Source organism: Lactuca serriola, chromosome 6, assembly GCF_051521515.1.
Source record: "Lactuca serriola cultivar US96UC23 chromosome 6, Lser_US96UC23_V15, whole genome shotgun sequence".
NCBI classification, from domain to species: domain Eukaryota; kingdom Viridiplantae; phylum Streptophyta; class Magnoliopsida; order Asterales; family Asteraceae; genus Lactuca; species Lactuca serriola.
Window position 1 is genome coordinate 83,890,562 of NC_136413.1, and position 59,286 is coordinate 83,949,847.

Genomic DNA, 59,286 nt, shown 5'->3' on the forward strand with positions numbered 1-59,286 from the left:
CATTCAGCTTTCCATCTAGAAACAGAGATTTGACTTGTAGCTGGTAGATGTTCCACCGTTTTCTAGAATCCAATGCCATAGTAGTTCCTACTGTTTCCATACGAGGTACATAAACTTCTAAATAATCAACTCCATACCTCTACGAGTCTCTTTTTTTGCAACTAATAAGGCCTTATGCATCAGCTTGGTCTTATGGATTCACTAGTTTTAGCTCATTTTGGCAGCCCAACTAAGCTTCATTAGTGGTCTTCTTAGTCGACTTGATCTCATGCACCCATCACAAAAATTCTTCAATTCTTCCTTTCAAAAACCTCATTGTATGAATTTGGATCAGAATTTTATGCCATAGTCATGTTTACTCTAACATCTTCCATTTCATTACCCGAGCCATAATTACTCATCAGGAGGCTGTCTGGTTCGTCGTTTCAAGTCTTAGCTTCATTAACCTGATTCATCTTGCAAATTTGGACAAGTCTATAAGTGTCACCAGAAACAGGGTTATTAATTAATAGGGAGATTTGTCTTTTATTGTCTAAACGTCACTGTTTCGATACGTTTCCATATGAAGAGGACTGACACGGCGTCTCCTTGATCATTTCCGAAAGGAGGGGACATTCCAGGATTATAGCATTATATTATAAATTTTGGGAAAGAACTTCCATCAAGCAGCTAAAATCGGAACCTAGATAGTTGGTGAGGGTTATACAACCCTAGGGCTTGACCCACACAATGGGATTGGCAGTAATGAGAACCGTGTCAATGAGATAGGGAACGATCGGGGCGTGGGCTATTCCTATCATCAGTAACACCAATGGATTTTGGAAGCAATATGATGCCTATGCAAACCCAAGGAGCTATGGAAACCTACGATATGAAAGTTGGAGGAGGCATGGGGGATAGCCATGGATATTCGAAAGACAAATGAATATTGAACTTGCTGCTAAAAGGGAAAAAAAAGGTTATGCTTAAACTGTGATGCGAAGTTCGCAGGGGGCAATTGTTACCCTAACGGGTCCTACAAATAGCCTAGAGGGAAAATAAGATGAAGAAGAAGACCAGGAAGGAAGGAAGGAAGGAAGAACACTCTGATACATAGAGATGTAAAAGAGTCGAGCCGAATCGAGATTCACAACGATCCATGCTCGTTTAAAGCTATTAAAGCTCGAGCTCGAGCTTGTAGAGCATATATGAAGCTTGGGATCGGCTCATTAAGGCTCGTTTCTCCGTAAAGCTCGCTAAAGGTCGGGATCGACTCGTTATTTTTCATATTTTATTAATATATAAGTAATAAATAAAATATATAAAATAAAAACAAATTATACAAAAACTCGTTTAAGCTCGCGAAATCAAATGTGCTCTTAAGTGTAGGCTCAAGATTAGTCTTGTTTGTTAAATGAGATTTATTCTAGGCTCAATCTCAGGTTCGGGCTTGTTATGGCTCAACTCGTTTCGAGTTTCTAACGATCCAATCCTAAGTAGCTCGACTCATTTATTACATCCTTAGATACAAGCTAGAATCATACTCACTTGGATGCGGTGGAAGTCACATTCAACTCGATTATATTATTAACGCCCCTATACACTATGAAAATACGTGAAAACATGGGCGGTCTCGAAGTGGTGATATTAATTGACAGCACGGCAACTCATAACTTCGTGTCACAATGCTTGGTGATATGTTAAAGGATATTAGTGTTGGGTAACAATGTAAGGATAATGGAATGGTGTAAGGAAGCATAGGCATTTATTAGAATATGATTCTCGCATTACACGAGCTACGGGTTGTAGATGATTTCCTGCCACTAGAGTTAAGCATCACCAATGTCATATTGGGTATTAAATGGCTGCGAAAACGAGGGATATGATTGTCAATTGGAAAGATCTTACCATGATACTATGGAAAGAGAATAGAGTGTAAAGAGTGTTACACCGGTGGGAGATCTGAGCTTGTCTAGGACTCCGGTCTCTTTCAAATCATACTTGAGGTCGTTATTTAGAGAACAATATGAGTTTATTGTACAGCTGAACAGAGTAAGTTTTTCGAGGTAGCCAAGGCCCTGATCATATAATTCAAGAACGTGTTTAATCTACCAGCTGGACCACCGCCCTATCGTAGTAATGAACACAACATCACATTACAACAAGGAACGACCCCGATAAGCATACAACCTTATTGGTACTCCCAATGCTCAAAAGGATGAATTCAAGAGATTACTACATCCGATGCTGGAAGTTGGTATGATTGCATGATTCAACCTAGGACCGGTCCTAATTCCATCCCGGTATTAGTGATTAGGAAGAAGGATAGTAGTCGGAGTTTTTGTGTGGATTATCAGGCCCTAAACAAAGCAATCGTACTTAGATAAAGTTTGGATACACATATTCGACGAACTACTAAATGGGTTGCACATGGGTACTATCATTTCGAAAGTGGATATAAAAATCAAATATCATCAAATTCACATGAAAAAGAGGACGTACCCAAAATTGTTTTTTGTAACTACGAGGAACACTATGAATTCTTGGTAATGCCATTTGGGCTAAGTAACACACAACACACAAACCACTTTCTAATCCTTGATGAATGAGGTATTTTGACCGTATGTATATAAGTTCCTTCTAGTATTTTTTGATAATATAACAATATATAGTCAAACCATGGAAGAACATTGAGATCACCTCGAAATCGTTTTACATCATTGAAGGAACGTCACTTGTCTGCAAATAAAAAGAAGTGTTCACTCACATAAGATCATAATATAAGATCGAGGATCGATGGCACATATTGTTTCATGGGAGCTAGTGGATGTTGACCTGATCGAGGTCTCAACGATGTTAGAGTGTTCGGCTCCCAGAACGTTACATGTGTTTTGGGTTTTTTTTTGGACTGATTGGGTACAAAAACTTTGTACAAGATCTGGTAAGATTGAGTAGCCAGTAACTATAACTAACCGAGCAACTGAAGAAAGATAATTTTCATTGGATTGAAGAGGCAACATGCGATTTTATAAAACTCCCACTACTAGAAAAAAGGTTTTCCTTGACAGACAATGTCTGTCATAGATGCCTATACATGACATAGATGCCTATACATGTCAGACAAATGTCTGTCATTGAAAGCGATGTCATAAAAGAAAATGACAGACATTAGACATCGCTTTCAATGACAGAAAATTTACGACAATCTTTGTTTGTCATAATTCGTAACACTTTTGTATTTATGAGTGACATATATGACTTCAAATTACGACATATGTTTTGTACAATATGATTTTTGACATATTTTTATGACATACTTTGTATGTCATGGTTATATATATATATATATATATATATATATATATATATATATGTATATATATATATATATATATATATATATATATATATATATATATATATATATATATACACACCAAATCTTAATCAAACTAAATTACATATTTAATGCCTAATAACGCGAAATAATACATCATACATATATAAAAACGCTTATAAGAACTATAGTGTCAAATTCAAAAATACGGTCCAAATTCATCAAAAAGTATTTGTCAAATTCATATCACAAGTAAATAAAATTTATGACATAAGTAGCCCATTCGTCATATTCACCTGAAAAATTAAACAAACTTCTTCATTTTCTCCAAATAACAGATCATGAAAAAAAAGATGGTTATAAAAGAAAAAGAAAGGGTAAATTGGGAAAATAGCAACTTACTTTGCTCTTTCTACAGTATTGGCAATGTATGTATGTTGCCATTATAGGTGAAAAATAAAGTACATTACTAATATTGGTAAAAGGAGTAAATTTTGTCGCTACACTAGTACAAAAATGAGTTATGGTCACACCAAAAAAACGTGACCATATAGCTATAGCCACACCTTTTTTTCATCGAAAGTGTCATCGAAGGTCGTGCCATTTTAGGCATCATACGACCACTTTCAAATTTAGTGGCTGTATCATATAAAAAACTGTGACCGTAACATAAAAATGTGGCTGTAGGGTAGAGATTTTTGTTGTTGTAATCAATCTTTTTATCCAATATTGTGTCCATAAACCCTTTCTAGTCACACATTTTATTTATTTTAGTGACCGTATTTCACTGAATGTCTCATGACTTTTGTTTTAATGTGACGTTTTGTTAATAATTTGTCACACAAAAAATTGTTTATTATGACTATTGACTATCTTTTAGAGACAGACAATTAACCGAAGCATGACCATGTTCATCTAATGGCTACATTTTTTTTTTCACTGTGGCGTTTTGATAATATTTTGTCACAAAAAAATTGTTTATTATGATTGTTGTCTATCGTTTAGAGACACAATTAAGTGAAATATGACCAAAAGTATTTTAAAGTCACGTAATTTTCTTTAACTATGGTTATCATATAACTTACAGCCACATACATATTATTTATCGTGATCGTTACTATCATTCAGATGTATAAAAAGTTGTGTGACTTTTATATCTTTTCGACATAGAAAATCAATTAAAATGTGATTGTAATTGATTAGACACAAAAATGTATGTATATTAACTTGATGACTACAACAATTTGGTTTAAGTATGACCTATTTTATCAATTGGGCACTCAAAAATTGTTACGTGTGACTATTGTTTGTATTATAGTCACATACAACTACTTCAACCATAGTTGTAAATATCTGAGTCACATGATTTTTTCATAGTTGTGACTATTATAGAACCTATAGTTACATAAAAGTACAAATACGTGACGGATTATTATGATTTTAACACACTAGCTTATGTATATCTAAAACATGACCATAAAATAACTTATACACACTAGCTTATGATAATCATCCATATTGTTTAGTATTTAACAACACAAATTCATAATACCCATAAGATATATTATCCTTTGGACACCAATAGTTTTTCTATGTGCTTATTTATTATAATATAGACGTCTCGAACAATTAAAATCATAGCTATCGATGTATTGACACACAATCCATAAAATATAACTAGTCGTATACAAAATACAAATCGAATGTACATATCGCTTACAAGATACGACCAAAAAAATAATCAGTTTAAATAAATAAATAAATAAAAACTAAGTTACTAGTCAATACAAAAATAACAATAACAATAAAAATAAAGCATTCAACGGTTCTTGAATCATTCCAACAATACTTGTTTGGCAAATTAGCAAAACCTAAATTAGGATCTGCATCAGGTTCACAAAAAGAATAACATCAAAATTCTATTGTTTAATAAACCAGCAAATCTGCTTGATAAAGCATAAAAACCAAAAAAAATATATATATACTAATTAACAGCCGTATTGAATTGAAGATTACCGTGAGGATCAATTGCCCATTCATGTTTCCCGTTGATGAGTGACTTGTATAAATCTGATTACCTGATGGCTTGTATGAACTTAACATTTCAACGAAATAAAATTACTTATATGTTTAACAGTTCTAGCAAAGTACATATAAGTTCATCATCATTCTATCAGGATACTCTTCTGCGATCTTTTATATTACAAGTGTTACCATGACAACAAATGAATCTGTCATTCGTCAATCTGCAAGACAAATATAGTCACTAATGTAGTAAATCAATGAGTAAAACAATATCATATTATAATCAGAGATCCATGACATTTCTAATATACATAAAATTTCAACTACAAGGAAAAATAATAATAAAAAAATCGATTAAAGAAACAAAGCACCATTAAACAGGGACGAGAGGAAGAGTACCTGAGTGAGGCAAGAGATGAGTGCAAAGGCGTTCAAGATAAGAGATTACATCCAAGAATGCTAGATCAACATTTCTCATAAATGAATCTGCCATATGTTACAAGAATAAACCACTTACTCTGCAATCAACCATAAAAACTTCAATCAACTCATCCAATTTGTCAAATGCATCAAATAAGTCAATACTAAATTAGTTCACAAATTTTTTTTTCATTACAGCCCATGTCGCGTGCAAATCGAAGTGTGGTTTTTATCCTATAAAAAAATTAACAACAATGTGAGCATGATTTTTATTAATAATAGTTGAAACAGAACAAATAACATGTGATTAAAGCAATGTGGAGCAAAACAAGTTTTCGATGAAAGGAAAGGCCACTAGCCCACTACTATTAATCAAAGTTTCCTATTCAAAAGTACAGAACATGTACTGTTACATTCATCTCAACCATAACTGATCGCCTCTAATTCGCAATCGATTCAACTACCATCATCATCGTTAGTTTATAATAAGAGTTGTGTTGGATTGGGCACTGAGTTAAAAAAGTGGTGATGATTAACAGATCTAGAGATTGAGAATCACAAATTAAGTGAATCAGAAGTAGTCAGAGTCTCAGAGACATACCAATCATAGAGATGCAAGATACGAAGATCGTTTGAAACGTCGACTTTAGAGATGACTGGTGACATCTACACAGATGGTGGAGGTTGTTCAGTGGTGGTTCGTTGGAGGTGCGTCGTGGTGGTTGTACGTCGTGGTCGTAAACGTGATATAGAAGGAGAGGATAAATACGACGATGACGGGTCTGTAGTTCGCTGGATCGTTGTCGGATTTGATGAAGATCGTCATGGGGTTGATCTCGAAGTTACAATGTGTTGGATCGTTCCCGAACTATGAAGAAAAGAAGATGAAGCAGATAGGTGGGAGGCTTGAAGCCTTGAAGTATTAATCAGGCGTCGATTTAGAAGGGGAAAAACCTAGCTAGGTCAAAATTGGTTGGGGGAGAACTCAAAATTTTTGACCACGATGGAGGGAACTTTAAAGTAAACTGAAATCTTAATATTTTTTCATATGTAAAATTAATATTGTCATTGCTATTTAATTGATTTTAATAATTTATTAACATTACTATTATAGTTATAATTTTAATAATAATAACTAATAGTATAATATTGTTTTTGTTTTTTAATAAAAACCTCACAATATTTTAATTGTCATCATACAATGAATGAGACTGCAAACGGGCAACAAACTATGCCGCTAAGCCTTTTTGAATGATAAAACTAATTCTTTTAATAATTAAAAATATTATGATAATTATTATTATTTATTATCTTTATTATTATTAATTTTCAAAATTATTATGATAATAATTATTATTTACTACATATGTGTATGTGTGTGTATGCAAGTCATGCCTCAAATTCATATGTATTAAACCTGAAGCCATGAGTAATAAGTAATAAGCCATTAGTCTTAAGTCATAAGTTATATGCTATAAGCGACAAGCCTTAAGCCCTGAACCAGTGGCGAAGTGGCACAAGCAACAAAATGTTTGAATAGTGGTGGCGCCAAAAAAAAAAAAATAGTGATGCTCGTATTTCGAAGATGTTGCACCTAATATATAAAAAAAACACTATGGGGATGAATTGGAGTAATGGCTCGGGATCCCCCAGGCATTACATAAGTCCGTTACTGCCCTCAACCCCGAACCATAAACCCTAAACCTTAAAACATTAAGCTCTAAGCAAAAGCATTAAGCCATAAGTCGTAAGCTCTAACCTTAACCAATTAGCCCTAATCAAAAGAACAAATGATATAATCCATAAGCTCTAGACCTTAACTTTAAGCCATAAGTTATAAGCTATAGACCTAAGCTTAAATACATACTCCATAAGCCATAAGTCATAAATCATAAGCCATACTCTATAAGCCATAACCCACAAACCATACGCAATAAGCCATAAGTAATAGTTCATAACCCTTACGCTTTAATCCATAAGACATATGACATAACCATAATCCCAAACGACTATGACTTAAACCATAAGCCCTAACCCCTAAGCTCTAAGCCTTAAACCATAAACCGCAAGCCATACTCCCTAAGCCTAAAGATATACACTCTAAGCATATAGCATATAGAGTAAGCAATATGATATAATCCAAAAGCGATAAACCATAAGCGTTAAGTCCTAAACATAAACCATAAGCCCTAAGCATTGTTCTCCCCTTTTAGCAAACATTGTTAACAATAAGATGTTAAGTATTGCAAAATGATCAAATTACCATTATTTAGTTTCTAATTATTTTGCCTTTTTGTTGTTATTTTTTTAAATACTAAACTACATGGACCATTTTGTACAATCTTTAATAGATAACCTAGTAATGAATTTCATCGTATCACCTGGTACATACGGACACCTCCGCCTTTTATCACAATCATCACCAGTTCTTACGTCTTTGTCACCATCACTGCCATCACTATCACCACCACCACCACCCTATCACAACCTCCACCTCCACCTCCACCCCACCCCCACAAACACACACTGACACACACACCCAACACCACTGCCACAATCACCGACCTACCATCACTATGACCACCACCACTACCCTATCACCACCACCACCATCGTCGCCGCCATCACCACCACTGCCACAATTGTCGTCGCCACCACCACCACCCCCACCCTACCACCACTACCATTTTCTAAAAATGAAATCCGATAGAAAATACACATCTAAACATGTTTTCTAATTTTTTAAAAATTAATATAAAAAATGAATAAAATTTAACCAAACGCATTTTCTAAATTTTCTAATGAAAACTAGAAACGGAAAACAAAAAAAAAAAATAAAAACTGTTTTCCCGTAATTAAAAGGAAACTAATAGTTTCAATTTCCCCTAAAATAACTTATTCTCTCTTAATATGAAAATTTTCATTTCTCAAAAATAAATTTATATTTCCTCCCTTTAAAAAAGTTTATTTCCCACAAATAAATTTATATTTCCCTCCCTAATACAAATTTTATTTTCCCTAAATTTACTCTCCAAAATATATACCAAAAAGCAAGTTAGAAATCCCTCCGTTAGCATCACGTTTAGTCTTTTTGTGCACTCAATGTCCTCCGTTAAAAGAGTAGCCCACCTCCCATTGCCATCTAGTTCATTTTTTGTGCATCAACCGCTTAATCCCTTTGTCCAAGTTTGTTTCTTTTTTTTTTTTCTTTTTTTTTTTTTTTTTAATTTTTAAATTTTGTTTTGTTTCTTAAATTGTGACCATAAAATATTTATAGTCATATATTTTTTTATATCTTAAATTGTGACCATAAATTACTTATAGTCAAATATGTTGCATTTTATCATGAATATTGTTTACTTTTTAACACATATAATCAATGAAATTGTGACCATGCACTAGTAATAATCATACATTCATTTTGTTTTAGCATGACAATTATTTACATTTAGACACACGGAAAAAACTTAAACTGTGACCATAAAATACCTATAGTCATACATTTCTTTATCTTATAACCTGATCATAAATTAGTTAAATTCACATGTTTTTCCTTTTATCATTAGTATTGTTTACTTTTTTGACAAATATAAATAATTAGACTGTGACTGTGACCACAAACTACTAATAGTCATATGTTTTTGTTTTAGCATGTCCATTGTTTACCTTTAGACACACCTAAAACTTAAAGCGCCACCGTAAAATATTTATACTTACAAGTTTTGTTTCTTTTTCTACGTGGTTATAAACACTACCATTTGGTCACACAAAGTAATTTATGTGGCCATATTTATTATCTTTTAGCCACATCAAATTCATGTGGCTAATTCAACTCTATGATTTGGACACATAAACAATTGCTTCATGTGACCATATATGTATCTATTGTGTCATATAAAAACAATCATAAAAATATCCAAAATATCAAACAAATACCATGACAGTTGGTTACATTTGGCCATAGTTTTTTACCGTGGCTAGTAAATGCCACATTTTTTTCTTAAAGTGTGGCTATATGTTTTGAGATATTATACAATTGTCACATGAATCAATAAAATGTGTAGCTAAATCTAGGCTAAAAATTTATTAGTGACGTTTAGCCACTGAAATAATTATGTGTGTGGCAGGGCTGTTTTATGCAAGGCTTACAAGAACTATAGTGTCAAATTCAAAAATACGGTCCAAATTCCTCAAAAAGTAATTGTCAAATTCATATCACCAGTGAATAAAATTTATGACATAAGTAGCCCATTCATCATATTAACCTGAAAAATTAAACAAACTTCTTCATTTTCTCCATATAACAGATCATGAAAAAAAAGATGCTTATAAAAGAAAAAGAAAGGGTAAATTGGGAAATAGCAACTTACTTTGCTCTTTCTACCAGTATTGGCAATGTACGTATGTTGCTATTATAGGTGAAAAATAAAGTACATTACTAATATTGGTAAAAGGAGTAAATTATATCGCTATTTCCTGTGATTTACCCAAATTAAAAAAAAGTCTAATCATTTCTTTATCTGGACCAGAAGCAAGAATATTATCAGGATATCCAGGAAGAGTAAAATCCAGATGTAAATCTTGATGTCATACCCTAACCAGCATCAAACGACTGGATGTCATACACAGTCAGTTCCTGGAATCACAAATTCCAAAGTTAATCAAAACCAGATTGCATAAAATATCAACATTAAATTATATAAGAAAGAAAACCAAACCTTTCCAAGAATTAATTTATAAAAAGCTTTTAAAAACGGAATACCCAAAACCCTTCCATCATGTAGAGCCTTCGCAAGCACCTGCCGTAAAAGCACAAATTTTTATTCACATCCGTGATTGAATTATGCAACGGCCAAGGAAAGAGTCCGAACGGAACGGAATTAACAATTCCGATTCCGGAGTTGTCTCCTCACCACATTCCCATTCCGGGCTTCTGAAACTCCAATGTGGGACCCAGACCCGTACCAACTTCGATCTTCATCATATTTCACTTCAAGAACAACTTTTACATTACCCCATTATATATATTTTTTCTCTTAACCCATTAAGTCAATAACCATTCAGTCTCTCTACCACAACCTTGATTGATATTTAAAATTATGGATAAAAGAAAAAGGGTCATCTAGAACTCTAGGAGTCTAGGTGCAAAAGGGCTTTGGTGGCAGCACATGGTCCAAACATGTATGTCCTCATGACGCACCTGCCTTCCTTTGACTGTTGACATTTAATTACAAATATCATTTATTAATAAACAGTTTGTAAAAGTTAAACTAGTGGGGTTAGATGTTTTTAAAATACCTAATGCTTTGTTCTTTTTTTTAATATATTGATTTAAATTGGATTGCTGATTTTGATGAAGGTAATTTTAATAAACATTGGCTGAAATTCATACGTATCTACATGATTAGTTCACGAGTTTTACTAAAATAAGGAGGGAGTATAATAAGAAAGGCAGGCAAGCAGTATGACATTTCCTTCATCCGGATGTGTCATGCATCGTAAAGGGTCGTATTTACATCCATTTATGAGTTTGAAAAATGTTTTGAAGAATTAATCAACCATGGTTTCTGTGTAGAACCCTAACAATGAAAAACGACTCCACCTGTTAACTAACTACTTCACAAATTGGAGATAAATTCAAACCTCTATTTATTGACACCAAATATTAACTTATGAGAATAAGTTATTTACATGCTTAGAATTCACCCCATTTGATTAATTTCATATTTGTAGAACCAGGATATTAATTTCTATGGTGATGCAAGAAATAAAGTCCCAAAAATAGAACAATCTGAGCAACCTTTACTAAAAGAAATACCTCAAGATGATGTGGCGATTGTGAATGGAGAACATCATAAAGAGAGTCTGAGTGAGAAAGGAGATAGGAATGGAAACGATGATTCCGTTGAAGTCGAATTCAAGATGTGGGAAAGTTGCAAGATTGAAGGAAAGGATTTGTCACCTGAAAGAGAAACAACTCATGAGGAATATTTTGAGGATGAAGTGGATTCAAAATTGGAAAGTGGAGAAGGGTATAATCAGGCAAATGGTACAGAAAATGGTGCCACATCACCATCGAAGGATCAACAGCAAATGAAGACAAAGAAATGTAATATAAACTTAGTAGTTCCCTATGAACAAATCGCTTAAAAGGAACTTAGTAAATCATGAACATAAAAATGATAAAACTGTAAATATTGAAAATAATGTAAGCAACCTTGTATTTAATTTCCCTTTTCAACAATAATAAAGTAAGAAACCATTTAGCTGCAGATTGCCTAACAAATAAGAGACAATTATGATTTTGACTAAGCCTTACTAATGATCAACAAGCATATAGACATCGGTAGGGAGAGAGAGAGAGAGAGAGAGAGAGAGAGAGAGAGAGAGAGAGGTACAAATTACACTAACATTCAAACAGGTAACAACCAACTAATAAGCCAAAGGGACTTTGTACATATCATAGTCTTCATAGATAGATTAGAGAAGAAGAGAAAGAGAGGCTGAAGAAGCTACATGGACTAAGACATGATTTATTAGGAAAAAAAGTATATTGTGAGTCTGTGAGCAATATGCCATTTTAAAGCCCTGTTTTATCCCTTAGTAAAACACTTTTGGACCCATTTTTTTCAAAAAGTTTTGTCTATAGTACTCATGAATATGACAAAAAAGAGGAATATTTTGTGCACCCAAGTTACAAAGCAAACAATTAGGGTATGTGCTTATATGAAGTCGAAACTACAAAGAAACTAAGTAAAATCAGAAACTAGTGTGATAGAACTGGGAAGACATTCATCTCAGAAGCTATTGTTCAGAAATCAGAAATAGTAAGCAAACAATTCAATGGTATTATTCTGAAACTAGAGTTTATTCTGAGGTTTTAGTGTTAAAGTAGAAAGGTTCGAGATGTTACTTCTCAAGATATAATAAAGTTGAGTGACTGGTGTGAGATGGCGATGACGAAGAATCAGATCGCGAATCGGTGGCAGAAATGACAATGGTGTGACCGGTAGGGCAGTGGTAAGTCAGCGAATGGTGAAACGAGGACGGAAATGGTAAGGCGGTGAGTCTATTTCTTGAGTGGAGCAGCGCTAATCGATTGTTGTTTGCTTTGATTTCTCGTGGTGTTGATGATTTTGAATGATCATACGAGCTTTGAGGGTATACTAACTCTAATCGTATAATCGCTATAAAGTGGAAATAAGAAGCCACAGTTGTTCAATGGACTTAAAACGCAATACAAAGCCTAGTGCAATGGTTAAGGCACACTTGTTGCTTTTTTGAGTTCTCATGATCGAAACCAGCTTCCACCGTTACGTATGTTTTTATTTTCGTTGTGCTTTACCCCTACGATATGTATTATATATTAATGTTGTGCGATATTGATAGAACTAGCATCGTCTTCAGTTGGTTAAGTCGATTCACCAACAAGTTCGAATCTTGCTTTCAACATTTATTTTTAATATTCTTTTCGCAGCTTAACCTATATCAATAGAAATTCTTTCTTAAAGTTGGAACTTGTCCCACGTTGCTATTCATATGACAGTTAAGCAAACTCAATCTCTTATATAAAGCAAACCCCAATTTCTCAATTGTCAAATTTTAGTTTGGAATGGGTTTGGGTTTAAACCCGAAACCGATCCGGTAAAACCGAAAACCCAAGAAACCGAACCTGTCGGTGACTCTTCAGGTTATTTTAGAGTATTCATCAAAATAGGATTTTTTTTTCTAAACACTCTGTCTTTTTGTTTTTTTTTACTCACACCAAAGTAGATATTTTCAAATTGGTTTTCGGGTTTTTTTCCGCTGCTTTGTCCTTAGTTTTTTTGGACTAAGCTAGTGGTTTATTAATGTTAATATTTAATTTATATCTTTTAAACCTGCTTCAAATTTTGTCCTACTATATAGTGCTCATGTACTTGTTGACATAGCATCATTATATTATCGTTTGCTATTACTAACTTTTCTTTATAGTATTGACGGATAAAAATCATTATAATTTACTCTTTAAAATACGACATAAAATTACAACATACATTTTTGTCTATCGCAAATCATTGATATTTTACGATATATGACTTAAATTTTATGACAGACTTTTATGCCTGTCATAAAAGTGTTGTACGCCGTAATTTGTCTGTCATGAAAAGCCTTTTTTCTAGTTGTGTCCAAACAACAATGATATAAATACCGGTCTTGGTAATACTGTATTTTACCCAAGCAATTCATTGTGGAAACCGATGCATCATGCCTTTGGTAGGTAGTTGGGTTGGGGGCAGTCCTTATGCAAGGGGGAATACTAGTGGCCTAAGGCCTAATACAGTTAGGTCCTTGGTACCGGTTCTCGGCACAAGCCAGTTTATGAAAGAGAACTAATAGCGATAGTATTCTCCATTCAAAAGCGAAATCCATACATGGTGTCAAAGTGTTTCATAGTTCAGGCAAACCAATGAAGATTTAAATGTTTGCTTAGAACAACAAATCATTACCGAAGAACATCAAAATTGGATGTCCAAACTATTAGGATATAATTTTAAAATTAAATATAGGCCCAAAAAAAACACAACAGATATACATTCATGAAAGGGGACATCATCAACCTTCGGTACTGTTTCAGTACCATGGGTAGTCTAATGGAATGAGGTTTTGTGAGAGCTGTCCTGGGCTTGAGAATGGTGGATAATAAGGCGGCATGTTCAAGAAGGGACTTCCGCACCACCGAGGCTTAGTGATGAAGGTGACTGAATCCTTTATCGAAGTTGTTTAGTGTTGCCTCGATCATCATCTTGAGTTCCTTGTCTATTTCATGAGTAACGTGCGAGTGAAATTGCAGGACATTCAGGAGTACAAAAAACTTACCAACAAATGGCAAATGAAGTATATTGGGAGGGTATGTGTAAAGGCATTGCAAGAATGATCGTGGAGTGTGACGTGTGTAAACACCATATATATTTGACAATGGCACCGGGAGGATTGTTGCAACACTTAGAATTACCAAAAAAATTTGTGGGTGGACGTGACAATAGATTTTAAGATTTGGTTGCCAAGGTCAGAGGGTTACAATGTCCTTGTTGTTGTAGTGGACTGCTAGAGTAAGTACGTGCACTTTGTTCCATTGGACATGTCTATAAGCATGACCAATAATATGAGAATTAATTAATGGGGTGATTTAACCTTTTATCGTCTAAGTAGGGTTGATATTTTATCGAAATTGTTAGTACTTAACATTTATTTAAATGTTAGATTTGGATTCGGTTTGTTGGGAAACTGGTATTTATAGGTTCCGGCATTATTTGATGAATAATTAGAATTTTATTTTGAATCTAATACTTGTGGAGACCTTCCTGTTTCTCGAATTATATAAATTCTACCTGGTTCTCATTATAACCTTCCTATGATGTGTATGAGTGTACCATCCTCAACAGTGTACTTCTTCGTTGGTGTTGTCACCCTCATTGGTATTGTTCTTCGTGTTGGCCTTTTTCTTAATGTGCTTTGGTACAAGCCTATCCTTTTTTCTTCTTCAAAAATGATATCCGTTGTAACTTTGATTTTATTAGTCTTGGGATCGAGTAACTTATAGGCCTTAGATTCAATGCATAAACAATCCTAAGAGTACATAATCCACACTCCTGTCATAAAGCTTAATTCTCTATTGTTGTGCACTTGTGGTACATGAAATATAACATAGGGTTGGAACTTAGAAAACGTCTTCCAAAATCAAAAACTTTTTTTTTGTTTTTTGAAAAAAAAAAGGTTAAAAAGACCTTTTTATGTCTATTGTCTTCTGAAAAACAAACAATATTTTTGTCAAATGTCTTTTCCGCCCGCAGACATAAAAGGTCAAAAGCGTATTTTTGTTAGAAAACAAACACCACCTTATCCTTTGGTGAATGGTGATCAAACAATCTTTGTTTTCGATTGGACTGAGGTTATAGTTCAATAAACAACATAAACATGTTGACTGCACCTATTAAGGTCGTAATAATTAGGCCTTTGTGGTGATGAAAAATCTTACACATTCCTTTTGTCAAGATATTATGACCACTTTCTTGTAGTCGTGACATACTATGATTTGTTCCTCAACTATGGAATATAGTACATATCACAAACATTACAATTGATTCCATTCAATTTTGATCTTAGCATTATCATAAACAGTCGTGTTCATTAGTTCATTATTATTTTGTTTCCAAGTTTCACTATGGTCGTGTTACTATCATACATAGTACTTGAGAACCATGATTAATCTCCACTCATGTAGTTCACTCAAGTGGTTCAAACATCTTAGGGGGTGTTCTAGATTTCATTTAAAAGTCAATAAGTGAAAAAGAAAAGTGGTTGTTAATGTAATAAGGACTTTTAAAATAACCTCTCATAATCCTTTCAAAAAGGAGATTTTAATAAGTTAGGATTTCTAACATTTAAAAACTTCTTATAACTTTTTGGTTGTAAAAGTCAAATTCTCCTTAAAACATGCATAAGCTATGACAAATACTTTTTAACTTATTGACTTATTGACTTTCTCACCACAAAAACTAATCCAAACACTTTTTAAAAAACTCATTTTCTCACCACCATAATTCAATAAGTCCTTTTGCCTAAAAGTCCTTTTAAGGTTCAAAATGAAATCCCAAACACCTGCTCAAAATCAAGGAACCATCATATATGTTCTTAATTTCTTATGTGTAGTCCACTAGAAGCAGTTCACTTTCTCCTCCTTCCTCTTCAAGATGGTAGTATAATTAGTCTCCCTATTCCACAACCTCTACCAGCTTGTGATAACAAATACATGTTAGTGGACTTGTATGTTATTAACACTGATTTTAGTTGGTGTAGAAAATCAATTATCAAAGATCATGATGTCTTGATGGCATTAGTGATCTTATCTGTATTGATATACTAATCACATGTGGAAGGTTTGTAAAAGTCATTTCAGTAAATGAATTTCACTCTATGGTAAAATATCATGGTAATAATTTCTTCGTATCATGTTTCGCATTTATGAGTGTTGATAACTAAAATCCCAAATAAATACACCAAAGAAATAAATTTCTCACTATCGTGTGGGTACCCCCCCTCCCTTTTTTCCTTTCGGATTGCCGACTCTAGGGTTTCGATGGCAGAGCTTCACGATGATGTCCTTCCGCATATACTGAAAAGATTGAATGTGAGGGATCTAATCCGATGCAAAAGTGTATGTAAGTCTTGGGAAATTTGATCTCTGACTCTGGTTTTATTAAATTCCATATGAACTATAGTTACCAAATTGATTACAAAAACAATGATATAGATAGGAGGATTGTTATGTCAAGGGTCTCTTATCGCAATGGGTCGCGTGTTTGTGATGTTGATGACAGATTATTTGATGATCGTGATTGTCATCTTCTTGGTTCTTCCAATGGACTTGTATGCATCTCTTCTTTTGCTTCTCAACTTGTAGTAGCTAATCCCTCAACTAGAGAGGTTCAAACATTACAAGAGCCTCAAATTCTTGATACCAAACATTTATGTTGGGGCTTTGGCTATGATTCATCTACGGATGATTACAAGGTTGTATTAGGGTTCCGTAAACGTGTTGGTTGGACATGTTTTCATGTGTTAAGTTTGAAATCAAATGTTTGCAAACTAATTGGAGATGTAAAGTATTCGTTTCTTAGTAGGATTGGTATCTTATGCAATGGGGCACTTCATTGGATAATGAAAGATTCTTCATCTCCAAATAAGAAGAGAGTCATTGCTTCGTTTCGGCTATCTGAAGAAAAATTTATCGAAATTTCCCAACCTAATGATGAGCGATATGAATCTGGTGTTGCTAGCTGCCCAAATATGAATTTAGGTATTATCAAAGAGTGTTTATGCGTATCTCCTTGTGATGCGTTTAATGATAACTTATGGATGCTGAAGAACTACAATGGAAAGCTGTCTTGGGAAATGTTTGAAAAGGACTGTGATATGAACTTAGCTTTACACTGCTTGAAAGAGCAGGAACATTACATTCCTAACAAGAGAACTTTGTGTCATGATATGCTGTTCTACAAGACTAGGGAGTATATTTGTGCCCCTATCTATATGGAGAGTCTTGTATCTCCCTATGTTAATGGGAGGCCAAAGAGAAAGACACAAGAGAGTAATAGCAAGGAGAGTTGTAAGGTGCGTTCATTTTGTTTATCATATAATACAAACTGTGGAATTATATCTGGATTCGGAATTCTTCTTAATGCTTATGATGATTCCTGTACATCCCTAAAAAACTGTATTGATCTTGGCCTCATAGCTTAATCTTCATGTTTACTCATGGGATGCTTTCATGGAGCATACTTTAGTTTTGATCATGGAGCATACTTAAGTTTACTAGCATTCAAGAGGCTAGGAACTCGTCCTGAATTCACTTATATTATGTTATGACCAAAGATACCAACTACTAACACTAGCCACTCAACTAAGCCTACCTAACAGATCTAACAGTAAAAAGACCTTATTGCCCTCACTGCTCTACTTAAGCCACAACTGACAGGACGAAACGTAAGCCTAATAATTTATTTGTATTCTTGCAATGCACTTCAATTGCAACTATTATTTACTCTTTGAGTCTGGTATATATAGTGTTGACTGTTCACTGACTTCCCCTTTTGATTTCTCAGTTGATTAAGCGAGACCCTATGCTTCCAGGAGCAAGTGGCTAAGTTTGAGGCTGTTGAAGCAGTTTGGATGACATGGCATTGCTTGTTCTCTCTGCCATAAAGATAGCTTCTGATAGTTTTTAGTATCTTATATGTTAATAAATTGTGTTTGATGGATTTCAAAAACTTGTGTTTGATGGATTTCAGAAACGTATGTTTGATGTTTTTAAAGTGTGATGAACTCTTACTTTCTAGTAATATTCTTACTTTACTCTGATCTTAGAATTCATACTTGAATTCATTTCAACTACAGTGTTTTTTTTGTTCATTTAATTCCACATGCCAAATCAAATACTCTTATTCACATCAAAGGGCAGTATAGTCTTTTTAAGTATGTCAGGGGCAAAACGCGCAATAAAAACATATTATAGGGATGGAGCAAGTTAAAAAAAACCATTAGGGACCAAGCGTGTAGATTATCAAAAACCATAGGGACCATTCGTGTAATTTATCCAAAACAAATTTATAAAATATGTGGGTCACGAAGAAATTTAGAAACAGGAGGGGTAGTATTGCAACAGTTTAATCCTAATCTAATAAATAAGTACATTTTTGCCAGGTGTCATTCTCTTAGCACTGCCCTATCGATTTTTCCCGCTCATTTTCACTCTATGAAGTTCCCTAAATTTCCTCTACATGTGGTTTCGTTTTATCTCACAAACAGTTACAAGGCTACCGCTTTTAGAGGAAGCTAGGGTTTTGAAACGAAATCATCTCCAAATCAATTCATATAAACTAGGGCGGCACGCTTCCTTCTTCAACTTCTTAGTGTCTTCGAACATGAGACACAATTCACAAACACAAAGATTATGGTCTCTTCATCCGTCTATTAGAAGTGAACGTGTTTATGGTGTTGTTGTATTTTTTTATTCAACCCAAAGATGTAACAATGTAAGATGCTTTGTTTTATATGTTTTATCTGGTCTCGCATTCACCTCTGTTTTCTTGAAATTACGAGGATGATGTTAATCGCTTTCCTCTGGCGTTGCTTCTTGGTATACAGATCGTCTTTCTCTAGATCCAAAATGCATTTGCGTTTTCTCCATCGTAGGGTTTTAAACACATTATTATATGTTGATATGTTGATGCTCTTTCCATTCCATTCCTCTGTAGGTTCTTAGGTTCTTCATGGAACACTTGAAATTCCTAATATTAGTCGTATTCTCCAGTTCCAAGAAACAAACTTATCTCTAGAATTGGCGACAGTAGATGAAGACGATGATGTCGACGATCAAGCGTTCTTGGCTGTTCTCCTTCTCCTTCTATTTTTTTTCTTCAAGTATTCTCATCTGTTCTCTAAAATCACATACGTGGACTTGCCTTTTGTTAGGGTTTAATTGGTCTAAATCACAGTTTCTGTTGATGTTCTTTCCAAAGCAATAGTTCTTTCTTTCAATGTCTGATTAGTTGAACGATCATCACAAGATTAAAGTTAACACAGTTTTTCACTAAAGTTTGTGCTGCCCATATTTAACAATACCAACTTCTGTGATCTTCAAAACCTAATTCTTTTAGGGTTTAGTTAAATTTTTTTTAAATATAAATAGCAGTCACTGATTATTTTGAAGATGAAATTGAAGACATTTACACTCAAATTGAGACGTGAACATTCTTTTTGGAATTCACAGCAAAAGTTTTTATTTATACATCGCCTTTCACCATTAATATTCAGTAGTGCTGGGTGCTATTCTTTTTTCAGTTTGAATATTCTTTTGGACAATTGAGTGACTCTAAACATCTGTTCTTCTGTTGTGTGTTTTAATTATTGTCATTTATAGTGGAGATACTAAATCTTGTTAGACTCTAAGTGTACTGGGAAATAGCAAACCAGTTTCAGTTCTTAATCCAGGTATGTTCTATTCTATTAAACACATGTATATATTTTGTTGTGTGTTCTAAATCCCTATCACTTATAGTTGAGATACTAAATTCTTGTTGTATGTATTAGTTTGCATTGATCAACATTTCAAATTGTGTGTTTTTGTTTAATTAAGTTAGGTTTCCTTTCCACTTAATATACATTAGGCTAAAGTGTAAAATTCTCATATTTGAAACACATTTTGATTGTCATTGCTACAAAAATATTTTGACTCATGTTTGTAATTTTCTTACTGCATGATTTTAGAGATTGAAATTTGATTTTTTGGGGCATAAGGAAATTTAAGCTTGAATCTTAATCAAATGAGGATACTTCCAAGAGGTGTTGTGATTTCTTTAACATTTTATATGCTGACCTTTTAGTTCCATTGAATCTCAAATAAGGGTTTTGGGTGATTTCTGTCTTCAATCCACTGATTACAAAAGATATGAGTCTATAACTTTGTTTGTTTTTTCTTCCAGAAATACCCCTCCGTTCCTAAAACTTGTGCTTATATATTAAGTTATTAAAAAATAAACAAAAATTATTGTTGTATATAACATTATGCAGGAGGGGCTGAGGAGATGTCATGTTGCATAAGATGTACTCTTTTAACATATCATTATATAGAAAAGTGATTGGATTATACAAATGGATTTGCTCATAAAGTTATTTGGTACTTTTGGAATTTGACTAAGAAGATTTTTTGGAGATTCAATTCAGCCTCATGGTAAAGAAGATTAAGCTCATTTATATACAAAAAAAAAATGTTTTGAATTGTATATGGTGTTATTATTATTTTTTCAAGAATTGGAAAAAAGGTACAAGTAAAATTTAAAGTCGTTCTTTTAAAGGACTCTTTTAAAGGAAATCAAGATAACACCAAATGTTCGACATATTAATCCAAAGAATAATCATCTTTTGACTTTAGATCTTTTGTGTTACTTTGATGTATATCAATTGAATATGAATCTTAAGGAGTCGTTAGCATCATTGGTGTTTGAGCCATCCTTATCTGATTCAAAGATGGTTATTAACGCCTAGGGAGCAGTTGGAGGCACTTATTTGTTTATTGAATTCATTGCCACATGAAAGGAGTTCCCTCACTCAGTATGTTTGTGTGGTCTGAGCATGCACATCCAAACACCCCTTTCATTCCATCAACGTGTGATCCAGGTTTGGTCGGTTTTATTCTACCTCTGCAAATCCGTCAATAACTCAGGTAAATCCATATATGTTTCGGATTGGAATATGTTGCATTTTAAGTTCTTTGAATTGCATCGTAAAAATTATAATAATCAAACCCATCTTTACCTGGAATATGTAGTTATATATATAGCGGCTAACTGATTAAATTTGAAGTGGCGAGTTTTGTTAGAGAATGTGATGGATCATGGATATTCTTCCCTTTTAGTATTTACAGTCATCATCCTGACCTTACGATATCATATATGTTCAAAATTTGAGTTTGAGCATTGAGTCCTGTTGGTATAATGGCTGTTGATTGAACCATGCATGTGTGCTTGTTTGAACCAATAGAGAACTTTATGTTCTTTGTACACTTTCGTCTCTGAAGCCTTTACTTCGAACCCTTGTGTTTGCTTTGGTACACATCTTCATTCAGCTTTCCATCTAGAAACAGAGATTTGACTTGTAGCTGGTAGTGGTCCACCTTTTTTGAGAATCCAATGCCATAGTAGTTCCTACTGTTTCCATACGAGGTACATAAACTTCTAAATAATCAACTCCATACCTCTATGAGTCTCTTTTTTTGCTACTAATAAGGCCTTATGCATCAGCTTGGTCTTATGGATTCACTAGTTTTAGCTCATTTTGGCAGCCCAACTAAGCTCCATTAGTGGTCTTCTTAGTCGACTTGATCTCATGCATCCATCACAACACTTCTTCAATTCTTCCTTTTAAAAACCTCATCGTATGAATTTGGATCAGAATTTTATGCCATAGTCATCTTTACTCTGACATCTTCCATTTCATTACCCGAGTCATAATCACTCATCAGGAGGCTGTCTGGTTCGTCGTTTCGAGTGTTAGCTTCATTAATCTGATTCATCTTGCAAATTTGGACAAGTCTATAAGCGTCACCAGAAACAGGGTTATTAATTAATAGGGAGATTTGTCTTTTTATTGTCTAAACGTCACTGTTTCGATATGCTTCCATATGAAGAGGACTGACACGGTGTCTCATTGATCGTTTCCGAAAGGAAGGGACGTTCCACTATTATAGGATTATATTATAAATTTTGGGAAAGAACTTCCATCAAGCAGCTAAAATCGGAACCTAGATAGTTGGTGAGGGTCATACAACCCTAGGGCTTGACCCACACAATGGGATTGGCGGTAATGAGAACCGTGTCAATGAGAGAGGGAACGATCGGGGTGTGGGCTATTCCGATCATCAGCAACACCAATGGATTTTGGAAGCAATATGATGCCTATGCAAACCCAAGGAGCTATGGAAACCTACGATAGGAATGTTGGAGGAGGCATGGGGCATAGCCATGGACATTCGAAAGACTTACGAATGTTGAACTTGCTGCTAAAAGGGAAAAAAGGTTATGCTTAAACTGCGATGCCAAGTTTGCAGGGGTCAATTGTTACCCTAACGGGTCCTATAAATAGCCTAATGGGAAAATAAGATGAAGAAGAGGACCAGGAAGGAAGGAAGGAAGGAAGGAAGGAAGGAAGGAAGGAAGATCAGTCTGATACATAGAGATGTAAAAAAGTCGAGCCGAATCGAGATTCACAACGATCCATGCTCATTTAAAGCTACTAAAGCTCGAGCTCGAGCTTGTAGAACATATATGAACCTTGGGATCGGCTCGTTAAGGCTCATTAAGGCTCGTTTCTCCGTAAAGCTCGCTAAAGGTCGGGATCGACTCGTTATTTTTTCATATTTTATTAATATATAAGTAATAAATAAAATATATAAAAATAAAAACAAATTATAAAAAAACTCGTTTAAGCTCACGAAATAAAATGAACTCTTAAGTGTAGGCTCAACATGAGGCTTGTTTGTTAAATGAGATTTATTCTAGGCTCGAGCTCAGGTTTGGGCTTGTTATGGCTCGACTCGTTTCGAGTTTCTAACAGTCCAATCCCAAGTAGCTCGCCAGTAGCTCGACTCATTTATTACATCCTTAGATACAAGCTAGGATCATGCTCACTTGGATGCGGTGGAAGTCAAATTAAACTCGGATATATTGTTAACGCCCCTATACACTATGAAAATACATGAAAACATGGGCGGTCTCGAAGTGGTGATACTAATTGACAGCAGGGCGACTCATAACTTTGTGTCACAACGCTTGGTGATATGTTAAAGGCTATTAGTGTCGGGTAACAATGTAAGGAGTAATGTTTGGTAATGGAATGGTGTAAGGAAGCAAAGGCATTTATAAGAAGATGATTCTCACATTACAAGAACTACGGGTTGTAGATGATTTCCTGCCACTAGAGTTATGCATCACCAATGTCATATTGGGTATTAAATGGCTGCGAAAACGAGGGATATGATTGTCAATTGGAAAGATCTTACCATGACATTGTAGAAAGGGAATAGAGTGTAAAGAGTGTTACACCGTATTAGACGATATATATATATATATATATATATATATATATATATATATATATATATTTACTATCTTATAAAAGAAATCACATTATTTCTAAAAATAGATTGAATATAATAATATTATTTTTTTAAGATGTTCAAATCATTAAGGTAATAGTACAAGTAGTCATCCATAAAATAATATTAAATTTTAACCTGTGTTTTGAATCTTTATGTTTCTCAACAAATTCTATCTCCTTCCCTGAATTTCGGATAATTCAAAATTTGAAACCATCAGAAAATACATGTTGATTCAAATATCCCTCCTACAGATGGCTCTTTCTTAACAGATTTTTATTTTAATCCTTACTTGTAATTGATTTCATCATTTTTAACTTTTTGTATTTTTATCTTATAAATATATTGGGTGAAGGCTTTATTATATCAGGTTTGTTCCTAAAAAGGTTTTTACTATGTTTCTTTAATGTGTTGGCTTTGCAGGTTCAAAGAACTCAACCAAGAGGGCCAGTTAGAGCATTGTATTATCATTAGTTTGTATATTTTGGCATCTTACTTTTGCAACAAAGAACGGTTAAACACAAGATTTGACATGATTAAGGTAGTTTGTATATTTTTCATCTTGTTTAGTCTAAAAATGAAACCTTTTTCATCATTGGTCCCTATAATATCAAGTTTCATCACATAGACTTCCTGATTACGGTGATTATTGTCCTTATTATAAGGTTCTATATAGATTTTGTTCAATATTTTAAGGTTTCGAGAACCTAAATCAATATGAATCCTTAAATTACATACCATCGTTGAAAATGTTTTAATTTGTGACCAAACTTGGTTTAAAATCACAATGAACAAGTTGACACCTGAGTATTTAGGCCTTCTCAAAGGCCTATTTATCGACTTTTGAATCACAACACTTGATATTCTAAAGGTTTATTTTTATAAACTATTATTTATATATTTTAGCATTTTACTTAGTAGGACATTAAATTAATAAAGGAATTAAGGAAAACGAAAAAAAAACAGGAAGATAAACAGTACAACTGGTTTGGGTATATATAAATGGAAGTAATAACCATTTAGGGGGTGTTTGGCAAAAAAGCTTATTGCTTATTAGTTTATTAGCTTATAAGTTAATAAGTAAGTGTAGGGTAACTTATGAAAAAATGACGTACTAGACGTTCCCCACCGGAATAATTTATTTTAATCCAAACACTTTTTTAACTTATAGTGATGTGGAACCTCATAAGTTGTTTTAAAAAAAGCTTAGCCAAACACCCCCTTAATATGGTATGGTAATGCTCTTGAAAAATAGATGTCATTTAATATTCATTTCTCGAAGTGAACGCAAAATGGTTTTAACTCTAAAGAGATCAAATTATTCGTCGTCCGCCGCTTTGCGCGGGTAGACGGCTAGTATATATATATATATATATATATATATATATATATATATATATATATATATATATATATATATATTCTACAGAGGGTGTTAATGTAAATGTATTTACTATATATATATTCTTGTAATCCTTGCTTACATATGATTTTTAAGAATATAATTCCTTATTCACCAAGTTTATTTTGGTATCAGAGTGCTTTTATCACTAACCCTAAAGCGGCCATAACAACCCCTCTACACCCATCGTCGACCAACTAGTACAATGGCAGACATCACGATTTTTTCTACAACCGAGAAAAAAAGCCACAGTTCTCATAAATTTGCTTTTACTTTGACTCCAAGCAATTATGGGTACTGGAAAACCATGTCACAACCATTCTTGATCACCAACGATTTGTTTGGTTATGTCGATGGCACCATATTCTGCCCTCCAGCCACCATCGTATCCACCACATCTTCTGGCAAAGAAGGAGACGCAATGACCTCCACATCGACATCCAACCATTGTTACAAAGCTTGGGTATCCAATGATGCGCATTTTCGGATGCTCATTCTGTCTACCACCTTAGAAACCTCTTTTCAACATGTTCAAGGTAATACGTCTCGTGACCTTTGGCTGTCTTTAGAATGTGGTTATGCTCCTCATACCTCCTCTCATGAATATACTTTTAAAACCCAACTCTTGAAAATTTCAATGAAGGAAGATGAATCTTCATCTGCCTATTTAACTCGAGCACAAGAGTACTCTAATGCTCTAGCCAACATTGGTGAACCAATAAAAGAAAAGGACCTCATGATGCTTGTTATATCAGGTTTAAGAGACGAATATAATAGGTTGAAATCCACCTTGTTAGCCCAACACTCTCCCACTGCCTTTGCTGAACTTAATGGTCTTCTCTCCGACCACGACTACATGATCAGAAAGACCTCTACAGAGGTGCCACCAGCTCAAGTATTCACTGCTGCCACCTGACAACCTAATCCCTCTCTTGTCGGACACTCCCTGTCACAAGATGATGCTGTCCAGGCTATTCAACAACTCGCACAACAGCTTGGGTTACAACTTCAACCAACAAGTTCACCACCAGTCCAAGCCTTCTACACAAACCGATCAGGCAACAATCGCAACAATCGCTCAACAAACAACCGAGGTCGTGGAAACTATAATAACTGACAACAAGGAGGAGGTAATCGAACTCGGTTTACTTGGGCATCTAATCAAAATATTGTTTATGGCACATGTAACAGGTGCGGTATTGGCCATGTTCCATCCCAGTGCCCTAAACGTGATCCCGCAACGATTTGTACGAGACAACAACCCTCTGCTAATTTTGCTGATTACCGTTCCCAGGTTTCCTCTTCTTGGGTCACCAATACTAGTTCAACTAATCATGTTGCAGCCAACCTCTCCAGCTTTGATCATTTTGAGACATACAACGGTCATGACACTCTACATGTTGGGAACGGTAAAGGTTTACCCATTCTTCATACCGGTTCCTCACAACTTTACTCTCCATATAAAACTTTTCATCTCTCACAAATGCTTCATGTCCCAAAAATCAAACAAAATCTTCTCTCTGTTCAAAATAATTTCCATGATAATAATGTTTACTTTGAATTTCACACTTCTTTTTTTGTTGTGAAGGACGAGATTACTCACACTACCCTCCTCACGGGTCCAAGTAGTTGCGGCCTTTACTCCTTCCATCTTCCGTGATTCCAGCCTACTTCTGTTGGGTTAATTGGTTTGTGCATGGCTGAAACTTTGAATTTAATAAGTTTTCTATTGTTTTATGTTTTATGGTTTAGAAAATAGTAGATTATTTAGAATGTGTATTTAGTTTTGACCGGATCATGTGCAAGTGTACGGGTCCTTAGCTTAGACCGGATCTTTAGGTTGAGTAGTTCACATGGGTATCTAAGAAGGCTATATATAGCCTCTACTGATATTAATAATATATAGCCCTTTTTCCCTTACTTCCCTCTATCAATTCCGTGTTATAATTATTTGGGTAGAGAAGTTTATTTGTTTACTTTCTGTCCACAGTTATGTGACTAACAAAAGGAAGCTGCCACTTTTCTCCTTAAGCTAACATTATGATACTAATTGTTGGCATAGGTCCTTGAAAAAAACACACAAAACACACACAATGCACGTATGTATGTGAATATAAACTTGCAACAGACAATGGAGAAGCTTCCTATTATATTAAAAAAAACAAAGTTACTACATCTACTACTACTCTAGCTATGTCATCTCTTTAAGTAATATATCATACCCATGTTCTAAACTTACTCCTAAAGAAAAGTAAAATATGGGAAGACCCCACAAGAACCGGTCCACTTTTGAACAAGTAAACACCTTTTATTTTCCATCTTTATTATTTATAGATATGCTTGTAAACTCCATCAGCTACCCATGACCAATAAGCTACCAAATCATTGACCTATTGACCCGTATCCATGACCCGGTAAATAAACGATTAACCCAAAAACTTCCTCCAAAGTTGCTTTTTCTTCCACTCGTGCTTCTTCGATCACTTGGCATCAACGCCTTGGACATCCTCATCAGCAGTTGTTGCAGTCAATGATTTCTAAATATAGTTTACATTTACTAGATAAACATGTTACTTCAACTTGTACTTCATGTTCTATTGGCAAATCCTCTAAACTTCATTTGTCATCCTTTACTTATAAAAGCTCTCGTATTTTAGACTTACTTTTTTGTGATGTTTGGGGACCTGCTCCCGTTACCTCATTTGATGGGCATCGATATTTTTTATTGTGTGTTGATCATTTTTCCCGCTTTATGTGGTTTTTTCCTTTAAAAGCCAAATCTGATGTCTATAATACTTTCAAACAATTTATTCTTACTGTTGAATGGCAGTTCCAAACTAAGTTAAAATAAGTTCAAACTGATTGGGGCAGTGAATTTCGGAATCTTTCACAATTTTTCTCATCTCTCGGTATCACCCATCACCTATCTTGTCCTCATACAAGTGAACAAAACGCTCTTGTATGTTGTGGAAACCGGTCTTACTCTTCTTGCCCAATCCTCTGTTCCGCAACGTTTTTGGCATTTTGCTTTTGACACAATTGTTTATCTTATAAATCACATGCCTTCCGGTACAAACAAAAACATCTCACCTTTTGAACATGTTTTCAAACACAAACCTAATTTTTCATTTCTTAGTGTGTTCGGTTGTCAATGCTTTCCGCACCTTCGTCCATACAACAACCATAAAATGGATTTTCGCTCTCTCCCATGTGTGTTCCTTGGATATAGCACATCCCATCATGGTTACCGATGCTTTGATCCTTTCTTTGAACGACTTTATATAGTTCGTCATTTTTGGTTTCATCAACGATCCTTTCCATACAACATCAACCCCCCAAATCCACCCGAACCTTCTTCTTCTAACCCATATACATCGTCCTATCCTACTCCTGATCCTTCAAATATACCCACTACACCACCACCCATATTACCTACTACTCCACCTACATCTCCTATATCTTCTACATCTCCTCCTTCCTGTAAATCTCCACAATGTCCCCCTCTCCTCCATACTTATCATCGACGCCCGCGAACCACGACATCTCAACTTGACACCTCTCTCCCTCAAACTGCCATTCCCCAACCAGAAGCTACCCAATCTCAACCATGCGTTCGACCCTCCAACCTTCGTCCTAATCCTAAGCCTACCAAACCATATGATCCCACCTCGTATCACACTCATACTTCCTCTCCTGACACTGAACCCACAACCTTTACTATTGCTAACAAATTGCCTCAATGGCGTCAGGCCATGGCAGAAGAGTATTCTGCTCTTCTACGGAACAATACTTGGTCCTTAGTTCCTCGTGTCTCAAATATGAATGTCGTTGAATGTAAATGGGTTTACAAACTCAAGCGCGATCATACCGGGGCTATTGTGCGCTACAAAGCACGTTTGGTTGCTAAAGGTTTTATCAACAACAGGGTCTTGACTATCATGAGACTTTCAGTCCAGTTGTAAAATCGACTACTATTCGGGTTGTTCTATCTTTGGCGGTGACACATAATTGGCCTTTACGACAACTTGATGTTCAGAATGCATTTTTACATGGAAATCTCACCGAGACGGTCTATTTACAACAACCACCGGGTTTCGTTGATCCAACGAAACCCAATCATGTTTGTGTTCTTCTTAAGTCTTTGTATGGACTTAAGCAAGCTCCCCGAGCTTGCTTCCAACGGTTGTCTACTGCTCTTCATGCTCTCGGCTTTCAAGGCTCTAAAACAGATCCGTCGCTTTTTATCTACTCTTCTAAAGGTGTTCTTTTATATATGCTTTTTATCTACTCGTCTGTCAAGAAAAGCCTTTTTTCTAGTAGTGACCAAACAACAATGATATAAATATCGGTCTTGGCAATACTGTATTTTACCCAAGGAATTCATTGTGGAAACCGATGCATCATGCCTTGGGTTGGGGGCAGTCCTCATGCAAGGAGGAATACCAGTGGCCTAAGGCCTAATACAGTTAGGTCCTTGGTACTGGTTCTCGGTACAAGCCAGTTGATGAAAGAGAACTAATAGCGATAGTATTCTCCATTCAAAAGTGGCATCCATACTTCGTGTGAAAGTGTTTCATAGTTCAGCCAAACCAATGAAGATTTAAATGTTTACTTACAACAACAAATCATTATTGAGGAACATCAAAATTGGATGTCCAAACTATTAGGATATAATTTTGAAATTTAATATAGGACCAAAAAAAAAAACACGACTGATGTACATTCATGAAAGGGGACAACATCATCCTTCGGTACCCTTTCAGTACCATGGGTAGTCTAATGGAATGAGGTTTTGTGAGAGCTGTCCTGGGCTCGAGAATTGTGGATAATAAGGCAGCAAGTTCGAGAAGGGACTTCCGCACCACCGAGGCTTAGTGATGAAGGTGACTGAATCCTTTATCAAAGTTGTTTAGTGCTGCCTCGATCATCATCTTGAGTTCCTTGTGTATCTCACGAGTGACGTGGGAGTGCAATTGCGGGACATTCAGGAGTACAAAAAACTTACCAAAAGATGGTAAAGGAAGTATACTGGGAGGGTATGTGTAAAGGCATAGCAAGAATGATGGCGGAGTGTGACGTGTGTCAACACCATAAATATTTCACAATGGCATCGAGAGGATTGTTGCAACCCTTAGAATTACCAAAAAAAATGTGTGGGTGGACATGACAATAAATTTTAAGATTGGGTTGCCAAGGTCAGAGGGTTACAATGTCATTTTAAAAGAAATACTTGAGAAAGAAGGTATGTTATTAACACTGATTTCAGTTGGTGTAGCAAAGCAATTATCGAAGATCATGATGTCTTGATGGCATTAGTGATCTTATCGATATTGATATACTAATCATATATGGTAGGTTTGTAAAAGTCATTTCAGTAAATGAATTTCACTCTATGGTAAAATATCATGGTAATAATATCTTCGTATCATGTTTCGCATTTATGAGTGTTGATAACTAAAATCCCTAATAAATACCCCATAGAAATAAATTTCTCACTATCGTGTGGGTTCCCCCCCCCCCCCCCCCCCCCCCCCCTTTTCTTTCCTATCGGATTGCCGACTCTAGGGTTTCGATGGCAGAGCTTCACGATGATGTCCTTCCGAATATACTGAAAAGATTGAATGTGAGGGATCTAATCCGATGCAAAAGTGTATGTAAGTCTTGGGAAAATTTGATCTCTGACTCTGGTTTCATTAAATTCCATATGAACTGTAGTTACCAAATTGATTACAAAAACAATGATATAGATAGGAGGATTGTTATGTCAAGGGTCTCTTATCGCAACGGGTCGCGTGTTTGTGATGTTGATGACAGATTATTTGATGATCGTGATTGTCATCTTCTTGGTTCTTCCAATGGATTTGTATGCATCTCTTCTTTTGCTTCTCAACTTGTAGTAGCTAATCCCTCAACTAGAGAGGTTCAAACACTACAAGAGCCTCAAATTCTTGATACCAAGCATTTATGTTGGGGTTTTGGCTATGATTCATCTACGGATGATTACAAGGTTGTATTAGGGTTCCATAAACGTGTTGGTTGGACATGTTTTCAAGTGTTAAGTTTGAAATCAAATGTTTGGAAACTAATTGGAGAATTAAAATATTCGTTTCTTAGTAGGATTGGTATCTTATGCGATGGGGCACTTCATTGGATTATGAAAGATTCTTCATCTCCAAATTAGAAGAGAGTCATTGCTTCATTTCGGCTATCTGAAGAAAAATTTATCAAAATTTCCGAACCTGATGATGAGCGATATGAATCTGGTGTTGCTAGCTGCCCAAATATGAATTTAGGTATTATCGAAGATTGTTTATGCGTATTTCCTTGTGATGGGTTTAATGATAACTTATGGATGCTGAAGAACTACAATGGAAAGCTGTCTTGGGAAATGTTTGAAAAGGACTGTGATATGAACTTAGCTTTACAATGCTTGAAAGAGCAGGAACATTACGTTCCTAACAAGAGAACTTTGTGTCGTGATATGCTGTTCTACAAGACTAAGGAATATATTTGTGCCCCTATCTATATGGAGAGTCTTGTATCTCCCTATGTTAATGGGAGGCCAAAGAGAAAGATACAAGAGAGTAATAGCAAGAAGAGTTGTAAGGTGCGTTCATTTTGTTTATCATATAATACAAACTGTTGAATTATATCTGGATACTGAATTCTTATTAATGCTTATGATGATTCCTGTACATCCCTAAAAAACTGTGTTGATCTTGGCCTCATAGCTCAATCTTCATGTTTACTCATGGGATGCTCTCATTTTCTTTTGTAATATATGAGGTCTGCAAAAGGACATTATCTATAGTTTAAAGTTTTGATCATGGAGCATACTTAAGTTTACTAGCATTCAAGAAGCTAGAAACTCTTCCTGAATTCACTTATATTCTGTTATGACCAAAGATACCAACTACTAACACTAACCACTCAACTAAGCCTACCTAACTGATCTAACAGTAAAAAAACCTTATTGCCCTCACGGCTCTACTTAAGCCACAACTGACAGGACAAAACGTATGCCTAATAAGAAGTGTAACAGACTCATTACCTTCACCCAGTATACATTTGGCCTTCATTTATTTGTATTCTTGCAATGCACTTCAATTTCATTTATTTGTATTCTTGCAATGCACTTCAATTGCAACTATTATTTACTCTTTGAGTCTGGTATATATAATGTTGACTGTTCACTGACTTCCCCTTTTGATTTCTCAGTTGATTAAGCGAGTCCCTATGCTTCCAGTAGCAAGTGGCTAAGTTTGAGGCTGTTGAAGCAGTTTGGATGACATGGCATTGCTTGTTCTCTCTGCCATAAAGATAGCTTCTGATAGTTTTTAGTATCTTATGTTAATAAATTGTGTTTGATGGATTTCAAAAACTTGTGTTTGATGGATTTCAGATACGTATGTTTGATGTTTTTAAAGTGTGATGATTTCTTAGTTTCTAGTAATATTCTTACTTTACTCTGATCTTAGAATTCATACTCGAATTCATTTCAACTACAGTGTTTTTTTTGTTCATTTAATTCCCCATGCCAAATCAAATGCTCTTAATTCACATCAAAGGGCAGTATAGTATTTTTAAGTATGTCAGGGGCAAAACGCGCAATAAAAACATGTTATAGGGGTGGACCAAGTTAAAAAAAAACATTAGGGACCAAGCGTGTAGATTATCAAAAACCACAGGGACCATTCGTGTAATTTATCCAAAACAAAATAATAAAATAGGTGGGTCACGAAGAAATTTAGAAAAAGGAGGGTTGTATTGCAACAGTTTAATGTTAAGCTCAACAATGGAATTAGGGCTTATATAAGACTTTCACAGGGCCACCCTGATGAAATAGTTGAAGTTCATAAAATTATTCATAAGTCGTACAGCAGGATAACACCTATATATACCAGGTGAGAGAGACCAACCAAAGGACTCATAACAGAAAAGAAACTGAAGCCCAAGAGTTATGCAAAAATAAAAACGGAAACAAAATAAAGTAAAGGACTCAAAAAGACCCGTAACATTTAATTTGAAGATATATAGTTATGCTCGTGTATTGGGCTGCGATGTTGATGTTTATGTGCGACTCCTGAGTAATTTCAAACCCTATTTATGGAATCCGGCGTTTATCATTAGAAGCTACACAAACTAAGCTTGATGTTATTTATGGGTGCCATTGAACTGCAGTACAAGTGTTTGATGAAAATCTGCACCGACTTACTTCGGATACGCATTAACTGAGCTCTAGCTTACAACTGTTGAGCTGTGTATAGCTTTATATAAGATGATACCTTTTTAATAATAAAATTCCTAGTGTTTCTTCGTAATCCTGCCTAAAGTTCTTCCTAATCGTCTCTTCATATTCAGCTGTACTTTTTTCTTCTCTGTTTAATGTGTGAGCATAGCTCAGACGCCATTGGTGTTTGAGCTATCCTTATCTGATTCAAAGATGGTTATTAACGCCTAGGGAGCAGTTGGAGGCACTTATTTGTTTATTGAATTCATTGCCACATGAAAGGAGTTCCCTCACTCAGTGTCTTTGTGTGGTCTGAGCATGCACATCCAAACACCCCTTTCATTCCATCAACAGGTGATCCAGGTTTGGTCGGTTTTATTCTACCTCTGTAAATCCGTCAATAACTCAGGTAAATCCATATATGTTTCAGATTGGATTATGTTGCATTTTATGTTCTTTGAACAGCATTGTAAAAATTTGTAAAGAAACGTAATCGAAACAAGATCTTCCCAACATCATCATTTCATTCACTATGAAAGAGATGGTTTACATCAACAGGTTACAAATCAAACCTCACTACAAAATCACTCACACACTCATATTACAAATCTAGTGTGACAACGATTTATGAACAAACCCTAAACGAAAACCCTAACTCAAGATGAAAGAGAAACTGAGAAATACAGATGAGAAAATATATTGGTAGCTACAAATGAGATCATTTAACGCATTATATACATCGACCCACTAGACTTCGGGTATAACCCATAGACCCATTGACCCACGTGTATCCTGTACCTGCATTACAACTTACCACAATATCCACACAAATATATTGTATAACACTTTTACCAAATAACTAACAAATTAATGTTTAAGTTTGAATATTTTATTAACTCTTTTCAACATGCCCCCTCAAACTAAACATTAATTTTTGAAAATATTTTATTACTTTTTAAAAACATCAATCATATTAAGTCGATTTACAATGTATTCATGTTGAACACTACCAAGTGACTTTGTTAAAATATCTGCATTTTGATTAGAAGATACTATTTTATTTACTTTTAAAATTCCATTCTCAATTTTTTCCCTGACAAAATGAAGATCAATTTCAAAATGTTTTGTCTTTTCATGAAATACAGGATTTAAAGCTAACTTAATTGCAGATTCACAAAAAATATCTACAGGTAAATTAGTTTTTATACCTAAATCATGAAGTAATTTTAAAATCCATATTAATTCACAAGTTATACTTCCTAATGCCCTATATTCTGATTCTGTGGATGAACGAGAAACAGTACTCTGTTTCTTGCTCTTCCAAGAAACAAGAGATCCTCCTAGATATACTAGATAACCTGTTACAGATCGACGACTAAACAAGCATTTCGCCCAATCTGCATCCACAAACCCAATCAAATCTAAACTATTAGAATTAGTTATATGTATTCCCATACCAGGACTATTTTTCAAATATCTTAAAAGTCTGAAAGCAATATTAACATGGGACTTATATGGTTTATGCATGTATTGACTTAATATTTGCACAGCATAAGATATATTAGGTATAGTCACAGTCAAATAAATCAACATACCAATAAGTTTTTGATATTCAGTAATATTAACTAGATAATCAGATTTTTCCAAATCATATTCTCTTTTGATAACTAAATTAGGTTCAAGTGGAGTTTTAATTGGTTTACATGCTAGCATACCAAACTCATGAAGTAGTTACATGCAATATTTCCTTTGATTTAAACATATTCCTTTTTCAGTTCTCAATACTTCAATACCCAAGAAATATTTCAACTCTCCTAAATCTTTAATTAAAAACTGAGATTTAAGAAAAATTTTAATATTATTCAACTCAGACTCATCATTACCTGTTAGAATAATATCATCCACATAAACAAGTAGGACTACAAAAGTATTATGAAACTGTCTAACAAATAATGAATAATCATTAATACTTTGCTTAAAACCAAAACTTAAGAGAGAAGAACACAACCTTTCATTCTACTTCCTTGGGGCTTGTTTAAGTCCATAAAGAGATTTTAACAATCTGCAAACTCTGATATCATCTTTAGAATGATATCCCTCAGGTTGACACATATATACACTTTCAGATAAATTTCCATATAAAAAAGCATTGTTAATATCTAACTGATAAAGTGGCCAAGAATTATTCACAGCTAATGCTATTACCACACGAACAGTTACAACTATGGCCACAGGAGAAAAAGTCTCCTCATAGTCTATTCCTTCCCTTTGATTATATCCTTTAGCCACAAGTCTGGCTTTATATCTTTCTATATCACCATTAGATTTATATTTAATTTTATATATCCAACGACAACCCAATTGCTTTTCTTCCTTTAGGAAGATTAGTAATTTCCCAAGTATTGTTCCTATAGAGGGCTTCCATTTCCTCATTCATGGCTTTGATCCAATTTGGATCTAAAGCTGCTTCACTATAAGTCTTAGGTTCAACTGTTTTATTAAGATTAGAAATAAAACAGAAAGACTCAGTATTAAGAGCTGAATAATTTACAGTTCTTTCAATACCATATTTATGTGTACCCTCTACAACATAATCACTAAATCTAACTGGCATGTGAACATTCCTTCCAGATCTAGTGATCCTAGTTGACAAACTTTCAGAAGGATTAGAATTAATTGAATCATTTTCCTCAGTCAATGCAGAAGAGCTTGGAAACAACACATCAGAGGGAGGCACATATGCCTCACCAGTCCGGTTGCTGACATTAGAGGGACAAGTCTCATCCTGGTCCTGGTCTGCATTATCACCATCCATCTGATGGCTACTCCTCAGGTTATATGCTCTAGTATTATCTAGAATAAAACTAGAATCTAAAGACTCATCATAGGAAAATAGGTCATTTGAATTTACAGTGACAACTGAACTATCAGTTAAAGATTAAGTTTTAAGCTTGAAAGGAAACACTGACTCACAAAACTTTACGTCCCTGGAAACAAAAATAAGATTAGAATCAAGACTAAGAACTTTGTAACCCTTTTTATCAGAAGAATAACCAAGAAAAACACACTTATCAGCTCTTTCAGAAAATTTATCATTATTATTCAACTTAGAGACAAAACACAAACATCCAAATACCCTAAGTTTATCAAAAACAGGTGCACAATTATAAACAAGTTCATAGGGAGAAGAACCATTTAAGATTGATGTAGGTGTTCTATTAATCAAAAAAACTGAAGTTAAAATGGCATCTCCCCAGTGTTTAATTGGCAAACCAGACTGAAAAAGTAAAGACCTAGCAACATTTAAAATGTGTCTGTGTTTCCTCTCCACAACACCATTTTGTTGTGGAGTATGAACACAAGATGTTTGATGCAAAATTCCTTTTGATTCAGTTAATTGTCTCATTCTGTTATTTAAAAACTTTGTACCATTGTCAGATCTAGCTACCTTTATTTTAAAACTAAACTGATTAATCAAAATATTAAAGAAAACAAGAACAGAATCATAAACTTCATCTTTAGACTTTAAAAGATAAACCCAAGTTGCCCTAGTAAAATCATCCACAATAGTCAAAAAAATACCTAAATCCTTCTGTAGTTGTCACTTTATAAGGACCCCAAACATCTAAATGAATTAACTCACCAAGTTTAGAAGTAGTATGTTGACTAACAGGAAAAGATTCTCTAGTTCGTTTAGCCTTATGACAAATGTCACAAGGTGGAAGAACTTCACTTCCAATCTTAAGTCTATGTCTCAAAGAACTCAAAACTTGATCAGAAGGATGACCAAGTCTACTGTGCCAAGTTAGTTTAGACACACAACAAACAGAAAAAGAAATAGAAGAATTAGACAGACTACCTAAAGGGGCACTATTAATGTAATAGAGACCTCCAGACTCTCTACCATTCCCCACCATCACCTTTGACTGTAAATCCTGAATTTTGCAATTATGCTCATTAAAAACAACCTCACAATTACTATCTTTATAGACCTTATGAACAGAAAGCAAATTAACATTGAAATCAGGAACAACAAACACATCAAACAGTGTTAAAGAATTAGATAAATTCATGTTACCAATTTTTTCAATCTTAGCTGATGTACCATTGGGATGACAAACCAACAAATCTAATTTTGACACATCCACAGTGTCATGGAGTAGTGACTCAGAGGCAATCATATGTTATTAAACTTGAACAATTTAACCCTTATTCTTATTAACATTAGTCTTGTTATTAAACTTGCTATTAAAAGTAGATGACTGAGATTTATTTACAGACCGAGAAGCCTGAAGAGAAGTCAAAGAACCATTTCTTTGAAGTGATTCTTCTCTAGACACAATAGAAAAAGCAGTTTTCACATTAGGTAAGGGATCCATTAATAAAATGTGACTTTTGACTTGACTGTATGAATCATCAAGTCCAGATAAAAACTGCATAAGCTTCATGAGATTAGAATGATCCTTTAGTTTAATAGAAGCATCACATGTACACTCAGTTAAACTAGTAGGACCATCAAATTCTTTCCATAAAGAATCAAGCTTATTGAAGTAATCTGACAGAGAAGCACCATTTTGTTTAAGGGAATTAATTTGTTGATGTATATTAAAAACAACAGATCCATCATACTTATTGTAAGTTTCAAAAAGATTTTCCCAAATATCCTCAACTACTTCAGAATAAGCTTGACTCTGATAAATTGAGTCAGAGATGGAAGACAACAACCAAGAACAAACAACCACATTAGCCCTATCCCATTTAGTTTTCTTTGAGTCATCAACACTGCTTTTTTTACAAGTACCATCAACAAAGCCTAACTTATTCCTTGCCTTAAGAGCCCTAGAAATAGAACTTCTCCATAACCTAAAGTTTTCATTACCAGTCAACTTGATTGTAATTATAGAAGTAACAACATTATCAGAAGGGTGAATGTAGAGAGGATCATCAAAATTAATCTGATCATCCTTCCCACTTCCACTAGGTGGATCAGTTGAGCCACCCGTCATAGAAGCAAATGAACCAAAAACAGCAAGAAAGAAATCAAGAAAACGTGCCCCTGAATTGATTTTATGTCCAGATGGTCACACACAGACCACCAAGATCTTTAAAAACAAATATGTAAGACAAAAAGAAAGGAATAAGAAATTGCTCACCAAGCCTTTTAGGATGAGTCAAGTGCAGGGATCGACTCTCTTTGTCCGTTCTCAACTAGGGTTTATCAGTGATGAACTCTGACCCCTAGTGAGTTATTTCAGACTCATAGATTAATCGATTTGGCTTAATCTTTGTTCACAACCAGTCTTGTAGACAACCTTGATTTGATCTTCACAGAAGTAACCTACAAGATCACAAACAATCTCCCAGTACCAGATCCAAAAGAAAATAGATGTTCGATTTGATTTTCCAGAGAAAACCCTAAATCACAACGAACATCAAGAAGAACACAGTTGATGAAATAGAAGATCAGAGTTCACACGAACTCATGATTAAACAAACAACTGCGTCAATCAAAGAGCAAATAAAGAAAGGAGTTCAGAAATTACCAGTACGATCGTGAGACGAACAATCGCAAATCAACGAACGTCACCAGAACACCAAAGGAGCCATAGCTCTGATACCATGTAAAGAAACGTAATCGAAACAAGATCTTCCCAACATCATCATTTCATTCACTATGAAACAGATGGTTTACATCAACAGGTTACAAATCAAACCTCACTACAAAATCACTCACACACTCATATTACAAATCTAGTGTGACAACGATTTATGAACAAACCCTAAACGAAAACCCTAACTCAAGATGAAAGAGAAACTGAGAAATACAGATGAGAAAATATCTTGGTAGCTACAAATGAGATCATTTAACACATTATATACATCGACCCACTAGACTTCGGGTATAACCCATAGACCCATTGACCCGCGTGCATCCTTTACCTGCATTACAACTTACCACAATATCCACACAAATATATTGTATAACACTTTTACCAAATAACTAACAAATTAATGTTTAAGTTTAAATATTTTATTAACTCTTTTCAACATTATAATAATCAAACCCCTCTTTACCTGGAATATGTAGTTGGGTTGGGGGCAGTCCTTATGCAAGGAGGAATACCAATGGCCTAAGGCCTAATACAGTTAGGTCCTTGGTACCGGTTCTCGGCACAAGCCAGTTTATGAAAGAGAACTAATAGCGATAGTATTCACCATTCAAAAGTGGAATCCATACATGGTGTCAAAGTGTTTCATAGTTCAGGCAAATCAACGAAGATTTAAATGTTTGCTTAGAACAACAAATCATTACCGAAGAACATCAAAATTAGATGTCCAAACTATTAGGATATAATTTTAAAATTCAATATAGGCCCAAAAAAAACACAACAGATATACATTCATGAAAGGGGACATCATCAACCTTCGGTACCGTTTCAGTACCATGGGTAGTCTAATGGAATGAGGTTTTGTGAGAGCTGTCCTGGGCTCGAGAATTGTGGATAATAAGGCGGCATGTTCGAGAAGGGACTTCCGCACCACCGAGGCTTAGTGATGAAGGTGACTGAATCCTTTATCAAAGTTGTTTAGTGTTGCCTCGATAATCATCTTGAGTTCCTTGTCTATTTCATGAGTAACATGCGAGTGAAATTGCAGGACATTCAGGAGTACAAAAAACTTACCAACAAATGGCAAATGAAGTATATTGGGAGGGTATGTGTAAAGGCATTGCAAGAATGATCGTGGAGTGTGACGTGTGTCAACACCATAAATATTTGACAATGGCACCGGGAGGATTGTTGCAACACTTAGAATTACCAAAAAAATGTGTGGGTGGACGTGACAATAGATTTTAAGATTTGGTTGCCAAGGTCAGAGGGTTACAATGTCCTTGTTGTTGTAGTGGACTGCTAGAGTAAGTACGTGCACTTTGTTCCATTGGACATGTCTATAAGCATCACCAATAATATGAGAATTAGTTAATGGGGTGATTTAACCTTTTATCATCTAAGTAGGGTTGATATTTTATCGAAGTTGTTAGTACTTAACATTTATAAAATGTTAGATTTGGATTCGGTTTGTTGGGAAACTGGTATTTATAGGTTCCGCCATTATTTGATGAATAATTAGAATTTTATTTTGAATCTAATACTTGTGGAGACCTTCCTGTTTCTCGAATTATATAAATTCTACCTGGTTCTCATTATAACTGTAAAGTCCCGAAAAACAGATCTACCAATGATCAAAGAGAATCACAGATGCAAACACGAATTAATAAGAAAATATAGAACAAAACCAAGCTTGCATACGCTTTAAAGCTATAAAACGTCTGATACAATTTGGGAGATTACGAAAGCATCAACAACAAATAAAGTCTGACACAACACCCTATTTAAAGACTCGACTTACAACCATAAAGTGTTTACGGCCGTAAACACATCTTGACCGTAAACTCATGACAAAAGACAATCTTTCTACACATCCACTATTACCAACTATTATGCCTAGACCAAACCACTATACAGGGTCTTTCAATCTCCCCCTTGGTTTGGACTAGCTCGGCCCCATTCCTTTCTTTACCAGCATGACATCCATTTGAAAAACAGTGAAGTTCATATAAGAAGCATATGCTAGGAAGATACGAATTGCCTCCAAGCGCGCTACGGGAGCATATACTTCAGTGTAATCAAGACCCTCGATATGTCGAAACCCACGAACTACCAGTCTAGCTTTGTTTCGCACAATGACGCCTGAATCGTCCTGCTTGTTACGATAGACCCACCGTGTGTCAAGAGAGTTTTTGCCCTTTGGTAACTCAACTAACTTCCAAACATCGAGTTTTTCAAATTGATGCAATTCCTCATGCATTGCATCCACCCAGCTAGGTTCATTTAGAGCCATTTCAACATTCTTGGGCTCGATTTGAGAGATGAAACAAGAATATAGACATGTATTAACGTCTCCACTCTGACTTCTAGTTTTGACCCCATCCTCTAGCTGGCCGATGACGTTTTCGATCGGATGATCGCGATGAACTCTTGAGGGTATTTCTTGGCTGACATCGTTTAAAGAGACAGGGAGAGTGTGAATGTTGATCCCTCCTTCATTTGCTGGTTCGGCAGTCCCAGATGTTTCTGCGACATAGTCATCTGCAATAAGATCAGGAAAGAGTAATTCCATGAATGTTGAGGAGACAGCGGAAGCAACATTTGGAGTTAACTCTTTCTCTATAGATATAGGAGGTGTCGTCCCAGCATCAGAGGAATAAGTATGGACTGATTGAGGACTATCATGTACCACAAACGAACTCTCTTGAGGAGTAGAAGATGATTCCCCTACTAATGTTGAAGAAGACTCCCCCTCAGGTGCAGCAGGAGATCCTTCCTTATGAGAGCCATAGGTATTTCCCTCAAAGAAAGTTTTGGTTTTCCCTTTTGATGAACCAGAAGATTTAGATACTGGCTTGTACACGACTTCTTCGTCTTCATCTTCAGAGATGCCCCTCCTATGCGTATCAGATCGAGATACATTGTTTGAGTACATGTCTAAGGATTTAAAGAGTGACGTATAATCAAACAACCAATCCGGGCCCACTCTAGCGTCTGTCTCATTCTCTTCTAACCAACGCACGTCATAGGATTCCACAATTTGCTTGGTTTTCTTATTATAGACTCTATAAGCAGTGCGTGTAGCATACCCCACAAAGTAACTGTCATCTGATTTGGCATTGAACTTTGGGTTGGCATCTAGGTGAAGAAGGGTGCAAGGACAGCCAAATACTCGAAAATGACTGACTGATGGTTTGTGACCATAGTAAATTTCATATGGGGTTTTCATTTTAGCTTTGTTGATGAGCACTCGATTCTTAACATAACAGGCAGTGTTTATTGCCTCCGCCCAATAGAAAACAGGAAGCTTGGAGTCACACAACATCATCCTTGCAGCATCTTTAAGTGTTCTGTTTCTCCTCTCAGCAACACCATTTTGTTGAGGTGTGTGAGCTGAACTAAATTGACGCAGGATCCCCTTCTCAGCGCAGAAGTGATTGAGAACAGAATTCTTGAACTCTGTTTCATTATCGGTGCGAAGTGCCTTCACACTTTGATTGGTCTGATTCTCAACAAGTATGATGAACCTTTTGATCAATTCAGTGACGCCAGCATTGTTGGATAGAAAGAAAACCCACGTAAAATGAGAGAAATCATCAATCACAACTAAACAGTAAGAACTTCTATTGATGCTTAGCACGTTCACTGGACCAAATAAATCCATGTGAAGAAGTTGTAGAACCTGACTTATTGAGTTAACTTGCTTCGGCAAATGTGGCTTTCGATGATGCTTTCCTTGAGCACATGACACACATTTCTCAAACGTGATAAAGTCTTTGACAGGCAATCCACGAACCATCTCATTCTTTGCAAGACGATTGAGATTTTTGGCGTTAGCGTGACCTAATCTTCAGTGCCACATCATTGCAGTTTGCTCAGAGATCTTTGAGAACAAACAAGTAACTTGCTCTGGGAGATTGCTATTCATATCGATAATATAGGCAGTTCCATCCCTTTTTGACTTTACGAGAATCCATTCTTCAGGGATGACAAAGCGTGGATTTAAGATCATGCATTCCTTGTCAGTGAAATGCGTAGAATAGCCCTTGTCACAGATCTGCGAGACACTTAGCAGGCTGTGTTTTAGCTCTAGAGCGAAATTCACATTTTCAAAACTCAGAACTCCATTTGATACCGTGCCCTTTTGTGTAATTTTTCCTCCATCTCCACCCGCAAAAGAGACATATCCCCTATTAAATGATTGAATGTTGTTCAGTTGGGTGATGTCTCCTGTCATGTGCTGGGAACAGCCGCTGTCGATGAACCATGGTCTGACGACATTTCCCCGCAACTGCCCTTGCAAAATGTGCAGGTTTAATTAGATTTGGGCACCCAGGTCATGATCTTCCTGGGTGATCCCGATGCCTTTTCAGATTTATTGCACATGAACTTCTCTGAGGATACAAATGATGTATTGGGAGTAGATTTGGGCTTCCATTTATAATTAGGTTTTTTGAAAAATTCAGTCAACTTTGTCATTTTATGTTTAACAATCTGCTTAAAGCATGTGTTACTTCTACCAGAATTGGTTGAAGATCCACTATTGCTTTGGGATGAGCTTGACCTTGGCGTGGCTATGCTCCTTTTTGGTAGACTGTTCGAGACAAGTTGATTAAAAAACCTTTTATGTCTGTGAAAAATATCCCTTTTTCTATTTCTTTCATCTACCCAATCATCATTTCGAGAGCGACTTCTAGAGGAATTTCTATTTAAAGACCTTCCTTTGAACTCGTTCTCCCCTCTTGGAAGATTATGACTCACAAACATTCGATTAAGACAATTTCTAGCAATATGACCCCTAGTACCACAATTAAAACAAATCTGGCTGTTATTGTTAGAACTTGTGCTGCAGTTATCAGATTTGTTTTCCCTACAAACACCCTTGCTTGTCTCACAGAAACATGCAATATTATTAGGTTGTGAGGCAAGTGAGGGTGCTATACTTATTGAGGGTTGTGAAACTAGTGGTGTCTCAAAATTTTTATCACAAACATTCAAATTGTCAACCAAACTGTTCAAAAATTTGTCAGGCATATTAGAAACACTCAAAACTGTATCAGAGGTAGCAGCTATTGTATCAGAATAATTAAAAACACCACAAGAGATATTGTCACTTAAAACATTCGAAAAAGAATTGTCTTTATTTAAAATGAAAGCTTCAGGTTTGGACTCGATTTTATTTTTAGAAACACATCCTTCAACTTTGTGCTTTGACTGATTCAAGGATTGATTTGCAGGAGAAGTAGAAATGTTAGTACTTTCAACATTAATAAATCCTCCCGAAACAAAACCGGAGGGCTTGCCATAAATCATAAATGATTCATTGGCAATGTCTTCTTTGGACAAGGGCTTGGACACATATGAATGATTAAAAGGAGGAGGTACATGATTATACCCTAGACCTTTTGGTTGATTCCTTTTAAACTGCATACTTTGGTCTATCATATTTGCAACCACCTCACTTGAGAAATCATATTTTCTAACATAATCATAGTTTTCACATTTGTTGCTGTAGTCTTCCTGGAGTCTCCTAAAGTCTTTAATTTTTTATTCTAGTTAAACTTTAAGTGGTTTTTGTCCTTTTCAAAGTCGGTACCCTTCATATCTAAGGTCTTCTACGACTCTTATTAATTTGTCATTGAGTTCACGAAGAATCCTAAGATTTTCTGCTTCATTGCCTAATGTCTCAATTTTATAATGTAAAGTTTTCACATAATCTACACAAGCCTTAGAGCATGATAGGAGACTTACCTTGGACGAATTAGGTTCATGGGAAGAAGATACCATCAAGCCAAATTGTAGCTTCATCATACTGCCTTCAGCTACTACAGTCCCTGCTGGAGTGTCATCCCTTACTTGTGCTAGATGAGCATTTTCTGGTCCAGACAAATTTAGAGCTTGTATTTGATCATCCCAGTCAAAAGATTGTGCAACCATAGCCTTTTCATTGTTTGCTTGACTACTGCTTCGGTTGTTCCCAACTGCAACCATTGTTCTGTCATTATTAACCCTTCTATCGGGGTGTGGGCAATCACGAGCAAAATGCCCTGGCCCGTGGCAATTGAAACATCGAAGCTTTCCTTTTTTTAATCCAACCTTCTTGTCAGCGCTCATTCCCCAATTGTTCTTCCCTGTCTTTTTGGCAAACTGTTTTGCCCTAAATACAGCCATGGCAATTTGCCATGTGATGTCCATTTCCTCTACGTCCTCCAGATGGATTTGATCAAGATCTGCAAATGACAATTGAGGTGGAAGTTCCCTAGCTACAAGAGCATTATAGCAATTCACAAGCCCTGCTGCAAAGACAAGGTTTTCATCACCCTCATTTCCCTTTGAAGAGGAAGCCACATTTGAGGATGAAGCAGTTTGGGTAGACATTAGAGGATGGCTTTGTGGGTAGGGAATGACCGGTGTAGAGGAAGATGAACCTGCAGGAGTATAAGAGAAAGAAGAGAGAGCATTATTAGTTGAAATGCCAAGATTGGCAGCTAAGTAGGAGTTCGCATGATTGATCTCTCGCTGCTTGTCATCAATATCACACGCTTTGATGACAGCCATCACTTCAGCTAGAGAAAGGCGATTGAGATCCTTAGTCTTCTTAATCACAACTACATTCATGTCCCAAGATTTTGGGAGAGCATTTAGTAGCTTCTTATTAATTTCTGACTTTGTATAGAAGATCCCTGCCACAGTCATCTCTGCGTTGAGAGTTGTAAATCGCTGCAGTTGAGCTTCGAGAGTCTCTCCGGGAACATAATTAAACATATTGAAGCGTTGCCTCAGCATATCTTGGCGACTTTCTCGCATGTCTTCATTTCCCTCATATACTTCAATAAGGGCTTCCCATAGTGCTTTAGCAGAAGTATACTCTCTGAATCCTTGAGCAATGTCTGGAGATAAAGCCATAGTCAAAATGGCCAATGCCTTTTCTTGGTCTTCTACACTCTCAAAGTCTTCATCAGTGTAGCTTTCGATTTTCTTGTCGACCACCTGCCCCCCAACTGTAGGGGTGATTCTGACTGGATCCTTTAAAACATATTTCCAAATCTTGAAGTCCTTCATCTTTATATATTTCTCAATTCTATATTTCCACTCGGGGAAACCATCAGCGGACATAAGTCTTGGAATGCGCGTGGTTGTTCCCATCACAACATCAAGTTCTTGGTATTGAGTTGAATTTTGTGTTTCCATTTTTATTAAAAAAAAATTATCTGTAGTAAATTTTAGGCCGTAAATTGGAAGACAAAATCTGGCTGTAAACACTCTTTACGGCCGTAAACACTAGTTTACGGTCAAGAGAGAAAAATTTATTTATTTATTTATTTATTTATTTATTTTAATTCAGGAATTAATTTCAGGAAATAATTTTAATTAATATGTAGCAATTGACACAAGAGAGTAATAGCAAGGAGAGTTGTAAGGTGCGTTCATTTTGTTTATCATATAATACAAACTGTGGAATTATATCTGGATTCGGAATTCTTCTTAATGCTTATGATGATTCCTGTACATCCCTAAAAAACTGTATTGATCTTGGCCTCATAGCTTAATCTTCATGTTTACTCATGGGATGCTTTCATGGAGCATACTTTAGTTTTGATCATGGAGTATACTTAAGTTTACTAGCATTCAAGAGGCTAGGAACTCGTCCTGAATTCACTTATATTATGTTATGACCAAAGATACCAACTACTAACACTAGCCACTCAACTAAGCCTACCTAACAGATCTAACAGTAAAAAGACCTTATTGCCCTCACTGCTCTACTTAAGCCACAACTGACAGGACGAAACGTAAGCCTAATAATTTATTTGTATTCTTGCAATGCACTTCAATTGCAACTATTATTTACTCTTTGAGTCTGGTATATATAGTGTTGACTGTTCACTGACTTCCCCTTTTGATTTCTCAGTTGATTAAGCGAGACCCTATGCTTCCAGGAGCAAGTGGCTAAGTTTGAGGCTGTTGAAGCAGTTTGGATGACATGGCATTGCTTGTTCTCTCTGCCATAAAGATAGCTTCTGATAGTTTTTAGTATCTTATATGTTAATAAATTGTGTTTGATGGATTTCAAAAACTTGTGTTTGATGGATTTCAGAAACGTATGTTTGATGTTTTTAAAGTGTGATGAACTCTTACTTTCTAGTAATATTCTTACTTTACTCTGATCTTAGAATTCATACTTGAATTCATTTCAACTACAGTGTTTTTTTTGTTCATTTAATTCCACATGCCAAATCAAATACTCTTATTCACATCAAAGGGCAGTATAGTCTTTTTAAGTATGTCAGGGGCAAAACGCGCAATAAAAACATATTATAGGGATGGACCAAGTTAAAAAAAACCATTAGGGACCAAGCGTGTAGATTATCAAAAACCACAGGGACCATTCGTGTAATTTATCCAAAACAAATTAATAAAATATGTGGGTCACGAAGAAATTTAGAAACAGGAGGGGTAGTATTGCAACAGTTTAATCCTAATCTAATAAATAAGTACATTTTTGCCAGGTGTCATTCTCTTAGCACTGCCCTATCGATTTTTCCCGCTCATTTTCACTCTATGAAGTTCCCTAAATTTCCTCTACATGTGGTTTCGTTTTATCTCACAAACAGTTACAAGGCTACCGCTTTTAGAGGAAGCTAGGGTTTTGAAACGAAATCATCTCCAAATCAATTCATATAAACTAGGGCGGCATGCTTCCTTCTTCAACTTCTTAGTGTCTTCGAACATGAGACACAATTCACAAACACAAAGATTATGGTCTCTTCATCCGTCTATTAGAAGTGAACGTGTTTATGGTGTTGTTGTATTTTTTTATTCAACCCAAAGATGTAACAATGTAAGATGCTTTGTTTTATATGTTTTATCTGGTCTCGCATTCACCTCTGTTTTCTTGAAATTACGAGGATGATGTTAATCGCTTTCCTCTGGCGTTGCTTCTTGGTATACAGATCGTCTTTCTCTAGATCCAAAATGCATTTGCGTTTTCTCCATCGTAGGGTTTTAAACACATTATTATATGTTGATATGTTGATGCTCTTTCCATTCCATTCCTCTGTAGGTTCTTAGGTTCTTCATGGAACACTTGAAATTCCTAATATTAGTCGTATTCTCCAGTTCCAAGAAACAAACTTATCTCTAGAATTGGCGACAGTAGATGAAGACGATGATGTCGACGATCAAGCGTTCTTGGCTGTTCTCCTTCTCCTTCTATTTTTTTTCTTCAAGTATTCTCATCTGTTCTCTAAAATCACATACGTGGACTTGCCTTTTGTTAGGGTTTAATTGGTCTAAATCACAGTTTCTGTTGATGTTCTTTCCAAAGCAATAGTTCTTTCTTTCAATGTCTGATTAGTTGAACGATCATCACAAGATTAAAGTTAACACAGTTTTTCACTAAAGTTTGTGCTGCCCATATTTAACAATACCAACTTCTGTGATCTTCAAAACCTAATTCTTTTAGGGTTTAGTTAAATTTTTTTTAAATATAAATAGCAGTCACTGATTATTTTGAAGATGAAATTGAAGACATTTACACTCAAATTGAGACGTGAACATTCTTTTTGGAATTCACAGCAAGAGTTTTTATTTATACATCGCCTTTCACCATTAATATTCAGTAGTGCTGGGTGCTATTCTTTTTTCAGTTTGAATATTCTTTTGGACAATTGAGTGACTCTAAACATCTGTTCTTCTGTTGTGTGTTTTAATTATTGTCATTTATAGTGGAGATACTAAATCTTGTTAGACTCTAAGTGTACTGGGAAATAGCAAACCAGTTTCAGTTCTTAATCCAGGTATGTTCTATTCTATTAAACACATGTATATATTTTGTTGTGTGTTCTAAATCCCTATCACTTATAGTTGAGATACTAAATTCTTGTTGTATGTATTAGTTTGCATTGATCAACATTTCAAATTGTGTGTTTTTGTTTAATTAAGTTAGGTTTCCTTTCCAATTAATATACATTAGGCTAAAGTGTAAAATTCTCATATTTGAAACTCATTTTGATTGTCATTGCTACAAAAATATTTTGACTCATGTTTGTAATTTTCTTACTGCATGATTTTAGAGATTGAAATTTGATTTTTTGGGGCATAAGGAAATTTAAGCTTGAATCTTAATCAAATGAGGAAACTTCCAAGAGGTGTTGTGATTTCTTTAACATTTTATATGCTGACCTTTTAGTTCCATTGAATCTCAAATAAGGGTTTTGGGTGATTTCTGTCTTCAATCCACTTATTACAAAAGATATGAGTCTATAACTCTGTTTGTTTTTTCTTCCAGAAATACCCCTCTGTTCCTAAAACTTGTGCTTATATATTAAGTTATTAAAAAATAAACAAAAATTATTGTTGTATATAACATTATGCAGGAGGGGTTGAGGAGATGTCATGTTGCATAAGATGTACTCTTTTAACAGATCATTATATAGAAAAGTGATTGGATTATACAATGGATTTGCTCATAAAGTTATTTGGTACTTTTGGAATTTGACTAAGAAGATTTTTTGGAGATTCAATTCGGCCTCATGGTAAAGAAGATTAAGTTCATTTATATACAAAAAAAAATGTTTTGAATTGTATATGGTGTTATTATTATTTTTTCAAGAATTGGAAAAAAGGTACAAGTAAAATTTAAAGTCGTTCTTTTAAAGGACTCTTTTAAAGGAAATCAAGATAACACCAAATGTTCGACATATTACTCCAAAGAATAATCATCTTTTGACTTTAGATCTTTTGTGTTACTTTGATGTATATCAATTGAATATGAATCTTAAGGAGTCGTTAGCATCATGTATGTACAATTTAAATAGGGTTGTGAAGTTTTCTATTGCAGGTTTCCACCATCTCAATTCTCAACCACTAGATATTTATTAGTCTTTTCAAAGACTTTAAGGTCGGTTGGAGGTTTACCAATATAGAGTATCAAGGGATCTCGATTAGTTTTAGAATAAATTAAGATATTTGAAATAAACTTTCCTGCTTTCTGGGTTTTAGTTTAAGGTTAAGGCAAGAAATAGCAATGTACTTTAGTTGATTGGTGTTCTATAGCATCCTACTTTTTTTCTTTATATTATTATGCACAAAATTTATTGATAATAGAAATAAGGGATCATATTTAAGATTTCATATATTCATTCTTTTTGTATAGGTTCCTAAATATTTGGTATTTATTTATAGGATTAATGATTGTGCAGTATTCTTGATTAAAAATGGACTACCTGATTAAGCTGGAATGTGTTTCTATGTAGGTTCTGATGCTTTGTGTTCAATTTTTTTTAACATGCATTTTTTCTTGCATAATCACTTGACTACGAATTTGGTTGAAATTTATGCAAGGTGTTTCTACTATGTAGGGTTTGATATTATGTTTCATATGGTTTATAAATTTTAATTTAATTTGTTTGATATGGTTTATAAATTTTAATTTAATTTATTTGGTTTGAAGCAAATCTACCATGAACAAGAGGAGAAAATTGGTTGCAAAGATATTAGTCAAAAAATCTTCTTGATATAAAACAAAAATTAAAAATGACTATGAAAAGGTGATGATTAAATATTAAATTATTTGTATGAAAAATTATCTCATACAATAAAAAAAGCATCAATAGTTTGAATATTAATTTTTTACCGGCACAAATAAATATATTCAAACTTATTAGCGTAAATACTATACATAATATTAACATAGAGATAATAATACTAGAAAATATTAAAATATCCAATGATTAAAAATTAAAATACATAACAAATCCACTAGCTATAAGAATTTGAAAACTAACAATAAATTATAAATATGCCACTAATGAAAAAAAAATATAACATTATAGTTTTTAAGTTTTTAAATTAATGATATATTATTTTATTACGCAATCAATTCTTTTAATTCTATTTAAAATTAACACCCGTGGATTCCACGGGTTTTAATCTAGTTTGAAGATATATAGATATGCGCGTGTATTGGGCAGCGATGTTGATGTTTATGTGCGACTGCTGAGTAATTTCAAACCCTATTTTTGGTTGAAATCCGTCGTTCATCATTAGAAGCTACACAAACTAAGCTTGATGTTATGTCCTTCCAGATGCTCTAAGCTATCAGTTATGGGTGCCATCGAACTGCAGTACAAGTGTTTGATGAAAATCTGCACCGACTTACTTTGGATACGCATTACTGGAGCTCTAGCTTACAGCTGTTGAGCTGTGTATAGCTGTATATAAGATGATACCTTTTTAATAATAAAATTCCTAGTGTTTCTTCGTAATCCTGCCTAAAGTTCTTCCTAATCGTCTCTTCATATTCGGCTGTACTTTTTTCTTCTCTGTTTAATGTGTGAGCATAGCTCATACGCCATTGGTGTTTGAGCCATCCTTATCTGATTCAAAGATGGTTATTAACGCCTAGGGAGCAGTTGGAGGCACTTATTTGTTTATTGAATTCATTGCCACATGAAAGGAATTCCCTCACTCAGTATGTTTGTGTGGTCTGAGCATGCACATCCAAACACCCCTTTCATTCCATCAACGTGTGATCCAGGTTTGGTCGGTTTTATTCTACCTCTGCAAATCCGTCAATAACTCAGGTAAATCCATATATGTTTCGGATTGGAATATGTTGCATTTTAAGTTCATTGAATTGCATCGTAAAAATTATAATAATCAAACCCATCTTTACCTGGAATATGTAGTTATATATATAGCGGCTAACTGATTAAATTTGAAGTGGCGAGTTTTGTTAGAGAATGTGATGGATCATGGATATTCTTCCCTTTTAGTATTTACAGTCATCATCCTGACCTTACGATATCATATATGTTCAAAATTTGAGTTTGAGCATTGAGTCCTGTTGGTATAATGGCTGTTGATTGAACCATGCATGTGTGCTTGTTTGAATCAATAGAGAACTTTATGTTCTTTGTACACTTTCGTCTCTGAAGCCTTTACTTCGAACCCTTGTGTTTGCTTTGGTACACATCTTCATTCAGCTTTCCATCTAAAAACAGAGATTTGACTTGTAGCTGGTAGTGCTCCACCTTTTTTGAGAATCCAATGCCATAGTAGTTCCTACTGTTTCCATACGAGGTACATAAACTTCTAAATAATCAACTCCATACCTCTACGAGTCTCTTTTTTTGCTACTAATAAGGCCTTATGCATCAGCTTGGTCTTATGGTTTCACTAGTTTTAGCTCATTTTGGCAGCCCAACTAAGCTCCATTAGTGGTTTTCTTAGTCGACTTGATCTCATGCATCCATCACAACACTTCTTCAATTCTTCCTTTTAAAAACCACATCGTATGAATTTGGATCAGAATTTTATGCCATAGTCATCTTTACTCTGACATCTTCCACTTCATTACCCGAGTCATAATCACTCATCAGGAGGCTGTCTGGTTCGTCGTTTCGAGTGTTAGCTTCATTAATCTGATTCATCTTGCAAATTTGGACAAGTCTATAAGCGTCACCAGAAACAGGGTTATTAATTAATAGGGAGATTTGTCTTTTTATTGTCTAAACGTCACTGTTTCGATATGTTTCCATATGAAGAGGACTGACACGGTGTCTCCTTGATCGTTTCCGAAAGGAGGGGACGTTCCAGTATTATAGGATTATATTATAAATTTTGGGAAAGAACTTCCATCAAGCAGCTAAAATCGGAACCTAGATAGTTGGTGAGGGTCATACTGTTAGGTTTTATACAAACAATCCTATGTGTGCATGCAACCCTAGTTGGATCTATGTTTTCACTATAAGACATACAACTTTATGAACACAAAATAAAACCCTGGCATGCTTCTATAATTTTCGAAAATTACATAGAAGTGTAGTAAACATACCTTTGTTGTTATATAGCAATAACAACTAGTTTCCTTGATCTCTTGAACTCTCTTGAACTCTTGAAAGCAAGCACCACAATTGTAGTGCCTCTAATGGCTCACAAACACCTTGAAGCAAGAAGGCAACAAAGAGAGAGAAGGGAATGATGCTAATTTCGGCCCTAGGGTTTCCTTGGAATCAAGTGGCCTCAAATTGAAGCATAGGGCATGTATTTATACTATAGGGTGCTAGGGTTTCAGTCAAAACCCTAATGGACAGCTTAGCCACCAAGCAGCCCAAGGAGCCTTATGGAATGAGGCCTTTGGACGAAAATATGATGATCCTTCATCATAATTTCGTTCCCCCTTAGTCCATTAGGTTTCCTAGCCCAAAACTCAACTATCACACATTTGACAGTTTATACCCTTTTATTTAATTAATCTCTTTTAGTCACCAAATTAATTCCTAATTAATTTATGACTAATACTAATTAAATAAATATGATTTCTCCTTTAATATATTATTCTTATAATATATTAATAAATCATAATATCTCCTCTCTCATATCAAATTACCTTGTCAAGTTGCTTTGGTGAAGGCAACCCAAAAGGACCATGCACACTCGGGTCAAGTATATACCAAATATGGTTACTGACTTAGACACTAATCCAACAGTCTCCCACTTGGATAAGTCTAGTAACTATATCTCACGTATAACTTCCGTACCCGATAGCAATCGTAGCTTTCAATAGCCGCTGTCAACTCTGACCAATAATCTATCCTTCAGATAAGGGATCGTATAATCCTCTGTTCTAGATATCATGCTAACAATACTTATTGTCTAGCATTCTATTTCTTGATTTCTGATTTGTTCGACATAGAACTCAGTTGAACACATCAACTTTATCCTGACCGGGCCCGGCACATAAGTCAAACCAAATCATCAAGTGGCCGAGATATCGCTTTTATCCTCATAGAATAAAAGGAACAGAAAACGTTGACTAATATGCCTTTATCATTTACTAGTTAAACCACACACAATAATACGTTTTATAACATCAAGTTACTGATGCGTTTTCGCATTATCAATGTATAATCAACTAGTAAACAATAACCATATCTCTAGGTTTAAAGATTATATGATATTATCATCTTGCGATCACTTGTGATAACATTCATGAAGTAATACCAGCAAGTGTGGGTCTATTTCAATGCTCAATACAAATTTCATAAGCACTCATAAACTTTGCAGCAAACCTTTGCTATGTCTAAAACTTTTCAGACAATCTACAAACAAATTTATGACAATCTTCCTTCATATCTACTTCCAACATATGAGCGATTGTGAACTGTTCGAATAATCTTATTATTCAGGAAGTCAAAACATGCAAAATCGACACAATAGATAAATAATCAACACAAGATAGAAACTTTCTTATAAATAACACACCTTTATTTAATCATCATTTGTTGAATATGACATTATCTATTACAAGTTTTCTACCTATCTAATCTAAACTAATATCGTCCTTCAGCCCTACGCTCCTAGCGTGCTGCAAATGCTTGACCCTACTCAGTCCCTTTGTAAGGGGATCTGCTGGGTTATCTTCTGACGATACCCTCTTCACAACGAGGAGTCCCTCTTCTACCCGATGTCTAATAAAGTGGTATTTCCTGTCGATATGTCGAGATCTGCCATGATCCCTTGGTTCCTTGGTTAAGGCAACCGCTCCTTCATTATCACAGAAAATTTCCACGGGCTCTTTTATGGATGGCACAACTCCAAGGTCTCCAATGAAGTTCTTCAACCATATAGCCTCCTTTGACGCTTCGCTCGCCGCAATATACTCTGATTCGCACGTTGAATCAGCTACGGTCTCTTGCTTGGAACTTTTCCAAGTCACTGCTCCTCCATTTAGGGTAAAGACCCAGCCTGACTGCGATCGGAAGTTATCCCGATCCGTCTGAAAACTAGCATCACTGTACCCTCGTACCCTTAAGTCATCACTCCCACCGAGGACTAGAAACCATCCCTTGGTCCTCCGAAGGTACTTAAGAATATTCTTAACCGCAATCCAATGTGCCCTACCAGGATTCCCTTGATATCTGCTGACCATGCTTAAAGCGAAGGCCACATCAGGGCGAGTACAAGTCATAGCGTACATGATAGAGCCTACTGCGGAAGCGTAAGGTACTCGGCTCATATCAGCTATCTCTGTCTCTGTACTCGGGCTTTGAGTCTTACTCAGCTTGGTATTGCTTTGGATTGGCAACTCCCCTTTCTTGGAATTTTCCATACTAAAACGCTTTAGTACCTTTTCCAAGTATGTATCCTGACTGAGTCCTATCAGTCTCTTTTCCCTGTTTCTTACTATTCTTATTCCCAGAATATAAGCGGCTTCTCCGAGGTCCTTCATAGCGAAGCATTTCCCAAGCCAGGACTTGACTTCCTGCAAGGTTGGGACATCGTTTCCTATGAGTAGTATGTCGTCGACATACAATACGAGGAAGCTTACTATACTCCCACTGGCTTTGACATACACACAAGATTCATCTTCGCTTCGCAGAAAGCCAAACTCTTTAACCTTCTCGTCAAAACAAAGATTCCATCTGCGAGATGCTTGTTTCAATCCATAAATAGATTTCTCAAGCTTGCATACTCTATTCGGATGCTTCACATCGACAAAACCTTCTGGCTGATTCATATAGACATCCTCAGCCAACTTTCCATTAAGGAAAGCGGTTTTCACGTCCATCTGCCATATTTCATAATCATGAAACGCAGCTATGGCAAGCATCACCCTAATAGACTTTATCTTCGCAACTGGTGAGAAGGTCTCATCATAGTCAACTCCGGGAGTTTGAGTAAAGCCCTTCGCAACCAATCGCGCTTTATAAGTATGCACTTTCCCATCCATGTCCGTCTTCTTCTTGAAGATCCACTTGCACCCGACTGTCTTACGACCCGGTACATTATCAACCAAATTCCAAACTTGGTTGTCGTACATGGACTGAATCTCGCTGTCCATAGCCTCTTTCCATTTTGCAGACTCCGGGCCTGCCATGGCTTCCTTATAGCTGCTAGTTTCATCCAAATTTACTAGTGTACTATCACTAATAAATGTATCCCCTTCAGTAGTAATATGAAAACCATAAAACTGGGGTGGAACGCTAGCCCTAGTGGAGCGTCGAAGAGGTAGGGACTCGTCAATAGGTTCAACAGGAGTTTCCTCCTCAAGTTGAGTGCCAGTGTCCGAGGTTCCTTCATCGCTTTGATCTTGAATTTCTTTAAGTTCAATTTGCCTCCCACTGTCTTCTTGGCTTATTAATTCCCTTTCTCGGAAAACCCCTCTTCTAGCAACGAAGACAACATTGTCACTCGGTCTATAGAAAAGGTAGCCAAAAGACTTCTGCGGATAGCCGATGAAATAACACTTCTCACTGCGAGGTTCTAGTTTGTCGTGAGTCTCTCGTCTTACGAAAGCCTCACAACCCCAAACCTTGATATGTGCCAACGAGGGAGCCTTCCCTGTCCACATCTCGTGAGGAGTCTTGGAAACCTTCTTAGTGGGAACTAAGTTAAGTATATGGGCGGCAGTCTCTAAGGCATACCCCCAGAAAGCTATTGGTAGCGAAGTCCGACTCATCATAGAACGAACCATGTCCAACAAGGTCCGATTACGTCTCTCAGCCACACCATTCAATTGTGGCGTTCTCGGAGGCGTCAATTGCGAAACGATTCCACATTCTTTTAGATAGTCGTGAAACTCAAGACTTAGGTACTCTCCTCCTCGGTCTGACCGAAGCATCTTGATTTTCCTGCCCAGCTGATTCTCCACTTCATTCTTAAACTCTTTGAACTTTTCAAAGGTTTCCGACTTTTGCTTGATCAAGTAGATATATCCATATCTGCTATAATCATCTGTAAAAGTCACGTAGAAGCGGCAAGCATCCCTTGTGGTGGATCTAAAGGGCCCACACACATCGGTGTGTATGAGATCCAATAAACCCTCACCCCTTTCACAAGTGCCAGTAAAGGGTGACTTGGTCATCTTCCCAAGTAAACAAGACTCACATGTGTCATCGTCCCTAAGGTCGAATGACTCCAACACTCCATCCTTTTGGAGTTGGGCTATGCGTTTCTTGTTGACATGGCCAAGACGACAATGCCACAAGCATGCTTTGTCTAGACTAGTAGACGAATCAATATTCAAAACATTATTTCCAAAATTATCAACAATCATCACTGATTCATAAATCCCATTACAAGGTAATGCATTGAAATAAAAGACACCATTCAAATAAACATTAATAGAACCATTACTATTATCAAAAGAATATCTGAAACCTTGTCTAAACAACGCATGAAAAGAAATAATGTTTCTTGCCATATCTGGCGAATAACAGCAATTCTCTAAATCTATTCCTAACCCATTACTTAACACTAAAGAATAAACACCGACTTTGGTCACAGGCGACGATCTTCTGTTTCCCATAATCAGGTTCATCTTCCCATGCTCCATCTCCCTACTTCTTTTTAGGCCCTGCAAATCAGAACAAATGTGGTAACCACATCCTGTATCAAGAACCCATGAAGTAGCAAATGATGAGTTATTAGATTTAATAGAATACATACCTGCAAATGTGGGCTTGATCTTCCCATCTCTTATGTCCTGCAGATATTGTGGGCAGCTTCGCTTCCAGTGGCCCTTTTGGTGGCAATAGAAGCACTCTGCTTCTTTAGGATCGGAAGAGGGTTTAATGGGGCCTGCTTTGGTCCCACTTGATGACGAACCATCACGGGGTTTCCCCTTATGGTGGCTCTTACATGGAGCCTTCCTCTTTTTACCCTTTCCTTGACCTATCGCCATCACGGGAGCGGCCACAGCAGGCGACGGTGCAACGGATTTGTCTTTGAGGTTGCTCTCAGCAGTCCTCAAGAGTCCTTGGAGCTTGCTCAAGGAGACCTCCTCTTTGTTCATATGGTAGGTCATCCTAAACTGATTGTAGCAGGAGGGCAAGGAGTGGAGGATTATGTCAATAGCCAAATCCTCATCAAACTTAACATTAAGTTTGAGAAGACGATCAACATACCTCTGCATTTTCTGCAAATGAGAGGTTAGGGATTCTCCACTCCCCATCTTAGCGGTGATCATGCTAGTAATGATTTCATAGCGCTCTTGCCTCGCGCTCTGGTGATACCTGTCCAGCAAATCCTGATGCATTTCATATGGATACATGTCCTCATAGGACTTTTGGAGTTCGAGGTTCATGGTGGCCAGCATGATGCAGTGAACTTTCGTGGCATCACGCTCGTGGGCCTCAAAGGCGGCCAGTTCCTCAGGAGTAGCAACATCTGGGATGATCTTCTCAAGCTTTTCATCGAGGACATATTCTTTGTCCTCGTAGCGTGTGATCATGCGAATGTATCTCATCCACTCGTTGAAGTTTGAACCATCAAATGTCACTTTCTGACACAAGTTCATCAACGAGAATGACCCAGAAGCGTTGTTGTTGTTGTTGTTAGCAGACATCTGAAAAGGAAAGGGACAAAGCTTGATTAGAAATGAATCCCTAATTAAACACCCAAATGAGAAATTAGGGCTAGGATCCAACAACATTATTTACAACTTAGAAAGGGATGCCGTACTCTAAAAGTAAATAACTTGAAGGTAAGTGAATGACGATTCACTAATTCTCACCATGAAAAACGAAAAAGCAATTTAGGTTTTAAATGTATTGAAAACTCCTAGATCTTTGAGATTCATTGAACTTTTCAATGGCATGTTTAAATCTCGATATGCATTTCACATTTGCGACTGGGATGCCGAGGATCGCAAACAAATTTGTGAATAACCATGCGAATTAACGTGGTGCACTCAACGTCACTATCACCTAATCAATGTGCCGGTAAACCACACACGCTCCATTGATCTATGACAAACATCGAGTCACCCTTCGCTACCTATGTCATCCCCAAATTGATGTGCCGGTTAACCACACGCGCTCCATCAACGTTTGACAAGGGTACGAAGTGTAATTCCATGGATTAGCATCATTTTCACATTTTACCCTAAAGTAACTAAGAGTGGGAATTTGTAAAACAATGTAGTTACTTTAATATTTCCATTATACTTTTAATGAGGAATTAAGTGCCCTATCCTATCCGTTCGGCTAACGACCCTCCACCAGTCAAGCAAGCGGTAGATGTGAGTGTACATCCATTAAGCGCCATTTTATAGGCAGCAACCTTATACCCACCTTATAGACC

At 35.7% G+C, this 59,286-nt stretch overlaps 1 long non-coding RNA gene and 2 pseudogenes across 2 annotated transcripts; 2 read left to right on the forward strand and 1 right to left on the reverse strand.

Moving 5' to 3' along the window:
• Nucleotides 1-4,983: 4,983 nt before the first annotated feature.
• LOC145058417 (uncharacterized) lies at nucleotides 4,984-6,707 on the reverse strand. Its single transcript, XR_013686382.1, has 4 exons — nucleotides 6,363-6,707; nucleotides 5,741-5,995; nucleotides 5,333-5,562; nucleotides 4,984-5,199 (listed from the first exon to the last, which is right to left on the reverse strand). It is a non-coding gene; the product is annotated as an uncharacterized LOC145058417 (long non-coding RNA).
• A 10,173-nt stretch (nucleotides 6,708-16,880) lies between these two features.
• Nucleotides 16,881-18,043, forward strand: LOC145059966 (F-box protein CPR1-like; annotated as a pseudogene).
• Nucleotides 18,044-30,897: 12,854 nt separating this feature from the next.
• LOC145058100 (F-box protein CPR1-like) lies at nucleotides 30,898-47,194 on the forward strand (annotated as a pseudogene). Its single transcript, XR_013686226.1, has 2 exons — nucleotides 30,898-31,963; nucleotides 47,108-47,194. The product of XR_013686226.1 is annotated as an F-box protein CPR1-like (transcript).
• The last annotated feature ends 12,092 nt before the right edge of the window (nucleotides 47,195-59,286 follow it).